This window comes from Oncorhynchus mykiss, chromosome 9, assembly GCF_013265735.2.
Source record: "Oncorhynchus mykiss isolate Arlee chromosome 9, USDA_OmykA_1.1, whole genome shotgun sequence".
Classification (NCBI taxonomy): domain Eukaryota; kingdom Metazoa; phylum Chordata; class Actinopteri; order Salmoniformes; family Salmonidae; genus Oncorhynchus; species Oncorhynchus mykiss.
The window spans coordinates 59,417,136-59,489,224 of NC_048573.1; the positions used below are offsets into that span (position 1 = coordinate 59,417,136).

Consider the following 72,089-nt stretch of genomic DNA (forward strand, 5'->3'; position numbering starts at 1 on the left):
TGTCACGCCGACCTTAGAGATCCTTATTATTCTCTATGTTTGGTTAGGTCAGGGTGTGACTCGGGTGGGAAAATCTATGTTTTCTATTTCTTTGTGTTTTTGGCTGAGTATGGTTCCCAATCAGAGGCAGCTGTCTATCGTTGTCTCATATATAGGTTGTCATTTTCCTTTTGGATCTTGTTTTCTGTAGTTTATTTTGCCTTACAGAACTGTGTGCTTTCGTTTTTGTCGTTGTTATTTTTCTTTTGGTGTCATCAACAAAAAGAACGATGTACGCCTACCAGGCTGCACCTTGGTCCGGTCATTCCACAAACGAGAGCCTTAACACAAACACACAAATGTAGGCCTATGAATGCCCACACACACTTACACACGCACCGATGTGCACTGCAAAACACGTATGGTTGCCCAAATCTCAAAGTAAAGAACTTAATTTTATTTGTAATGTATAATGTTATGTACAGTAGTCTACAGGTACAGAAATAAACCATGAATATACATCATACAATGTTATGACTTTTAATGCAATGTGGTTTCATGAATATAACTATAAATATATTTTCTGGCCAAATCTACCCTTTCAGGGATAGGGGAGAGTGGTGTAAGTTGTTTTATATTCAGCATCACTCCGTCAAGGGAAATATCATATTCTTCCTAACAAAGATATCTACATATACCTGTATTTCAGGATGTTCTGTATCCCTGTAAATAATCTGAATTCACATGAACATTACAGTTTTGAAAACAAAGCTTGACATAAAAAAGTGGTCTCTTGACACAACTTACACTGGGTATGGGGTAAGTTCAGCCATGGGACAGGGTAGGTTCAGCCATGGGACAGGGTAAGTTCAGCCATGGGACAGGGTAAGTTCAGCCATGGGACAGGGTAAGTTCAGCCATGGGACAGGGTAAGTTCAGCCATGGGACAGGGTAAGTTAAGCCTACACATTTCTGTACTGAATGAAATACAGTATTGCCACTACCTTTTTAAAACCATGTTTATCTCTATTTCCCAAACACAATTCAACACAATCACAATCGCTTTTTGGTCTTTTAAAAATTCTAAGCATCTTTTAACACAGACGCAATACCTAAGAAACATTTCATACTTTTTAAAACACTTTTAACATAGGTGTTACGCTCGTCGATGGAAGGATCGGACCAAGGTGCAGCGTGGTAGGTGCATCTTACTTTATTCAAAGAACACTGAAAAAACAACAAATACAAACAAAACGTAAAGTATAGTAGGGCTAAACAGCACAGTACCAAAACAAAATCCCACAAATGTATGTTAAGCAGATCATTACTTTTTAAGCAAGTGAGGAGTTTTTTTATGGGCGAGAATGAGTGTCAAATTTAGTCAAGATGAAAATTAATTGCTATTTTGATACGTTAGGCTTATTTGATCTAATAGAAGTTTCATAATGCGTAGGTTGTTGCGAGTGTATTGATTGATATAAGTGTGATTCACGTGACATCCTGGCAAGTTGAGAAAAAACAATTTACATCGGAGTTGTCCCTGTTGAAATTTGAGACAAACTATGCATATTCATGAGGCTAGCATCTCACTCTCTCTCCATTGAATACAAGTCAAAAGCCCTCATTAAATATTAAAAAATATATTCAAATAACAACCGCGGTTCCGCTCTGTGGACAACGAATCCCACTGTTAAGGCGGAGACACAAACCACTAGGCACAGACGACAATTTAACATCGATTCCACGTTGGTTCAACGTAATTGAATGAAAACGCCGTGGAAACAACGTTGATTCAACCAATGTGTGCCTGTTGGGAAGCACCTCGTCATTATATACAGAGCTTTGCTTAGCCTATCTGTTGGGATTGAAGAGAGTGTGCAGCAAAAGAGCAACACCAGAGTGTGTCAGGATTTCCTAGCACCGTTATTATCGCCTGCCTATCTCGCAGTTTTGTTCGCGGACAAGCACACTAGGCAAAAACTGGTTGAATCAACATTGTTTCCGTGTTATTTCATCAAAACAATTATATGTGATGATGTTGAATCAACATGGAAAACTGATTGGATATATAAAAAAATAAAAAATCATCAACATAAGGGAATTTCGTATTTTTTTCACACAGATTTGAACCTAAATCCAATGACATGGTGACATAAAAATGTAAAAATTCACATTGAATTCACGTTAGTTGACAACTCAACCAAATGTAAATCAAAACTAGACATCGAAATGACTTCTGTGCCCAGTGGGGGGCCTCATAACAGAATGCCTGCCACCCGCCCCCACCTTCCACCCCTACCCCAGAATGGTGACTATTATAAACCAAAAACGTATGCTCTCAATATATATGCAAATTACGACTGGTCCCAAGGTGAAGTTCGCAAAGGCATCAATGCTGCTCGTCTGTGTTTTGCTCATTTGAGAAAATGTTGAGAGTAACAAAGACCACAGGAAATATAATGTTTTTTGCTAAGTATTAGAAAAAGCAATCATTTTCCACAGGCCGCCTAATCCTTGGGAAATTGATCCTCACCTTTCTGACAAGCAGGTGGGAAGGGAAACACATAAGAGGAGAAAAAAGATGCCTGCTTCAATGTTGCCTGATGATTTATTTTTGCTTGGTTGCAGATTCCTTCATTTTATTCATGAAAGGGCTCCGTTTTTGGCAACAAGGGCCACGTGTCTTTGTTTATCTCCTAAAGCAAACAGGTGTTGCTCACACAGACAAATGAGCAACTGGAATGAACACTTTTTGGGGACGACACAATAAACATTTAGGGGTCTGTGTTTAGTCTATTGGGCCAATCCACTTCATCCATGCTGGTTATATGCAAATATTCTCATTTGTTGTCCAATTTCAATCAGACTGATAGCATCACATTAATGCAGTTGCTCCTATTTTGGGGTTGGGGTACAAATTGAAAGCGACAGTCTATTATCCAGTGGTATGACCGTTTCCATGGAACATAATATGAAAAAACCTGCAATGCCTTTTTGGGGATGGAGGAGGGGAAGTGTGGGAGGGACTGTTCATGATTAATTAACCCAATTAATTTAGAGTAAGATTACTGGAACAATCATTTAGAGATAACTTAGAGCAAGGTGCAATGATGACTATTATAATTCATATTTAATTATCACTATAGAAAGGGAAGCAGAATACAAATTTAGATCTTTAGATGTTTTTAATGGCACCAGGGTGCTTCTGCATCATTCCTTTGGAAAGTTCTGGGTTAATTAGGTTTGCCTTTAAGGAAATGTTTATGAATAATAATGACTTATTTGGGATGGAGACGAACAATCAGATCTATTATATTAAGTCCAATCCAAGCATCTCTCCATTCACAATTACAGCTCTTTGAAAAGATGACATTAAGAAAATTAGTTTTTCATCACGCTTTCCATTCTTTCCCTCAGTACTCTTTAAGACAATAAAGTTACCTTGTCCTTGGAAGTTAATAGCACATTTGTCTCAGTGGATGACAATAACAGAGTTCCTTACTGTACGTGGTTGTGGGCAGCAAGCTACCTCCCACATGTTGGAGATTGCATATTCTTTATTGCTCCTACTGTCACCAGTGTTATTTATTGATCTGCCATCATGGAAGAACCCTTCTCTGCACGGCCAGTTATTCCCTCCTCATCCACAATACGATAAAGGAATTTATCCCACTAGAACTGTGTACTGAGCTTCAGCTTGAATGGTATTAAGAAACGTCAGTCTTTCATCGTATTTAATATTCTCATATGTTCCTGGGTTGTGTTCTCTCTGATAGAGGCTGTTGAGGTAAAAGAACAGACTGTGAGTGTGGGGTGAGAGACAGGAGGAGAGGGGGAGGGAGAGAGAGGGGGGGATGGGGGGATAGAGAGGGGAGGAGGGAGAGGGAGGGGGGGTAGAGCGGGAGGGAGAGAGTGAGAGAGGGAGAGGGGGGGAGAGAGAGAGGGAGGGAGAGAGAAAGAGCGAGAGAGGGGAGGGAGAGAGAGAGAGCAGAAGAAAGAGAGGAAGAGGGAGAAAGAGGCTGTAAGCATGCAGCTAGGTTGTAAGCATGCAGCTAGTTTGTAAGCATGCAGCTAGTTTGTAAGCATGCAGCTAGGTTGTAAGCGTGCAGCTAGGTTGTAAGCATGCAGCTATGTTGTAAGCATGCAGCTAGGTTGTAAGCATGCAGCTATGTTGTAAGCATGCAGCTATGTTGTAAGCATGCAGCTAGGTTGTAAGCATGCAGCTATGTTGTAAGCATGCAGCTAGGTTGTAAGCATGCAGCTATGTTGTAAGCATGCAGCTAGTTTGTAAGCATGCAGCTAGTTTGTAAGCATGCAGCTAGGCTGTAAGCATGCAGCTAGGTTGTAAGCATGCAGCTAGGTTGTAAGCATGCAGCTAGGCTGTAAGCATGCAGCTAGGTTGTAAGCATGCAGCTAGGCTGTAAGCATGCAGCTAGGTTGTAAGCATGCAGCTAGGTTGTAAGCATGCAGCTAGTTTGTAAGCATGCAGCTAGGTTGTAAGCGCGCAGCTAGGTTGTAAGCATGCAGCTATGTTGTAAGCATGCAGCTAGGTTGTAAGCATGCAGCTAGTTTGTAAGCATGCAGCTAGGCTGTAAGCATGCAGCTAGGCTGTAAGCATGCATCAGGCTATATTATTTGATTTGATTTGATGAGGATTTCTCAGAGACAATAGGATGGAGGTGGAGATTTTTTTCCACTGCAAAACAATTGCTTTCCATCTAAGTTTGATCCCACCTTGGGCTATGTAGAATTGTCTTTGTTGTAGAATTTATTTCCAAAATGTTTCTAATCTTCAAAATATCACTGGGTATGTGTTGTTATTCATGTTTATACATCCATTAAGTACTCCTTCCTTTCCAAACTACAAAAGGGGCTCACAGTATGAGTGAGTGTAAGTAAGAGTTACCATTATATATTGATAGGTGAGGAACAGACAATTCTGTCTGTGCTCTGTCTGAGAGACATTCATTCATTTCCATGCAGCTGTCTTCTTGCAATTTGTTGAGAAACAGTATGAAAAGGATTTTTCAGAGGGAGAACGATGGGTCTGCTATCATCTTTAGGCAGACTGGAGCTGGTGGAGATGTTATTAGCATAAATTATCTAATCCGTCAAAGAGAGATACGAACATATTAGCTTCTTTCTGCCTTTCTCACTTAATTGCCCCACTTATTGTACAGTTAGTTGCCTGTGGACAACAAAATCGAGCACACGCACCGAGACACACACACAACAGGCTGTCACGTTCTGACCTTTATTTCTGTTGTTTTGTATTTATTTAGTATGGTCAGGGCGTGAGTTGGGTGGGCAGTCTATGTTTGTTTTTCTATGTTTTGGGGCAGTTCTATGTTTTCGGCCTAGTATGGTTCTCAATCAGAGGCAGGTGTCATTAGTTGTCTCTGATTGAGAATCATACTTAGGTAGCCTGGGTTGCACTGTTTGTTTGTGGGTGATTGTCTATGTTAGTGGCTTGTGTCAGCACAGGTCTCATTTTGTAGCTTCACGGTCGTATTTGGTTTATTGTTTTTGTTACTCGTTTGTATAGTGTTCAGTCTTTCTTTATTAAAGATTTTACCATGGACACTTACCACGCCGCATATTGGTCCTCTGATCCTTCTCGCCTCTCCTCTTCAGACGAAGAGGAGGACGACCGTGACAGAATCACCCACCGACCAAGGACCAAGCGGCGTGGTAGAAAACAGCGACGACAGCAGCAGCAGCAGCGGCAGCAACAACAACAGCGGCCGGCTTCACAGGACTACACAACTTGGGAGGAGATAGACAGATGGGCCATCGACCCAGGGAGAGTGCCGGAGCCCGCCTGGGATTCGATGGAGCAGTGCAAGGAAGGTTACAGGAGAATGAGGTTGGCAAAGGCAGCAGGGCAGTGCGACAGGTACGAGAGGCAGCCCCAAACATTTTTTGGGGGGGGGCACACGAGGGGTGAGGCTAAGCCAGGTAGCAGACCTGCGCTCACTCCTCGTGCTTATTATAAGCAGCGCGTTACTGGTCAGGCACCGTGTTATGCGGTTAAGCGCACGGTGTCGCCAGTACGTGTCCATAGCCCGGTGCGCTATAGGACAGCCCCCCGAGAGTGTCATGCGAGCGCGGGCATCGAGCCAGGACGTATGGTGCCTGCTCAGCGGGTCTGGTCGCCGGTACGCAGTTTTGGTCCAGGGTATCCTGCGCCGGCTCTGCGTGCTGTGTCTCCGGGGCGCTGGGAGGGTGCAGTGCGTCCTCTGCCTGCGCTCCGCTCGTACCGGGCGACTGTGGGAATGGAGCCTAAGGGAGAGGTGCGTGTAGTAAGCACTAGATCTCCCGTGCTTACCCACAGCCCGGTTCAACCTGTGCCTGCACTCTGGAGGGTCCGGGCTAGAGTGGTTATCCAGCCTGGGGAAGTGGTGCCAAGGTTGCGCACCAGAGCTCCAGTGCTCCCCCACAGCCCAGTCCTTCAGGTGCCTCCTCCTAACCCCAAGCCTCCTGAAGGTCTCCCCAGCCTGGTGGTTCCTGTGGCAGCCCCACGCACCAGGCTGTCTCTCTGTCTCCTCCCTGCAGGTGGTCCTGTCTGTCCGGCGCCGCTGCCGGAGTCTCCCGCCTGTCCGGCGCCGCTGCCGGAGTCTCCCGCCTGTCCGGCGCCGCTGCCGGAGTCTCCCGCCTGTCCGGCGCCGCTGCCGGAGTCTCCCGCCTGTCCGGCGCCTCTGCCGGAGTCTCCCGCCTGTCCGGCGCCTCTGCCGGAGTCTCCCGCCTGTCCGGCGCCTCTGCCGGAGCCTCCCGCCTGTCCGGCGCCTCTGCCGGAGCCTCCCGCCTGTCCGGCGCCTCTGCCGGAGCCTCCCGCCTGCCCGGCGCCTCTGCCGGAGCCTCCCGCCTGCCCGGCGCCTCTGCCGGAGCCTCCCGCCTGCCCGGCGCCTCTGCCGGAGCCTCCCGCCTGCCCGGCGCCTCTGCCGGAGCCTCCCGCCTGCCCGGCGCCTCTGCCGGAGCCTCCCGCCTGCCCGGCGCCGCTGCCGGAGCCCCCCGCCTGCCCGGCGCCGCTGCCGGAGCCCCTCTGCCCAGAGCAGCTGCCCCTCTGTCCCGAGCAGCTGCCCCTCTGTCCCGAGCAGCTGCCCCTCTGTCCCGAGCAGCTGCCCCTCTGTCCCGAGCAGCTGTCCCTCTGTCCCGAGCTGCCCCTCTGTCCAGTGGGGTCATTGAGAGGGGTGGTCATGCTGAGAAAGCCACGGAGGCGGACAATAAGGCGGACTAAGACAATGATGAGGTGGGGTCCGCGTCCCGCGCCAGAGCCGCCACCGCGGACAGGCGCCCACCCAGACCCTCCCCTATAGGTCAAGGTTTTGCGGCCGGAGTCCGCACCTTTGGCGGGGGGGGGTACTGTCACGTTCTGACCTTTATTTCTGTTTTGTATTTATTTAGTATGGTCAGGGCGTGAGTTGGGTGGGCAGTCTATGTTTGTTTTTCTATGTTTTGGGGCAGTTCTATGTTTTCGGCCTAGTATGGTTCTCAATCAGAGGCAGGTGTCATTAGTTGTCTCTGATTGAGAATCATACTTAGGTAGCCTGGGTTGCACTGTTTGTTTGTGGGTGATTGTCTATGTTAGTGGCTTGTGTCAGCACAGGTCTCATTTTGTAGCTTCACGGTCGTATTTGGTTTATTGTTTTTGTTACTCGTTTGTATAGTGTTCAGTCTTTCTTTATTAAAGATTTTACCATGGACACTTACCACGCCGCATATTGGTCCTCTGATCCTTCTCGCCTCGCCTCTCCTCTTCAGACGAAGAAGAGGACGACCGTGACACAGGCAGACACAAGCCAAATAGGGCATGAGTGATATAGTGAACTAGTGAACTATCTGCCAACTTGCATTTGATATATAGTGGCAGTGGAAGCTGTTAAAGCCCATTCACTCCTTTAATGTTGAGCCGGGAGTCCTCAATAAAGTAAGAAATATTGTCTCCTCAACCTTCATATCTGTGCTAGGGCTGATAAGTTTCTGTTTACAGCAGATGAAAGGGTTTGTATGGCATTGGAGAGCGTTATATATAACAAATATTTATTTATTTGTTTTCACACCACCCGAGACAACATCATTCATTATTCTCTCTGTGTGTGATATTGTTGGATAAACTGTCATTCTGATCCAACTTGTCCCATACACTGGTGAGTCACTTATCAACTATTTATTAAGTCACTTATTTTTGTGCCCATATACAGATGTAGGATCTTTTGTTGCTGAGAAGTTTCCTGCACTGCAGGAAATGCAAACTTGTAGTGTATTATAAGTTTAAAAAGGCTTCTAAAGTTTGTAAATTCCACTTTAAAATGTCAGCCTTGATTTGCCCTAATGAAAAATGTTGCAACCCCTACAAAAAATGTCCATAAATTATAATTATCCACATAATTCACATTTCCTATTTGGCAGGATTATTTTCCTGCTGTAACAAACTGTCTGAAATTAAGATCCTACATCTGTAGTGACTGTACTGTAGAGTATAGAATGTTTATTATAAAACAATGTGATACAGTACATGACAGAGCCAATATAATAAAACAGTATGAGGGGATGATGGCTTGTTGCACCACTAACCCAATAAGGAAAATAGAGGTGAATTATAAATGGCTGTGGCTAATGGACTCACTACCTTGCTCCAAACACTCATGGTAGCATCATAAGTGGCGCTATGGGCTGTGTCCTGGACTCATTAGGCACCACTACCTTTACAAATGAATAGCTGTTTCAGATAAATTAAGAGATATATTTTCTCTCCATTCAACAGAAATTTCTACAGAAATTACCAAGATGAATTAGCTTGAAGGTAAATTAAGTGATTTAATTGCATAACATGTTTGTAAATTGAGGCAGTAGAAATAGATGTGTTGGAACCTGCGGAACGGCCTTACATCCTCCTTTTGTAGTTTGCACAGCATCCCTAGCGGAGGAATTGCCTCAAAGAATAAGAAACCCAAAACATTTACCTCCATTCAGCTGGCCAACTTTCCACAGCCCTCTGAGGCCGTACAGTATGTTAATGACCAGACGGTGGATACAGCCCAAGCCCCTGCCCCTACTACCAGGGAGGGTAGAGCCATCCTACTCCCGCTAGCCCAGAGGGGATGTCACCATGGCAACACCCGTCCCAAGGCAGTGACCAGATGTCAGAGTGAGTCTGAGGGGGCTGGAGCTCAGGGCAGGGGAGAGGGGTGAGGGAGGGGCAACCTGTAACTTGTCACCTGTAACTATCACTTGTTGGTCTCAAATCAGGATAATTAATTAATCAAGTATGTGGATTCATCAACTCTGTGGAATAGTGAATTGTTGAATCATATAATTAAATGGAACACAGTAAATTGTAGAATTACTATGGGTTGAATACTGTGTATTTTGTCAAAATATTTAGTCAATTACGCAAATGCTAAGACAAAAAAAGTTACCCCACAACCATATGAATAAAACAAATATAACACTGTAAAAACACTTAAATGTAGGGCAATAGCACTGGGAGTGACACAGTAGGTGCTGAGGATGCTTATTTCTCAATTATTTTTTCCTTCCTCCACCAAGTTGAGTTTCTATCTGTGCCTCCATGTTTCTTCTGAGTGTCATCTTTATATTTTTGAAATATTAATGTCTGCGTGCCATGTCTGAAGCAGAGAGGTGTGACCTGGTTGTGCTCCACTGCACTGTACAGAAAGCAGAAGGATGAGGAGGTCCTCTGCCCAAGGTTGAGCTCAGTTCAGACAGCAGACTCAAACTAGGGGACGGGTATACAAAACAAAACAAAGTTCACTTTAAAAAACCTTTAGGAAATCATTAATAGCATGATGCACAGTGTTTTCTCCATCTTTCTCCATTTCTGATCCTTTCTAGACTAGATAACCGAACTTGGCTGTAACAAGTTTCTTAGAGCATGTCCAAATTGTTGAAGCACACAGCAGCACCCTTGTAAAATTGTCACTTCCAATTTATGACTGTCAATTTAGCATGAAATTCATCCGTAGCCTTGCTACTGTATCACCGCAGCATGACACATTTTTTGCTGTATAATCCAGCAATACCACAGCATTGTTGTCCATGGTTTTCCTGATTGATGATTGAGAATGACGAGAGCTCATAGGCCTGACTGACATACAGTAAACGACGTCTCAGTGTCCTACAAGTGAGCAATCAAGTCTTGTTATGTAAGATTCCTACAGTCTCCGATGTGTATTTGTCAGATACATTGACACCTTCTGGCAGAATTCTGGCATGTACATCTGTTCAATATTTCTAAATAACAAATATTACAGAATATGTAGACATTGGAGCATTTGCAGCCTGCTATGCTTTAATGTTATCAACCCAAATCAATCTAGAAATGACTTGACTAATTAGAAAATGTGAGTCTAATTTTACATTTAATTCTAATCAAAAATATGTAATTAATTTAACAGGCAATTAATTTTCATGCATAGCAGGACACATCTGTGCCACACCGTCAGGGAGATGCTAGAGAGTTTGCCAAAACGCTCCTATTGCGTCCATGGATAAGCAGATAAACAGTGCTGAAATCCCTGTTATGAAACTCTACAGTGTGTATGTGTCAGGGTTGGGGTCAATTCCATTTAATTTCTGACAATTCAGGAAGTAAACTCAAATTCCATTTTCAATTCAATCATTTTCTCATAGAGAATCATATAAAAATATTTTAATTTTGGAATTGTACAGTATAGATGTAGGATCTTAATATTAATCATCCTGTTGCAAGAGGCCTTGTAGTGTATTTGTGGTTTAAAAAGGCTTCTGAGGTTTGTAATTTCCAGACTTGATTCACATAATAATTCACATTTCCTGTTGCTTCAGAATAATTTTCATGCTATAGCAAACTGGCTCAAATTAAGATCCTACAACTGTATGTGTGTGTGTGCAGTGTGTTTAGTATAGTAAGATATGTCTGCTTTTGTCCCAGCCAGGGAGAGTTTTGATTAGTGAGGGGTAGTCTGAGGTAACAGAGAGGACAGGATGATGAGGAGCAAGGCAGTTCCTGTAACAAGGAAAACATAAACTGTGCCACTTCATCTGAAAACAATAGGCGACAGGACACTAAATGTACTCTCCTCCACGTCTCCATTGTCTCAATCCACCTCTTGTACTCCTTCTTTGAGCATGGAGCATAAGTGGGAGTGAAAGAGTGGGGGAGGGAGGGAGGGGAGAGGGGCAGTGGTAGTAGTGGGGGCAGTGTGTATGTGTGTGTTGGGGGGGGAATGGGTGTGCTCTTTCTCCTCTGTCTGTGTGCGAACGAACGCACAGACGGTTCAGTGGTAATTTGATGTGTGTCCCCGGGGACATTTGATGGATTAAAGCTAAGCAGCTCCATTTCGCAGCACCACCTGATCTTCCACTGCCTGTGCCCCATATAAAGGCTGGAGAGAGAGCTGATCTCAGCTAGTCTGACAGTCTCTCTCTCTCTCTCTCGCTCTCACTCTCTCCTCCCTCCTCCATGCTCTCTCTCTGTCACTCTTTCTCTCTCTCTTCTCTTTCTCTCTGGTCCTTTAAGCCTGCTGCATCACAGGAGCTATCCAGTGCTGAACCAAATATTTTAAATATTTTATTTTTTGGAAAGCTGGGGATGCCATAGAGAAACACACAGCATTCTCATTCCTTCTCTTATGTCTTTTAGAGGTTGCATTTTCCTTTAACACAAGGATTACTTCTACTGACAGCCGGCTCCAGCTCTGCCTGTTTGCTGATTTCTTTGGGGGTATTACCTTTTCTCTTCATGTGTGATTCTCAGTTCTGTGTGTTTTTTATTCTTTGAAACATGCCCCGTTCGTTTTTGGTGAAGAAAATCAAGCTTGATGATTTCTCTAATCACCATCACCACCTGGACGACTCGTTCACTCCTTTCACACGCTCCATCACTGACTCTGTGACCAGCTTGGGCGTTCGTCTCAGTGAGAATGGTGAGTTTGCATGCCTCTGCACAGCACAGCACACAGCACACAGCACACAGCACACAGCACACATATGTTATGCCTGCCGTTGTCTAGGGTGTGCTACTGTAGCACCACTGCTCTCTTTGGTTTAGTTGTTGATTCCAGAATAAGAATGCCCCATGACATCTATATAGTAAACACAGTCGGAATTATCTTTTGATTCTGTATTTGTAAGTGGTTCTTCAGCCCTTGAGATGCCTGTTGTCTGCATGTTGTCTGGGAATTAATAACAGATGTTACATAAAGCCATCAGATTTTGCTCCCGTATCCCAAATAATTCTCTCCAGCACCACCAGCCCACCCCCATCGTGCTCCCAGACTTTTGTCTTTTGACTCTGATGAGAGGAAGACACAATTCAGGTCACAGCAGAGGATCAGCTTATGCAAATGGTGGAGCAAAACGTGCTTCTCGCCTGTAGATGTGTATCTCTGAATTTGTATTGCGTGCACAAATTACGGTGTGCCTGAAACATGCAGGCTGTCACTCTCCAGTCTTTGTGCGATCTGAGAAATATATGAAAATGAAAGATAACTGCTGGATGATACATTTGTCCTTAGCTGTTATTGTCCTTGAGTTTCCATCACAGTCCTCGCCCCCCTCTGCCCGCCTCCCTTCCCACCCAACCGGAGCATGCATGCACAGTCTCCCCACCCCCATCCCTCCGCTGCATCTTTCTCCTCCTTCCGGGCATTTGAAAACTAGCAGTGGTGGAGTTTCATCCATGCAGGCCTATCGCCGTCACAAGAGATATCAACGCAATGTACAGTACTGCCGGGTGAGGGGGGTTAGCTGGGGTAGAGGGGGAGCGAGAAGGAGAGAAAGAAGGAGAAAAAGGAGTAAAAAATGCTTCGGGCAGCATTGACGTGGGGCCACGTGACTAGGGGTATACAGTAAACATAGAGGAAATGGCCCATAGCGGCACAGTGGGCAACAGTAGGACTAGGCAGCATGCTAAGCCCCAGTCCAGTCAGAGCTAGAGAGAGACGTCCTTCACTTTCAGTCAGTCAGGTTTAAGCTCGCTCCCATTTTGTGGCCATATTTAGGATGCCAGATGTCTGTCTGTCTCTCTTTGTTATTTTGTCTTGGCAATAAGCAGATAGTTTTACAGTTCAGATCAACCTGTGAACATAAAATGCTCACTTGTTATTCAACCACATCACACAATACTATTATCCAGTGATTTTAGATTAGGAGCAGCAGCAACTGAGAAAAGATGAAGTTATGGAACCAGATTCATGGCAAAAAAAATATTACTTCTTTGAATAAATCATGTGGTTGAAATTTCAATCGTTAATAAAGCTGTTAGTCTCAGTCTCTACTGTTCTGTCATTGGTAAACACTACTCCACTTCTGTTGAGAAAGAAATATGCATTTTGATGGGAAAAAAATAAATATATATTATGGATTACTGCATTAGTACCAACGATTACCATTGTATGCAGACAAAATAACCCTTCTTGTCTTTTCAATGAAATCCCAAAGAAATCACAACATTGTTGAAATGCCTGGCGTCAGCGCTTTCCCCATTATGGAGACATTTGACTTGAAGTCTCTGTCGAACAACAAAGAAGGAGGGTGGGAGAGGGAGTCCATTAATAACATGCTCGCTTTGCATTAGAGGAATGAGTTAATACAGCATTAGTTCAGCCACAAATAATGAACTCTGTCTGACCTTAAGTAATTAAAACCTATTACACATGTGTAATTAATCAGGGGAATAAAAATCAAGATGTCCATATGTTTCAATAACAATCTGTTGCTGTATACAGTATGTTTGGCTATTTTCCTGTGCTCTCTTTATGGTACTGTATATTCAATGTTCTAAGAAAAAGAAACAAGGGGGTGCTATTAGACTTGAAATTATCTATGAAGTAAGAATTACCATTACCTTTAGAAGTTATATCAGGAGAGGAAGATATATCATGAGTTGTTAGCTATATAGGCTAGTCAACAAAGGGGTGGTGCTTTTGACCAAATAGCACCCTTGCCTTCCAATAAGATCCCAGTCTCCCAGTCCTATAGTATTATGGTAATGTCTTTGACAAGGAATGGTCTCTGAGTGGGAACCCTTGGGAATGGAGACAGCATTCTAAGAGAGCACTTAAAAATTGATTTTCTAATGACCTGATTCCTAAAGGCGAGCTTAACACTATAGCCACTTTGTTCTGCTGGTAATCCTGTGTATCACATTTCAGCTTAACTTTTCCATCACTGAACCATGTTCAGTAGGCTATCGTTGTATAGTCTTCTCCAGTCACTTTACTCCTTGCCCTGCATTATTTCTGTCTTATTTCCCCACACGCAGTGTGTTCCAACAGCTGTACTATTTTACAGATGAAGGCCTATTGATCAGCAAGAAACTTTGAATTTCATTAAAAACCAGTCAATAGTTAATTTCCACCACTTGCTGCACACAGTGCATAGGAATGTGTCTTTTCTTCTTCAGGATTCACAACACATATTAGAATCATATCTTTGTCCTATATGTTAGTAAGCTGTTAAAGTGGAACATGTTTAGATAAATGCATACAAGTGCGTAGATGTACTGGGCTAATGTTGGTAAATATTCAGTGTTGTTTAGCTCTTTACAGCTGCATGCCAGGAAAACGTTTAGCCCCACTTGGCTGCCTCACAACATTAAAGATTGCCTAGACAATAAAATGACCTGTCTGTAATATAACATCAGTCAATAATCCAGTGAGACAAATTGGAAATGTCCTGGAAGTGCTACTCTTTTGAGATAAATTAATATTTAGGGTGGTATCCAAGCTACTAGAAAGAATAAATAACTCCAAAAACAATTCAAGTGCTTTCTAGAATAAAAAAAAAAGTGTTTTTCAGTTTTAATGGCTTCTCCTGATGATTTATCATCCCCAAATACTGTAGTCCCCTGGACAGTCACCCCAGACCATAGACAGTGTGTTCTGCCTGTTGGGCCCAGCATGTTCAGGCTTAATTGGGCAAACAAAACAAAGATATAGACCTTCAGTCACAGATGATTGACAAACAGTACCTTGGAGTGAGCAAGTCACTGGGAGAAAGAAACGGTGACTAATCAATGAGACCACTTCAAGTAATAAGAGGGGCCTTCTTTCATAGGTGTCTTTAATGAGTAGTTATCTGCGTTTAGCAGCCACCACTCGTCTGTGCTGTAACTGTGTAATAAAGGTGAATGCTGTGGATAGTGTTCTGCAGCATCACAGTCCTGTGGTAAATGCTGTGTGATTTCGGGAGCAATTTGTTTTCTATGTGTGTATTCTATTGTTGAATAATTTACAAAAGGCAACCATCCATGATAATCATATAATCACACAGTCACAATGCACTTATCCACCACCACAACACTCAGCCTACTGTAGACTAACTGTCACTATCACTGTCTGTGTGTGTGTGTGTGTGTGTTTTGCCTTAATGTAACTATTAATGTGTGTTTTCTCCAGGCTACATCCAGGATTACATCACACCATCTGTATATCAGGGGGAGACGAAGATGGAGCTCAAAATGGCGTTGCCCGTCTCTGACCCTCTGTACACCCAGGTGAGCAGCAGGGGTGAGGAGTACTGTGACCCTGACCTGGAGCACCCTGACAGCCCCCAGTCCGGCATGACGGCCAGTGGATTCTACAGTGGTGAGGCGGAGGCCCTGACCGAGGGCTACACCATGGATGCCTTCTTCATCTCCGACGGGCGCTCACGGCGGAAGGGAGACGGTGATGGCCGTAAGGGAGGTCGTTCTGGTGCTTCCAATGCTGATGCCACAGAGGAGAGAGAAGCAGGGGCCACCGGGACAGCCCGTCACACTTGCAACGAGTGCGGCAAGACGTACGCCACCTCGTCCAACCTCAGCAGGCACAAACAGACACACCGTAGCCTGGATAGCAAGATGGCACGCCAGTGTCCCACCTGCGACAAAGTGTATGTGTCCATGCCAGCACTGGCCATGCACATCCTCACCCACAACCTAAAGCACAAGTGTGACGTGTGCAACAAGGCTTTCAGCCGGCCCTGGCTCCTGCAGGGCCACATGCGCTCGCACACCGGGGAGAAACCGTTCGCCTGCGCCCACTGCGGCAAAGCCTTTGCTGACCGCTCAAACCTCCGCGCCCACATGCAAACCCACTCTGCCTTCAAGCACTACCGATGCAAGCGCTGCAATAAGACCTTCGCCCTCAAGTCCTACCTGAACAAGCACTATGAATCAGCCTGCTTCAAGGGTTCCGGGGACGAAGATGATGACGAGTCCTGCTCTGAGAACTAGTTGCCGGAACCAGAAGGACGGAAGCAGAATTTGGAATCCTATACTGTAGGTTCTACAACCAATAACCCCCTTCACTCTGCCCTCCATGCCTTTTTCTTCCTTTTTTTAGAAAGCAATATTTTCACTGAGATTACGTGAAGAAAACTGTTATGATTATGGCAAAGACAATTTCAAAAGATGCTGGATCCCCCCCCCCCCCCCCCCCCACCCCCCCCACCCCCCCACCCCACCCCGCACAGTAGCTAATCATCCACAGATACTTACAATCAAAACAACAATCCTCCAAATAAATACTCTAGTTTTTAGCTCACACACAAACACACACACGCATTTGCACACACGCTCACACAATTATATATGAGGCCTGGCATGTGATTTTTTTAATCAATGACTATAATGATATTGATATCAATAGTAATACTATTTAGATTCCTGATATTTTATAGAAAATATTACAGGGAAAATGAAGAGGAAGAAAAATACATAAAAAAGGACTGTAACAGTTTTCTTTTGTTTTTTAGAGACAAAAATGACCTCTTGTATTTTTATGCTGCTTTTTATTTGCTAAGAATTTAATTATTTTGCAACTGCCAACATTCACTTTTTATGAAAATGAGTACTATGACAGTATTTGCATAAAAGGGAAATCATTTTAAAGTTTAAAAAGTACCCTTTTTGTCACACATATGTTTTTAATTCAATGGGTGTTATTTTTCTATTGTCCGACTGAATTTGTTATACATTTTGGTGCCAATTCCTCCTTGATTTTTGAAAGCAAAGCATCTTTGTAACTGTGGGTATTCAGAAAACTTCCAGCAAAACTCATTGAACAAACCTAAAGGCAAACTACATCAGCTGAGTACAATAGGATCATGAACCAGGGTCATTGTCAGTTCCATCAGAGAAGTTGTTTTGAGTTCTTATGGAGACCTGTTGAACAGGTTGTGGAATCACAAGATACCGGAGGCACTCAAAGTACACTCTCTTCATCATACTGGTAACTACAGTTTAACAATAACAACACTGGGAGGAGACAAACCAAATGTACCGATTGGTTGTTATAGGTGCCATGTGCATTGTGCAGTAACCTGTCTATAGCAATGGAAACCATCCCTGTTCTTCCTCCACCACGGTGGCTTGCATGAACTTTGCCACTCTGTGGTGTTTCCCTCAGTCGTAATAAGCAATGTTCATTACACTCTCTGAGGTGCTCTCCCTCTTCTTTTACTGGTATTACCTCAAAAAGGAAAATATATGAGCTCATGACATGCACCCTCAGTTACAAAGGAATGTTTTATTTTATTTTATATATGTTGCTGAAAGCTCTTTCTACCATTAGATGTATAGCATCCTACTACCTTGTAAATGGTGTATTTATTGATCTATTTATGTAAGTATTTATTTGTCAATGTATTAATGTATTTGTTATTCATATGTTTCTAAATGTATTCATCTATTAATTTATTCATTTATGCCATGACGGTACTTGTCTATTCACGTGTTGAAATATGACTTTCCATTGACCTTGTAAGATGCTGCTGATCTTCAAAGAAAATGTGTATATGCATGAAACTGTAGAGAGTCCATGGGACTTAGTTTTTTAAAGAGGAACAATGACTAGTATCAGCCATAACTTCAAACACATGATGAATGCAGATTAGATTTGTTTCACAGCAATAATAACTTCACTGGTACAGCAATAATAACTTCACTGGTACAGCAATAATAACTTCACTGGTACAGCAATAATAACTTCACTGGTACAGCAATAATAACTTCACTGGTACAGCAATAATAACTTCACTGGTACAGCAATAATAACTTCACTGGTACAGCAATAATAACTTCACTGGTACAGCAATAATAACTTCACTGGTACAGCAATAATAACTTCACTGGTACAGCAATAATAACTTCACTGGTACAGCAATAATAACTTCACTGGTACAGCAATTGACATGTATAATAATAATCCAAACTGTCCTGTTTGCAGTCGATTTAGGGCAATAAAATGAAACAGATGAAGAAGAAATGTTAATAAATCCTCCATCTTGTTGTTTCCCAAAGGTAGAGTCCACCCAACTGCCTCCCTTCACATATTAGCTGAAGATTGACCCTTGAAGGGTTGATGATCATGTCATGCAATGCTGTCCAAAGATAGCAAACCTTACTATTATGCTTTATTAGAAAACCAATGAAATCTAACATTTTCCACATAGAACATCAAACACTTCCTTATTCAACCCTCTGAATAAGATAGGGGGAATCAGTTATTTTCAGACAGATACACATTCTATTCTACCAGCTGGCTTGTCTTCCACAACTCACATATCTGTATTCCAGAATCCTGACAGGTTGAGTTAGTTGGAAGGAGGACTGAGGGGCCCCAATCATCATGCCAGAGGAGATAATGGCATTGGGAAGGCTTTTTTCCCAGGTGGATTAGCCAGGCTATAATAATAGCAATGCAGTAATTATAAAACAGTGTCGACAGCAATTGCTCTCCCGATTACCCTGCCAGAGCTTTGCTGCAAGCCATTAAAGCCCTGTAAAAGGGAAAAGTTGGGAATCAAGAGATTGGCAGATTTATCTGTAAGACAGTGTTTTCCTTATAATGTACACTAAGAGAGCTTTGGAAAGGTTTATGTAGCCTGGTTTAACAGTGAAAGGGGAATATGCACTGAAAAGACCTTAGAAGTTAAAGGAAAATGGGAATGTTTTCCAAAACCTCCCACAATATATAGGAAACAGTCATTGCACAAGAAATTTAAAACAACACTTCCCATAACAGAAAATTGCCACTTGGTTGGAAGGCTGAAAACAACCGGTGTTAGTCAGTGTGATACAGACTGCTTTCCATTTAGGACATCTGTCATGATAGGGATTTTGTGTTACAGTCACAGTTGCTTCCAAAATGAATCTGTTTGGCAGATTGCTCTATGTTGAATCCATGTGTTTTTTAGGATTAGAGGTTTGAAATTATGGGGTGTCTATCGGCAAGATAATGATATCTATGAAAAACATGTCATTATAATTAATGTGTCAATAAAATTGATGTTCTTCCATCAATTGACAAGAGAAGGCTTTATACAAAATCCTTCATTCATGTAAATCTCTTCATGACACATGATGTTATTGTTGTAAAATAATAATACACCATCCTCTCCCTCCCTAACTGGTTTTGATGAGATGTGTGGTTTAGTGGTGTGTGAGATGGTTCGACTGGGATTGGTAGAGGCTGTGGCGTGTGGGAGGATAACAGGTGTTTGCAGACAGACTGCAGATAGGGAGAGTAATTGAGTTGGTGAGCGACCTCCAAGGGGAAGGTCGAGCACCAGCAGACAAATGCACTGTCAGCTATTTGCATATTCTAAATGGATGACACAATCACAGTAATGGTGAGTTCTCCTTTAAAAACCTGTTTGGGAATAAATGGATTCTGCCTGCTTTCGTTCCATCCTTCTCTTATGTTTTACCACTACCACTTCCCCATACAATGACTCCAGCCTCTATATTAACCTCTTTCAATCTAAATATGTAGTCTTGGTTCATGATAGGCTTGGTGAACATACTGGACTCATTGTGAAAAAAAAATCCCTGTCTTCAAAACAACTCGTGGAATATTTGTGTAGCCTACAGGTATTTTGAGTTCAGAAGGAACTGGGTGTTTTTTCCTAAAATTATTTTGTAGCTTATCCTCCTACTTGATGGAGGGATCCATGTTTGTTCTGAGCAACATGACAACCAAACTGTACTGTATGTCCAATACAGATATGGATTTGATTGCAAAATCAAACTTATAGGCTGAGTTTAAACAGGCAGCCCAATTCTGATATTTTTTTCAATAGCTCTGAAAAAGAGCTGATGTGAAAATATCTGTTGTGATTGGTCAAAAGACCAATTAGTGGAAGAAATATCAGAATTGGGCTGCCTGTGTAAACGCAGTCATATTGTCCCAAAATGAATATAAACACTAAATGCAGAAAAGTAAGTGAAAATTTGTTCTGAAACGGTTGTTCTGAGTTTGAGAAGGGAAAACATTGTTCCTCTTTGACGATTTTGTAAATATATTTGTATATACTGTATATCACAGCAATAATATGACAATGCATGTGGACATTTACTTGTTTGCTCTCTTTGCTTATGTTGTCTTCTGTAAAGAAGACAAATACAGGTACCAACTACAGTGTGAGTTGGAATGTGAATCAGGAAAAGTCCTAATTAAAAGCTATCTGTCATAGGTTACTAACAACACTCCACTGCTCTGTGCACTCTGACTGGGAGATTTGTCCATGTTCTTATTCTTTAATATTTATTAAAATGTTATTGATGTGCCCGGCTTGGCTGCGCAATGATGAAAAGTGCCAAAAAGTATGATTTCCATAACAAAAGCCTTCAACATATTCTGGGTCGCTTGAAACCTTCCATATGTTCCTCAAAACAATGATTCAGTTTTACCACTTTATTTCAAACTCTCTTTTTTTTGTCTTTACTATTTTCAGCGAAGTGTGAAGAAATTTAAGCCATGATTTCTGAGGGGTGTTTTGGCTGATTTTATTCTGCTACAATTAATAATGATGATAACAATAATGGTGATAAAGATAATAAAAACAATAGCACAAGTCATCTACAGCTCCGTTTTTATTTCCTTGATAAGGCCTCTGTGAGCAATCAGACAACCTATTCATTTCATACATTCTTTCAACAAGCTGTATATTGCTGCATCTTCTCTAATACTGACTAATTTGAATTACGCTATAATATCAATAACAGATATGGCAGATCATTTGTTTCAACAAATTATTTCAGACTGATCCACTATGTCCACATCAAATCACTGGTGTTAAACATAATTTTTGTACAATTTATTTAGAGACCAATAGGCATGCAATGCTACAAACATACAGTATCTATCAAAATCTGTTCAATTTTTATTATGAGAAATATGACCATTAATATTTCTAGTGCCCATATCAACTGACCGATAAAACAGGACCAATATAGAAGCCCTGTTGATAGCAATACATTTCTGTGTAAGAGTTACTGAAATATAGGGTAATATTAAAAGCAAAAACATCTGTTCCAGAGCTATTAAGCCATTCTTGATCATAACATTTTAATGGAACATTGATTTTATGCCGGAGCTCCTCCTTCACCAGTGACTCAAAAGCCAGAGAGAAAAATATGGAACAAAATAAAAATGAATCATGGCAGAGAATGGGGATTATTTTTCTGGGTTTTTCTTGATTGGTTTCCAGGGAATACACACACTTGAATTGGTGGCGGTGGTGGTGTCCTTCAGTGTCCTACAGCAGCAATGAAACAGTATAATGAGACAGACAGAACAGTGGGCTGGGTAGGGAACGGGAGGTGGACAGATGCTTTGTAGTACATTAATTCAGAGGAATCTTTCTCCACTCAAGGGACAACTGGGACGATGCATTATATGTAAAGGTGTATGCTGCGACAGCAGTAAACTGTAGCCCCTCATTAGCAATACTTCAGAAAGGAAATGATGTACTTGTTTACATATTTATGTGCGTTTACGTGCTGTTCTCAGTAAAAAAAATCAAGCTCTAAGTGTTTCTAAATTCAACATTTATTCATCTAGGGGCGGCAGGTAGCCTTGAGCTGGTAACCGAAAGGTTGCTAGATCGAATCCCCGAGCTGACAAGGTAAAAATCTGTTGTTCTGCCCCTGAATAAGGCAGTTAGCCCACTGTTCCTAGGCCGTCATTGTAAATAAGAATTTGTTCTTAACTGAAAACATTGACACATCTGACAGAAGCCCTGATTTCTAAAGTAATGAGAATCCAACAAACACATACAAAGATTGTTGAAGCAGATGTGTCACATCTGCTCCTGCTATGCCCTCTAGTACTCATCCTGTGTCTCCTTGACCTGCCGCCACTCCCCCAGTGCTCTCTCCCTCTCTCTCTGTGTGTGATTGTGTGGGCGGAGACAGGTGTGCTGGAGTCAGAGCAGATCCCCACCAGCTGCAACTTGTTCCATAATCAAGACCTCTACAAATACACAGTCCTGCCACTTCCACACTGCCAGATCGTAATATCTGCTCAATTAGTCCATGTTTTTAGCCGGTTGTTCCTGTTGTGCCTGGTTTCCCTTGCCTGACACTGTTTTCCACTCCCAGCGTTCTCAATGGACAGCTTCTCGCCAGTGTCAGTGAGAGAACTGTGCCGGTCATCCTGCGTCTCTCTGGGAATCACCAGTAAAGGATCAGTCTCCACATAATCGACTGCCCTAACTCTCCCCTGATTCTTGGCCATATTTGGTTAAAGCTGCACAACCCACAGATCGACTGGACCGCTGGATGGGTAACCACTTGGAGTACATTTTGTCACACTAATTGTCTACATTCTGCCCTTCCCCTTGCCTTGTCTGTGCCCCAGTCCATTCCAGAATCCCCGGACCTGTCATCAGTTCCTCCAGAGTATCACGATCTAACTCCTGTGCTCAGCAAGCACCACACCCTGTCTCTGCTACTTCAGCAGCCATACGACTGTGCTATTGACCTCCAGCCTGGAGCTCCTCTCCCCTGTAGCCGGTTGTAAAACCTCTCTCGCCCTGCGCAAGAGGCTATGGAGGGGTACATCCAGGATTCCCTGGCTGCAGGACATGTCAGGCGTTCTTCCTCTCTGGGAAGGGGCTGGTGTTTTCTTTGTCAAGAAAAAAGATGGGTCACTAAGACCGTGCATAGACTTCAGTGGGCTGAATGGTATCGTGACATTCAAATTGTTTTGAAGGACCTTGAGGCTCACCAGCAACACGTTCACCAAGTTCTCCAATGGCTGTTGGAGAATAAGCTTTTTGTTAAGGCTGAGAAATGTGAGTTTCATGCTTCCTCTGTGTCCTTCCTGGGTTACATTATTGCACAAGGACAGTTACGGATGGACCCTGCCAAGGTCAGGGCAGTCACAGTGGTCTGTGCCCTCAAATCTGAAGTAGCTGCAGCATTTCCTGGGGTTTGACAATTTTTACAGACGTTTCATCCGTAACTACAGCCGTTTGGCAGCCCCTGTCACCACTTCCTCTCCGATCCTCACCCAGACAGCCCCAGAACCAGTTCGTCATCGAAGTGGATGCCTCCGACACGGTGCTGTTCTGTCTCAATGTTCCCCCTCTGATCAAAAGGTCCACCCATGTGCTTTCTTGTCCCGCAAGCTCTCACCTGCAGAAAGAAATTTCGACATAGGTACCCGGGAACTTCTGGCTGTGAAGCTGGCTCTTGAGGAGTGGTATCACTGGTTGGAGGTCTCGGTTCTTCCATTCATTGTGTGGACGGACCACAAATACCTGTCCTACATCCAGACCACCAAATGTCTGAACTCACAGCAGGCCATGTGGGCTTTGTTGTTTGGAAGATTCAACTTCACACTCACTTATCGACCCGGATCTAAGAATACCAAGCCTATACCAAGCCTGAAACCCACTCCCATCAGTTCCCCTGCCGACAACACAGGTTCCGAGGCAGAGACCATTATGCCATCCACCTGCATCCTTGTCGCTGTCTCCTGGGAGATCGAGTCCCGCATTCGCCAGGCTCAACAGAACCAGCCTGGCCCAGGTAACGGTCCTAGAAAGGCTCTGTTTGTTCCAGATTCAGTTCGCTCTGAAGTTCTTCAGTGGGCCCATTCTACTCACCTCACCTGTCACCCCGGCATGAACCAGACTGTCACCTTCCTGCGTCAGTGCTTTTTGTGTCCCACCATGGGGAGAGATGTCCGGGAGTTCATCTCAGCCTGCTCGGTCTGTGCCCAGAACAAAACCTCCACCAAACCCACTTCCGGTATACTTCACCCTCTTCCTATACCCAGTTGCCCCTGGTTACACATAGCTCTGGACTTTGTCACTGGCCTTCCCCCATCTAACGGTAACTCTGTCATCCTCACCATTAATGACAGATTTTCCAAAGCGGCTCACTTCATTCCCCTCCAAGCTTCCATCCTCCAAGGAGACTTCGGACCTGCTGGTATCCCATGTGTTTCGGCTGCATGGCATTCCCACTGACATTGTTTCCGACAGGGGACCCCATCCCAGGTATGGAAAGCCTTCTGTTCAGCACTTGGTATTAATTAATAACCTCTTGGAACCACCCATCCCGGATCCGGGATAATTGTCATCAACTACACTAAATAGCATAGTGCAACGGTCAAATAATCTTACTAGAAAATATTCATATTCATGAAATCACAAGTGAAATATAGCAAAACACAGCTTAGCCTTTTGTTAATCACCCTGTCATCTCAGATTTTGAAATTATGCTTTACAGCGAAAACAATACAAGCGTTTGTAAGTTTATCTATATTCTAGCAAAACATAATGTACACCTAGCGGCAGGTAACTTGGTCACGAAAATCAGAAAAGCAATCAAATGAATTGTTTACCTTTGATCTTCGGATGTTTTCACTCACGAGACTCCCAGTTAGACAGCAAATGTTCCTTTTGTTCCATAAAGATATTTTTTATATCCAAATACCTCCGTTAGTTTGATGCGTTATGCCCAGGAATCCACCGGAAATAGCGGTCATGACAACGCAGACAAAAATTCCAAATTATATCCATAATATCGACAGAAACATGGCAAACGTTTTTTCGATCAATCCTCAAGGTGTTTTTCAAATATCTATTCGATAATATATCAACCGGGACAGTTGGCTTTTCACTAAGACCGGGAGGAAAAATGAGAGCCAACAACTGACCACTGACCACAATGAGGACGTTTACGCTCATTCTTCAAAATAAAGGCCTGAAATTATGTCTAAAGGCTGTAGACACCTTAGGGAAGCCACGGAAAAAGGAATCTGGTTGATATCCCTTTCAATGGTCAATAGGGATGCATAGGAACACAGAGCTTTCAAAATAAGAGTCACTTCCTGATTGGATTTCCCTCAGGCTTTCGCCTGCAATATCAGTTCTGTTATACTCACAGACAATATTTTTACAGTTTTAGAAACTTTAGAGTGTTTTCTATCCTAAGCTGTCAATTCTATGCATATTATAGCATCTGTTCCTGAGAAATAGGCCGTTTATTTCTGGATATCATCCCCAGACAAACTGCCAGACCGAACAGGCCAACCAGTAGATGGAGACTGCCCTACTCTGTGTGATTTCGGCTAACCCTTCCTCTTGGAGTGCTCAGCTACCCTTGGTGGAATGTACCCACAACACCCTCATCAATGCCTCGTCAGGTATGTCACCCTTCGAGTGTGCTCTGGGCTATCAACCCCCCTTGTTCCCTGCCCAAGAAGTCGAGGTAGCGGTGCCCTTAGTCCATGACCACATGCGCCGTTGTCATCCCACCTGGAGGAGGACCGGGCTGCCCTTCACTGTGCCTCCGCCAGAACCCAATCCCAAGCTAACCGTCACCGTGCCTCAGCTCCAGTCAACACTCCAGGCCAAAGGGTATGGCTCTCGTCGAATGACTTGACTTTGAAAGTGGTTTCCAGGAAACTTACCCCCCCCCCCCCCCCCCGATTCATTGGTCCCTTTGAGATTGATCGTGTCATTAACCCCTCTGGTGTGCACCTGAAACTCCCGGACTCTTAAGATCCACCCAACCTTCCATGTGTCCCTGATTTAAACCTTTCTGCTCCAGTCCCGTGTCTCCTCCTGCAGCAGCTCCTTCACCCCCTCGGCTCATCGATGACCATCCTGCCTATACCGTGCGCCGGCAACAGGTGCCGCCCGTAGAGGGAGGGCTACTGTCACATCTGCTCCTGCCATGCCCTCTAGTGCTCATCCTGTGTCTCCTTGACCTGCCACCACTTCCCCTGTGCTATGTGTGTGTGTAGAGACAGGTGTGCTGGAGTCAGAGCAGATCCCCACCAGCTGCAACCTGTTCCATAATCAAGACCTCTACAAATACTGAGTTCTGCCACTTCCACACTGCCAGATCGTAATCTATGCTCAGTCAGTCCATGTTTCTAGCCATTTCTTCCTGTTGTGCCTATTTTCCCTTGCCTGAACCTGTTTGCCTCTCCGCTACAGTTTTGCCCGCTCTGACTCTGGTCCAACTTCTCGTCAGTCCTGCTACTCTGTCCTGGATTTCCCACTCTACGCTCCCTTGGGTTCCCCTCCGGACCTGCTTACCCTATCCCAACAGCTCTCGCTCCAGCCTCAGCCTCCGCACCGGGTTTCCGGCAACCCGCCAGAGCTTCCCCTGGCCTGCACTCAATCTTCCCCCCCGTGTTTCAATAAATACCTTGGTTACCTCATCCCAGTCACCTCGTCTGAGTCTGCTCTTGGGTTCACCTGTTCCGCTCCGCATGACATGTTGTCCCAGGCCAGATTTAACAATGACAATAAACAGGTCATTTCATTATGTGTCAGTAAAGTGAGGACCCATGGAATCCCATTACATCACCATAACTTCCCCCTGGATGTGCAGCCTGGGCAGGGCCAGCCCTGGGAAGAAGCGACGTAAACGGTCGCTTAGGGCTTACTGTTGAGCATTAGGATAGTAGAATGCACAGGGTCTAATTTTGAAATTTGGTTGTCCATCAACAGTTTCTCTCTTATGTCAGTCACTGACAGTCTCTCAATTAACCCATGTCAGCTAAAATGTTGACTGGTAAGTTAATCTAGCCAGCTATCTAAACGTGTAGTAATCATGGTCGAATTACAGGGCAAGTGCCCCGGGGCCCTGACCTCCAGGGGTTCCCCATAGATTTAGTCACTCTTAATCATGTCATGGAAAAATGTGTAGAATTGCAGGAAATTAGCTTTAAAACTGCAAAAATGTCTCTCCATCTATCATCCCGTATATAGGTTGAAAATGGCAGATTTTGTCATTGATAAGCCCCTAAATTGGAACCCTGTGGCCGTACAGTAACATGCTATGCAGGACGTCAGAGCTCAGGTTCTCCGGTTTGCAGCGCTTTATGGGTTTTGACTGACAGACTTTATAAACTTGAGTACCTGTCACATTCTGACCCTAGTTATTGTGTTAAATTGTTTGTTTTAGTGGGTCAGGACGTGAGTTGGGTGGGCATTCTATGTTTTGTGTGTCTAGGTTGCTTTTCTGAGTTTGGCCTAGTATGGTTCTCAATCAGAGGCAGTTGTCGTTAGTTGTCTCTGATTGAGAATCATACTTAGGTAGCCTGGGTTTCACTGTTGTTTTGTGGGTGATTGTTTCCGTGTCTGTGTTTTACACCACACGGTACTGTTTTCGGTTTTTGTTATTCACGGTACGTTTATTGTTTTGTATAGAGTGTTCAGTTTATGTGTTTAATAAACAACCATGGACACTTACCATGCCGCATATTGGTCCTCTGATCCTTCTCGCCTCTCCTCTTCAGACGAAGAGGAGGAAAACCATTACAGTACCACGCTCGACAAGAAGAGGCCCCCATCCTTCCCGCTAATTGGGGTACTTTTGCACATTTGTTGTCCGAGTGAGGGAAATGCTGGAAATCGAGAGGAGTCAAAGTGTAATGAAAGATGAGACATTGAGGATGATAAATACCACTTTGATGTCATACAAGCAAACCACACACCCATGAGTCCAATTACACCTTTTTCTCCCCAATTTCGTGATATCCAATTGGTAACGTAAACTAACTCACTTTTGTACATTGCGCTGGTCTGTACAATTGACCTTATTTTAGCGCTGAAAACACAGAATAATTCCAGATCAACTGTAATATCAATACCATTGTAAAGCACAATTTCTCCCCTTTCCAACAAAATCAATGACGAGACCTTCATGATGTCCATCTCTGCATGATTCAAGAAGGCAATGAGCTCCGTTGGGTATTTCAAAAAATGGTGGGTGGGGAAGCGAAACCTATTGCGTGATTGTGAGAAGGAGAGATGTCGTTTGGGGAAACAGCTTTTTTCACTCGATCTGTCCAACTTATCACCTTATAGCCTCTAAAATGTAAATAAAACACTATAAATAGTTTATATAATGTGTCATTACATACCTATTTGAAGGTTTGTATCGAATTTCAATCAGGTTTTTAGGGCGGTGCTAAAGTGATCTTCAGAAGTAAACAGGGGCTTTTGAGGGTCATAATAGCTTGCAGTGATGATGCAAAAAATGACTAGGTATCCCCCCTTACCCTGTCCCTGTCCCATGTTTTAAACAGTGAGAGAAGTGCTACACCTGGTGGAGTGAGGCTGTAAGACAGAATTAGTTGCTTTATGTGTGCTGTACGTTACGCCATGACACGTCACGATGTAACATACAGCGTCGGAGGGATCTGTTTTTTCAACTTTTCTCCAGTACTTTAGAGCCATTACCATGTCAATCAACGCTTGAATAGAAACGCAGTTCACACCCCAGATTTTAATGTCAACACAGTCGCTACAGTCCCATTCGTTTTCTTTGCTGCCTCGTTTGAATGTCGCAGTTGCTCACATTTGTACTGAATGGGGTTAGCGTACGTTAGTTAGTCTTGTCCCATCGCTGCAACTCTCATACGGACTCGGGAGAGGCGAAGGTCGAGAGCCATGCATCTTCCGAAACACGACCCGCCAAGCCGCACTGTTTCTTGACACACCACCCGCTTAACCCAGAAGCCAGCCGGAACCAATGTGTCGGAGGAAACAGCTGTACAGCTGGCGACCGAAGTCAGCTTTCATGTGCCCGGCCTCCACAAGGAGTCGCTAGAGTGCGATGGGACAAGGACATCCCAGCCGGCCAAATCCTCCTCTATCCCAGACGACGCTGGGCCAATTGTGCAGTGCCTCATGGGTTTCCAGGTCGCGGCTGGCCGGTCGCGGCTGGTTGGTCGCGGCTGGATGGTCGCGGCTGGACTGTAAAATGATCAGACTTTAAATGCTGAGAGAGATGATTGAGACGACAGTCATGGCTTGGTGGACGTCCTCCTCACATCATGGCACCGTCGGAAATGGACCCTGGTCAAAAGCAGCGTACTATAGGGAACGGGGTTCCATTTGGGACACATCCTCATGTCTCTCTGGTGCCTGACAGGCTACTGCCATCTACTTCCCCCACCAACTGATCCAGCCACCCGGCCATTAGGAGCGATTATGATGTGATGAACTTTTTATTCATTATTTTATTAGACCCCAAAGAACAGTGTGTATCTTGCTCATTAAAGCCTCTCGATTCCTCCCTGGTCTGCTTCATCAGCTGAGACTGCCAAGCTCTTTAGCTCAGTGTTCTTGATGTTTGTGCTGTTTATGTAAAACCCATCTGTTTGCTCATCTCTCTCTTGGCAGAGTGGCTACCTCTTCCTTATGCTTCTCTTTTTAAGTAATGTCAAAATAAGATTTTTGTGCATTTAAATCATCTGAGTTTCACTTTTTTTTAATCAATGTTCAGGCAAAACATTTTTAAAAGCACTGCTTGAATTAGGCACAGCCCAACTCCTCGCCTTTATTTCCTGTTTTGGCTGAATGGTCCACATATGTGTTTGTTTTTACATTTATGCATGTTCAACACAGTGTATAAACACAAACTGAACATCACTGTAAGAATAATTCTGAATTTAAAAGCATGTCACTGTGTAATACATAAAAATAGCTCATAGCTCATAGCTCTGCTGTCGGAGAGTTGGCAGGTAATTGTCTTGAGGAGCTCCAGCGCGACAATCCCATGGGGGCTGAAATCTAATATTAACTGCAAATCATTATGTGAGAACTAATCTTCCGTGACCTGACGTTGTACCTGTATGACTAACTCAATCTAGGTTATTTAGATATGTTAGCTACTGTACTGGGAAGTAGTGCTGCTGTGACAGTTATGGGCTATAGAAAGTGCAGTGGGACTTCTGGAAATACAGTACATACTGTCGGGGTCATTTACATGTTTGTTGGATGTGAGTGACAAGACTTCTTCCTCTCCTGTAATGATCTGATGTGTGATTGATAGTATATCAGATGATCTGATGTGTGATTCTCACAGTTTGTGCGATTGACAGCAAAGCAGTAGTGACTTGGATGTGGCATTGCATATATAAAGAAATTGATGTGCTGACAGTGGAGAGATGTGTTACTTAGATTTGTAACCTCAGATAATATTTATATTTGCAGCTCAGATGAAAACCAACACACATGCAAATATTTAAATAAAATAACTGCACTGTCCGTTGATAAGTGAGGATGGCAACATCTACGGCTCATGCTAGGGAGAGTACAGTGTTGTTTTAATTCAATAACTTATACATCTGATACATTAAATTCCTCAGTATAGAAGGCTAATGCTTTGAGCACAGAGCATAACCTGTATACTATATGCCATTTGGTTTGTCTGAGATTGTACACCCTACTTTGCCAAACTCGTTATTCTATTCCATTGTTGACTTTTAGGACAGGTGTTTTTTACCCTCTTTATCAATGGGCTTTAGATTGCAGCTAATAACCCTTGTGACCAATTAATAATATTCAATCCTATTGAAGTTCAAAGTATTTGTTATGATTTAATGCAGTAACCTGCTTCTCCTGTCCAATAATTCATTTTTAATTGTCTCATTAGTGGGAGAGCCTGACTGCGGGTTGGAGAAACCATCAATTGTTCTTCCTTACTTTGAAGCTTTCCAGTAATACCTGGGCAAAGCACCAAGCCCAGACATCCTTTTAGTTACCACAGCAACCTGGCTCACTCTTTGAAATCCCTACAAAAATATCATTTTTATCTGCACATAATCATCAAAGTGTTCTTTGAAGGAAAAGGCATAATATCAGGTTCTAACACTTCAAAACGAAGTGCGAACCTCATTATAAAAAGTTTGTCACCTAAAGAGTCTGTTTGCTTATTCATTCGGTTTATTTATTATTTTCAACTGCATGACTAATTGCTAGGATACATGTTTATGAGATTCAGTTTGGCTGGAATGTTAGTAAATTGTATTTTGTCTCACATACAGTAGAGAATACTGCAGGTTCTGATTAAAATGTCTTATCATCAGAAGCAGACTATTACAAAAGTTCCTGTGAACTTGAATCATTTTCTGAACTACACTCCCTAGGATACATAGGGAGATATAGCAGCGCTTTTAAATATTCCTTTGTCATTTCTCTCCATCATGATGGGATACAACACAACTTTGGGGAAATACGGTATTATTTTGATTCACATCAACTTCATGTTTTAAGATTGTATAATAATAATGCATTAATGTATAATAGTCCAACCCTATAGTTTTGGCTTTCCCATTTAACATATCAGATAAATATGGTAGACCTATGGCACAATACATTGGCATGATAAGCAGGCTAGAATAGGGTGGAATCCGGCTGCATGGTCAGGAAGATGGCAGAAGCAGATGTTTTGTTTGAAACTGATGGAACATCGAGTGGAAATGAGAGTGAGAAGAAATGGATTACAGTGGTGAGCAAAAAAGGAAATAAGAGTTGTAAAGTGGTCGTGGAATCTAGTGAATCCAAGGTGCTATCTAGAACCTAAAAGTAAAACGTTATTTGCCATATGCGCCGAATACAACAGGTGTAGACTTTATCGTAAAATGCTTATTTACGAGCCCTTTCCCAACAATGCAGTTCCAAAGTAAGAAAAATATAAACAAATAGCAAAAATATGAAAAAAAGAGAAATAGTAACACAATAAAATAACAATACCGGTACACAGTTAATGTGCAGGGGTACGAGGTAGTTGAGGTAATGTGAGTGTTATCTGCATAGCAATGATATGAGAGACCATGTGAGGATATGACGGAGCCAAGTGACTTGGTGTACCGACAGAAGAGGAGAAGACCTAGAACCAGACCTAGAACCGAGCCCTGGGGGACACCAGTATTAAGAGTACATGGTGCAGACACAGATCCTCTCCATGTCACCTGGTAGGACTGGCCTGCTGGATAGGATGCAATCCAAGAGTGTGCATAGCTTGAGACGCCCAGCCCTGAAAAGGTGGAGAGGAGGATCTGATGGTTCACGGTGTCAAAGGCAGTGGATACAAAAGAGAGAGAGTCAGATTTGGCAGTGCAGAGAGCCTCCGTGACACAGAGAAGAGCAGTCTCAGTTGAGTGACCCGTCTTGAAGCCTGACTGGTTAGGGTCAAGAAGATCGTTCTGAGAGAGATAATGAGAAACTTGATCAGAGACAGCAGACGCAAGTGTTTTGGAAAGAAAAGAAAGAAGGGATACAGGTCTATAGTTTTTGACGTCAGATGAGTCAATCGTTGGTTTCTTGAGGAGGGGAGCAACCCGGGCCATTTTGAAGTCAGAGGGGACGCAGCCAGTGGTCAGGGATGAGTTGATGAGGAAAGTGAGGAATGGGAGAAGGTCTCCAGAGATGGCCTGGAGAAGGGAGGAGGGGATTGGGTCAGGTTGTCGGGTGGCCAGACCTCATTTAACCTGCTTTCGTTTTTGCTTGTAAGCAGGAATCAGGTGGATAAAATTACGGTCAGAATTTCCAAATTTTGGGGGCAGGGAGAGCTTTGTACGTGTCTCTGTGTGTGGAGTAAAGGTGGTCTAAAAAGAAAATCCTCTGGTTGCATGCTGGTAGAAATCAGGGAAAACAGATTTAAGTTTGCCTGCATTAAAGTCCCCGGTCACTAGGAGCGCTGTTTCTGGATGAGCATTTCCTTGCTTCTTGAAGTGCATAGGGGATGTTGTTCCCACCAGGACAATTAAAACCTATCCAAATAAAAAACATGTGGATGGCAGCATTCGCGCAAAATTGAATGCACAAACCATTGCATTTAACCACGGCAAGGTGACTGGGAATATTCTAGTCAAGGCCTGTCCTATTTGACTATTTCTGTACATGTTCTATTCAATCCTACGTATTCTTCAGATATAGTACATATTCTATCCATATACTGTCCAAAATGTCTATACATCCCATATATATACATACAGTACAATCGGAAAGTATTCAGACCTCTTCCCTTTTTCCACACCTGACAGCCTTATTCAAAAATGGATTAAATCAAAAAATGTCCTCGTCAATCTACACATAATACCCCATAATGACAAAGTGAAAACAGGTTTTTAGAATTTTTTGCAAATTTATTACACATTTTTTAAAAGTATAAAAGTACTCAAACCCTTTGCTATGGGATGTGAAATTGATCTCAGGTGCATCCTTTCCATTGATCATCCTTGACATGTTTCTACAACTTGATTGGAGTCCACCTGTGGTAAATTCAATTAATTTGACATGATTTGGAAAGGAACACACCTGTCTATACAAGGTCCCACTGTTGACAGTGCATGTCAGAGCAAAAACCAAGCAATGAAGTCGAAGGAATTGTCCATAGAGCTTGGAAACATGATTGTGTCAAGGCACAGATCTGGGGAAGGGTACCAAAAAATGTCTCCAGAGGTTCCTCTTTGGAGATGGGAGAACCTTCCAGAAGGAGAACCATCTCTGCAGCACTTCACCAATCAGGCCTTTATGGTAGAGTGGTCAGACGGAAGCCACTCCTCAGTAAAAGGCATGACAGCCCGCTTGGAGTTTGCCAAAAGGCACCTAAAGGACTCTCAGACCATGAGAAACAAGATTCTCTGGTCTGATTAAATGTAGATTGAACTCTTTGGCATGAATGCCAAGCGTCACGTCTGGTGGATACCTGGCACAATCCCTCTGGTGAAGCATGGTGATGGCAGCATCATGCTGTGGGGATGTTTTTCAGCGGCAGAGACTGGGAGACTAGTCAGGATCGAGGGAAAGATGAACGGAGCAAAGTACAGAAAGATCCTTGATGAAAATCTGCTCCAGAGTGCTCAGGACCTCAGACTGGGGAGAAGGTTCACCTTCCAACAGAACAATGACCCTAAGCACACAGCCAAGACAATGCAGAAGTGGCTTCGGGACAAGTCTCTGAATGTTCTTGAGTGGCCCAGCCAGAGCCCGGACTTGAACCCGAACGAACATCTCTGGAGAGACCTGAAAATAGCTGCGCAGTGACGCTCCTTATCCATTCTGACAGAGCTTGAGAGGATCTACAGAGAGGAATGGGAGAAACTCCCCAATACAGGTGTGCCAAACTTGTAGCGCCATACCCAAGAAGACATGAGGCTGTAATCGCTGCCAAATGTGCTTCAACAAAGTACTGAGTAAAGTGTCTGAATACTTATGTAAATGTAATATTTCAGTTTTGTTTTTTTATACATTTGCAAAATAATCTAAAAACCTGTTTTTGCTTTGTCATTATAGGGTATCGTGTGTAGATTGATGAGGGAAAAAACCATTTAATCCATTTTAGAATAAGGCTGTAACGTAAAACAACATGTGGAAAAAGTGAAGGCTGGTTCGAGCCCTGAACTCGGTGGTTCAGGCACTGAATGCTGGGACAGCAGCGTAGCCTAGTGGTTAGAGCATTGGACTAGTAAAAGGTTGTAAGTTCAAATTCCTGAGCTGACAAGGTATAAATCTGTCATTCTGCCCCTGAACAAGGCAGTTAACCCACTGTTCCTAGGCTGTCATTGAAAATAAGAATTTGTTCTTAACTGACTTGCTGTTTTTTAATTAGGCAAAATTAGGCAAGTATATTTATTAATTTTGAATTAATAAATATTAATTAATTTATATATATACACACGTCACCTCCTCAGGCCTTTATACTCCGCACACCGACATTGCTCATCCTATTATTTCTGTATTTATTAATTCCATTCTTTTACTTTTTAGATTTGTGTGTATTGTTGTGTATTGTTAAATATTACTGTACTGTTAGAGCTAGGAACACAAGCATTTCGCAACACCCGCAATAGCACCTGCTAATACTGTATGTGTCTGCGACCAATAAAATTTGATTTGATCTGAATATATATTTGAATCCGACAAAAGGAGTACAGTTTTAATTGTTTTGTTTACTTTTGAATATTATAAGTATATATTTTTTCGCCCTTCCCTTATGACAATTATTTTTCGTTAAAATTTGTTTTCACCCCATTCAGTAGTAGGCGGCATGCACCTTTTTTGTCGTTTGCAGATCGCCATAAACACCATAGAAGAAGAAAATTATATACGACACTTCCGCGCTTAAAGCCAGTACGACTCTAATCAGAGTTTCCATTCAACAACAGAGCGATACGATCCTTGTTTCAGCAGGATGTTGTATCTATATACCTTATGTCATGCCTTATTGGAATGGATTTACTGATAGTATCTGTTGGAAAAAAAGTTTGGATGTTGCCACACACATACCTACTTGTTAACAAAATTAAGGAAGTTTCCTTTAAAATGATTCATAAATATTATCCTGCCAATCACTATATGAAGAAGTTTAAGGAAAACATCAACTCAAATTGCTCCTTTTGTAATGACCACCCAGAAACAGTTTTGCATCTTTTTTGGCATTGTATGCATGTAAGAAAACTGTGGCAATTGAAAACTGTGGAAACTGTGGCAATTGAACACATTTATGAAGATTTTACACTATTGTGGAGAGATGTACTGTTTGGATTCTTTACATACAATAGAAATAAGCAGAAACATTTTTAAGTAATTAATTTCATTATTCTTTTGGCCAAATTTCATATACACACATGTACATTTAAAACAGAAAACCACATTTTCGTACCCTACAAAAAGAAATTGAACTGCATTTTAAGACGGTTAAATGCTCTACTAACAAAAAAGCTGTTAGAATTGTAAGTATATGCATGCCCCTTAAGGTCCTTGTGTAATTGTAATGTGATATTGTACCCCCTATGCAGGGCATTCTGGGCAATTATGGGACAAGGCGTGCACTCTTTCAAGTTGCATTAGCTCTAAAACCCAACATTAGCATGGATTTAGTCAACAAGTAGTACAACATTACAAATAGTTTCCGAGATGTGAGATTATTCACTTGTTCTCTGTAATATAGTATAGCTTTGGAATCGTGACATTACGCACTTTCGGTGAAATAGGCAGGTTTCTCGACTCATACCCTGACTTTGAGAAGGGACTGCGTGACGATTAGCTTAGCAACCGCATGACTCAGCATGACAACATGAACGCGATTTTTCGGCAGTCTGCTGGGTGAGACGTTATACGTCCATGCACGATGGGCTTCCTATCTCCTCATTTTTTAAGTATCTCTGCTCTAACTAAACGTTTCGATCTTTGAAGAATGGGAGCGATGGAAACCACACATTTTTATTTAACAGTTGAGCATCTCTCATAGCCTAATATAATGGACATTAATAAAAACAACGAAAATAGGTCTATTCATTCGGACAACGTCGAGGAAGTTCATAACGTGCCAATTGAATTTATCATACGACCAATCCCTCCTGTAAAAGACAAGAGCAAAGTTCATAGCCTTATTGGTACAATACCGGTAAAAATGTGGCCTAGTTCTGCCTAGATCAAACCATAAGAGAGAGTGTTGTTATGTGGTGGTGGTATAAATACAGACGGCGGCAAGAAAATAGTAAAGACTATCTTCTTAATTGAGAAACTAGGCTACTATAATAGACTGATAAACCTCTAGTGTGAATGACACATTTTTGCCATGTTTATTGAATGTATCGAACGTGTATTTCCCTGTTCTGTGTGATAAATGACCTCTGAAATAGAAAAACTTACCAAATACAGTAATTTTCCTCATAGGAATCCACAGACATCTGCACTGTTCCTCCCATTGATATACTCTGGATTAAGGGAAGGGAAGGAGGAAATTACTACTACTTTGGAGGCTGTCACCGGTTTGAGGCAAACAAATGGTTGAAAATTAAAAACATTCCAGCAAAGATCTTCAAATCAAATGTTGCAGACCTGCACACTTACTTGGGTGCCTCAACCCCAGACCTACAGTGAAATGTGATTAATTGAGGACTGTAGAGCCATGTTATACTCCATGTGAATCAGTGTTTTCAACTGTATATGTGCAGTGCAAGTACTGACAAGTAGGTGGAGATGTAACTCTGTTTTATATCATGTTGTTATATCATGTATTTCCCCTCCTGTATCACATTTGATGCTGAAAGTTGGAGCATTGTGTAATATTTCCAAATGCAAATAACCCCAATTGCATATCACAAATAGAAATAAAGTAAGATTCCTTAAAGCTGCAATATGTAACTTTTTTGTGCAACCTGACAAAATGCATATAGAAATGTGTGTTAAAGATCTGCCATTTTCATTGAAAGCAAGTCTAAGAAGCAGTAGATTTGTGTTATTTCTATGCTTCCTGTTCTTAAGTTTTTTGTTTTCGCTTTTACTTTTGGTTTTGTACACCAGCTTCAAAAAGCTTGAAATGCAATATTTTTGGTTATGGAAAATATATTTCACAGCGGTTTAGATGGTACAATGATTCTCTACACTATACTTGCTTATTTTGTCACATAAATGGCGGAGCGATTTCTGCATAGAAATCTTTAAGAGATGTATACATTTTTTATTAACATAATTGGAAGCGCTAATAGTTATTTTAAGTGAAATGATAATGCTACAACAAAAGACGTGTAAAAGTCTAAAGTAATTTTTTGACGTCAGATTTGCACACAAACTTGAATTAACCACACAGATCTAAAATCAGAATACAGCCCTACGTCAAAGATCTTTATAACTAACCCAAGTTAGACCAGAACCTGATCATTGATGAAACACAGTCTGGCTTTATGAGGAACAGACATATGTCTAACAATGTCAGACTAGTATTAGACATACTTGGTTACTCAGACCTAATAACCGAGGATAGCTTCATATTATTTTTAGATTTTTATAAAGCATTTGACACAGTAGAGCATCAGTTCCTCTTCCATTCCCTTGGCTTTGGGGATTTTTTCTGTAAGGCTATTAAGACTCTATACAAAACGTAACAGCTCTATCAAAATGAAATATGGCACCTCATCTAGATTTGAGTAAAAGAGAGGAATTAGGCAAGGTTGTCCTATCTCTCCGTACCTGTTTTTATTAATCACCCAACTTCTTACAAATTCTTTAAATAATAGTACAAGGTATTTCCAAAGCTGGTAACAAAATTATTTTAAGCCAACTGGCTGACGATACTACACTTTTTCTGAAAGATGCTAACCAAATTCCCATATCGATCAATGTGATACAATCCTTTTCCAAAGCATCTGGTCTATATCTTAACATTAATAAATGTGAACTCATGGCTGTCAAAAAAATAAAAAAGTTAGATCTGTCGTTTCCAATGGGAGCAAATTACTCATAGTGGGCAGAACAAGCAAGGAGGTGGGCAGAGCCAAGCACGAGCTAGTGAGATCCGATTTGCGTGTTCTAGCATGTATTTGCATATTTCCGTTAGGGAATGCCTACTCTGTAAAGTGCGTAAGCATTAACTAAATTTGCCCTTGCATTCCTTATAAACAACACCATTTTTAGAAACTTTGGCAAAGGGTAAAGTCTCCAAAACGCAGTCCACTATTTGCTAGTTTTGGAAACACAGAACTGTATGGAGATCAAATGTTTAATCGATTAGAAAATTAGGAGAATGTCGGCCAAAATCCATCTTGCTCCATGTTCTCCCATTGCTGGCCACGGCTTCCACTCATCACCATATTTGGTAGTGAGTGGAAACCAACCAAATGCTTCACATTTATACAACCAGTGAAATATCTGTCTCATTGTTATATCTGCGCCTACTTCTTCACTAGTCTGATATAACTTCTTCTATAAATTTATGGTAGTCCTCAAACAAACATTAGAAGTGCCTGCCACCACCTACTGTACTGGAGTGTGTAAGTCAATCACAGTTTAAAGACTACATTAATAAAGAAACAAACATTAACATCTAATCCTGTACTACTAATAAAATAAAAAAGAGCCCTACTAATTTCTAGCAAACCCTCCCCATCCCCCAAATCCCTTCCAACTATAAAAGCTTCTACCAATGTAATTGTCAACCAGTTCCCCTATATCACTCACTTCTGACCAATATTTTCTCTTCTGTTTTAAGGTTAGATCAACAACAGGATCTGTGAGTAACAACGGAGGAACATCCCCCATCACCACAGAAGGGCCAACCTCCAACTCCATCAGACCACTGTCATCAGCAAACGTTTCAACTGTCCATCCAAAGCCACTGCCTTTTCTACTAGTATATTCCCAAAGGTCATCTAGAACAGTAACATTGCGATGACCAACTTCACAGCCTTTCAGTCTAACCCAATAAGCTAACAACTATTTTTTTATGGGTTATGTCCTAAGGCATCTCCCTGCCTCTAATAATAATGCACTTACAGGTAAGTGTTGATTTAAATGCACCAATACATATCCTTAAAGATCTATATTGGATTCTGTCCAGCCTCTGAAGCCAAGTCTTCACCACAAAAACTATGTATCCATAATAAATTGCCATTCTGACCAAAGCTCTATAGATACACTACATGGCTTAATGTAGAGTATCTATCAGCACCCCATTCATAACCAAAGACCGAGCACAAAAGATTTAACAACTTCTTACACTTTGTTTCAACATTTATTACATGCTCTTTCCATGTATAGCTCTCGTTGAACCATAGACCCAAATATTTGAGTGTAAAACCCTACACATAGGCTGTCTGTACAACAGGGTTCACACAAGGTGCTTGAGGTGCTTAAAGTACTTACATTTCACACTCTAAAATTCACGTACGTGAATACCTTGAAAATCTGACATTTTCTCAGGTTAGTACTTGAAAAGTACTTGAATTAAAATGAGAGGAGAATAGGAAATGATCAAATATTTTTATGAAAATTATTATAAAATGTATTGGTCTTGCAAATGAATTTCCAGGCAGAGTACCGAGTTTTATTTCCTCATGTTTCACGCTGTGACTTCCAGGCGAGCTCGCTCATTCCACCAACACTGCCACTTAGCCAATCAGGTACAGAACTTACTGATTAGGCACCGCCTAACGTCACATTGATAGCTAAAATGATGGGAAAATATAGATTGAAGTCTGCCTTTTGTGCTTATGGAACATTTCTGGGATATTTTATTTCAGCTCATAAAACAAGATGTTGCATGTTGTGTTTTATATTTTTGTTCAGGATAGTTTACCCAACTTTTTTTACCACTACATAACTGTACCTAACCAACCGGCATTGTGTAACGTGCCAAAAAATGCATCAAACTTTGACATTGCCAGCATGAATTGGCCCTGAAGAGCCACATGAGGCTGTGGTGATGTACTGCCATCTCGTGGCGACTAGAAACAATTGCATAATATGAACTACTGCAAATTGATGGTTCTTGAAAATAAATATGAGTGCTTGAAAAAGTACTTGAAAGTCCTTGAATTTGACTTGCTACTGTCTGTACGAACCCTGATACAAAAACAACTGTTTATTATCAACAAATTTCTTCTTTGAGAAGAACATACAGCAAGACTTCAACACAGATCATTTTAATCTGCAGTCAATCGACCGTCTTTCAACAGCCAATCTACAGTAGCTTGTTGAATTGATTTGATCTCATGAGAGACAAATCTTCCCCTCTTCCAAAAAGCTCCATCGACAGCATATAAGGAAACCCCAATGCCCCATCCACATTGTTAATCAAAAGGTTGAACAGAATAGGACTGATAGCAATACCTTGAGGAATACCATTATCAACTCCATAATCATCAGATAAATACCCACCAATACCCAGTCTTGCCATCTTAATCAGTAGGCCTTCTTTCCACATAGTGTCATAGGTTTTTTTTATGTAAAAAAAAAAGACAGTAGCCATTACTATTGTGTTTCAAGGTAAGAACCAGATGCAGACAATGTCAAACTAACAACAGTTTATTAATCCAACAGGGGCAGGGAAAAGACAGGTCAAGAGCAGGCAGGGGTCAGTAATCCAGATAGGTGGGGCAAAGGTACAGGACGGCAGGCAGGCTCAGGGCAGGCGGAAAAGGTCAAAACTGGGAAACCAGGAACAATCGAGAGACAGGCACAGAGGGAAAACCAATGGCAGGCTTGACAAAACAAAACGAACTGGCAACAGACAAACAGAGAACACAGGTATAAATACACAGGATAATGGGGAAGATGGGCGACACCTGGGGGGGTGGTGGAGACAATCATCTTTTCCATCAGTTTATATGGGTTAGAGGTCAGTGCCATCGGTCTATAACTACCAGCACATTTGTATTTATTTTATTTTACCTTTATTTAACCAGGTAGGCAAGTTGAGAACAAGTTCTCATTTACAATTGTGACCTGGCCAAGATAAAGCAAAGCAGTTCGATACATACAACAACACAGAGTTACACATAGAGTAAAACAAACATACAGTCAATAATACAGTAGAAAAATAAGTCTCTATACAATGTGAGCAAATGAGGTGAGATAAGGGAGGTAAAGGCAAAAAAAGGCCATGGTGGTGAAGTAAATACAATATAGCAAGTAAAACCCTGGAATGGTAGATTTGCAGTGGAAGAATGTGCAAAGTAGAGATAGAGATAATCGGGTGCAAAGGAGCAAAATAAATAAATAAATACAGTAGGGGGAGAGGTAGTTGTTTGGGCTAAATTATAGAAGGGCTATGTACAGGTGCAGTAATCTGTGAGCTTTTCTGACAGCTGGTGCTTAAAGCTAGTGAGGGAGATAAGTGTTACCAGTTTCAGAGATTGTTGTAGTTCCAGTCATTGGTAGCAGAGAACTGGAAGGAGAGGCGGCCAAAGTAAGAATTGTTTTTGGGGGTGACCAGAGAGATATACCTGCTGGAGCGCGTGCTACAGGTGGGTGCTGCTATGGTGACCAGCGAGCTGAGATAAGGGGGGACTTTACCTAGCAAGGTCTTGTAAATGACCTGGAGCCAGTGGGTTTGGCGATGAGTATGAAGCGAGGGCCAGCCAACGAGAGCGTACAGGTCGCAGTGGTGGGTAGTATATGGGGCTTTGGTGACAAAACGGATGGCACTGTGATAGACTGCATCCAATTTAGTAGTAGGATATTGGAGGCTATTTTGTAAATTACATCGCCGAAGTCGGGGATCGGTAGGATGGTCAGTTTTACAAGGGTATGTTTGGCAGCATGAGTGAAGGATGCTTTGTTTCAAAATAGGAAGCCAATTATAGATTTAACTTTGGATTGGAGATGTTTGATGTGAGTCTGGAAGGAGAGTTTACAGTCTAACCAGACACCTAGGTATCTGTAGTTGTCCACATATTCTAAGTCAGAACCGTCAAGAGTAGTGATGTTGGACGGGCAGGCAGGAGCAGGCAGCGATCGGTTGAAGAGCATGCATTTAGTTTTACTTGTATTTAAGAGCAATTGGAGGCCATGGAAGGAGAGTTGTATGGCATTGAAGCTCATCTGGAGGTTAGTTAACACAGTGTCCAAAGAAGGGCCAGAAGTATACAGAATGGTGTTGTCTGCGTAGAGGTGGATAAGAGACTCCACAGCAGCGAGAGCGACATCATTGATGTATACAGAGAAGAGAGTCGGTCCAAGAATTGAACCCTGTGGCACCCCCATAGAGACTGCCAGAGGCCACTGAATTCTATCAGAGAAGTAGTTGGTGAACCAGGCGAGGCAATCATTTGAGAAACCAAGGCTATCGAGTCTGCCGATGAAGATGTGGTGATTGACAGAGTCGAAAGCCTTGGCCAGGTCAATGAATACGGCTGCACAGTATTGTTTCTTATCGATGGCGGTTAAGATATCGTTTAGGACCTTGAGCGTGGCTGAGGTGCACCCGTGACCAGCTCTGAAACCAGATTGCATAGCGGAAAAGGTATGGTGAGATTCGAAATGGTTGGTAATCTGTTTGTTGACTTGCCTTTCGAAGACCTTAGAAAGGCAGGGTATTAGAGTCTAGAGTGTCTCCCCCTTTGAAGAGGGGGATGACCACAGCTGCTTTCCAATCTTTGGGAATCTCAGACGACACGAAAGAGAGGTTGAAGAGGCTAGTAATAGGGGTTGCAACAATTTTGGCAGGTAATTTTAGAAAGAAGTGTCCAGATTGTCTGATTTGTAGGGGTCCAGATTATGCAGCTCTTTCAGAACATCAACTGACTGGATTTGGGAGAAGGAGAAATGGGGAAGGCTTGGGCGAGTTGCTGTGGGGGGGTGCAGTGCTGTTGACTGGGGTAGGGGTAGGGAAATTCTCAATTAAAGTGGATTTATTGGTGGTGACAGGGTTTCATATCCTCAGTGCAGCGGGCAGCTGGGAGGTGTTCTTATTCTCCATGGACTTTATAGTGTCCCAGAACTTTTTTAGTTTGTGTTGCAGGAAGCTAATTTCTGCTTTAAAAAGCTAGCCATGGCTTTTCTAACTGCCTGTGTATATTGGTTTCTAGCTTCCCTGAAAAGTTGCATATCACGGGGGCTGTTCGATGCTAATGCAGAATGCCATAGGATGTTTTTGTGTTGGTTAAGGGCAGTCAGGTCTGGAGAGAACCAAGGGCTATATCTGTTCCTGGTTCTAAATTTCTTGAATGGGGCATGCTTATTTAAGATGGTGAGGAAGGCATTTAAAAAAAAATAACCAGGCATCCTCTACTGACGGGATGAAATCAATATCCTTCCAGGATACCCCGGCCAGGTCGATTAGAATGGCCTGCTCGCTGAGGTGTTTCAGGGAGCGTTTGACAGTGATGAGTGGAGGTCGTTTGACCGCTGACCCATTACGGATGCAGGCAATGAGGCAGTGATCGCTGAGATCTTGGTTGAAAACAGCAGAGGTGTATTTAGAGGGCAAGTTGGTTAGGATGATATCTATGAGGCTGCCCATGTTTACAGCTTTGGGGTGGTACCTGGTAGGTTCATTGATAATTTGTGTGAGATTGAGGGCATCAAGCTTAGATTGTATGGTGGCTGGGGTGTTAAGCATGTTCCAGTTTAGGTCGCCTAGCAGCACGAGCTCTGAAGATAAATGGGGGGCCAATTAGTTCACATATGGTGTCCAGAGCACAGCTGGGGGCAGAGGGTGGTCTATAGCAGGCGGCAACGGTGAGAGACTTGTTTTTAGGGAGGTGGATTTTTAAAAGTAGAAGTTCAAATTGTTTGGGTACAGACCTGGATAGTAGGACTATCTTTACAATAGATTGCAACACCGCACCCTTTGGCCGTTCTATCTTGTCTGAAAATGTTGTAGTTAGGGATGGAGATTTCAGAATTTTTGGTGAAGGATATTTGAAGGATGAAGGATACTTCCCAGGCGTTACAAAAGTTAATAGAACTTAACGTTTCCACCCAGAATGTATAAATAACCCTTTCCCTCCAGATCTTATTAAATAATTCCATGTGAATATTTAGGACCTCATCAGGAGGATGCTTAACATTAGATAAGACAATTTATCATGACCGAGGGCTGTATATCCACAGCGTCTTAGGGTCAATTGAATCTCAGGCAATGTAAAATCAGCATCCAAGGAAGAGTCAACAATATCAATTTTCTCATGCACGTTAGTATGAGCATTTAACATCTCACGCTTGCATTTCTTGTACACTTCGTTCAATGTAACCCCACTATGCCAGTCTGCTGTTCCCACATGCTTCAAGAGGGCCACCATTGTTCCTGTTCCCAAGAAAGCTAAGGTAACTGAGCTAAACGACTACCGCCCCGTAGCACTCACATCCGTCATCATGAAGTGCTTTGAGAGACTAGTCAAGGACCATATCACCTCCACCCTACCTGACACCCTAGACCAACTCCAATTTGCTTACCGCCCAAATAGGTCCACAGACGATGCATTCTCAACCACACTGCACACTGCCCTAACTCATCTGGACAAGAGGAATACCTATGTGAGAATGCTGTTCATCGACTACAGCTCGGCATTCAACACCATAGTACCCTCCAAGCTCGTCATCAAGCTCGAGACCCTGGGTCTCGACCCCGCCCTGTGCAACTGGGTACTGGACTTCCTGATGGGCCGCCCCCAGGTGGTGAGGGTAGGCAACAACATCTCCTCCCCGCTGATCCTCAACACTGGGGCCCCACAAGGGTGCGTTCTGAGCCCTCTCCTGTACTCCCTGTTCACCCACGACTGCGTGGCCACGCACGCCTCCAACTCAATCATCAAGTTTGAGGACGACACAACAGTGGTAGGCTTGATTACCAACAACGACGAGACGGCCTACAGGGAGGAGGTGAGGGCCCTCGGAGTGTGGTGTCAGGAAAATAACCTCACACTCAACGTCAACAAAACTAAGGAGATGATTGTGGACTTCAGGAAACAGCAGAGGGAACACCCCCCTATCCACATCGATGGAACAGTAGTGGAGAGGGTAGCAAGTTTTAAGTTCCTCGGCATACACATCACAGACAAACTGAATTGGTCCACTCACACAGACAGCATTGTGAAGAAGGCGCAGCAGCGCCTCTTCAACCTCAAGAGGCTGAAGAAATTCGGCTTGTCACCAAAAGCACTCACAAACTTCTACAGATGCACAATCGAGAGCATCCTGGCGGGCTGTATAACCGCCTGGTATGGCAACTGCACCGCCCTCAACCGTAAGGCTCTCCAGAGGGTAGTGAGGTCTGCACAACGCATCACCGGGGGCAAACTACCTGCCCTCCAGGACACCTACACCACCCGATGTCACAGGAAGGCCATAAAGATCATCAAGGACATCAACCACCCGAGCCACTGCCTGTTCACCCCGCTATCATCCAGAAGGCGAGGTCAGTACAGGTGCATCAAAGCTGGGACCGAGAGACTGAAAAACAGCTTCTATCTCAAGGCCATCAGACTGTTAAACAGCCACCACTAACACTGAGTGGCTGCTGCCAACATACTGACACTGACTCAACTCCAGCCACTTTAATAATGGGAATTGATGGGAAATGATGTAAATATATCACTAGCCACTTTAAACAATGCTACCTTATATAATTTAACTTACCCTACATTATTCATCTCATATGCATACGTATATACTGTACTCTATATCATCGACTGTATCCTTATGTAATACATGTATCACTAGCCACTTTAAACTATGCCACTTTGTTTACATACTCATCTCATTTGTACATACTGTACTCGATACCATCTACTGTATCTTGCCTATGCTGCTCTGTACCATCACTCATTCATATATCCTTATGTACATATTCTTTATCCCCTTACACTGTGTACAAGACAGTAGTTTTGGAATTGTTAGTTAGATTACTTGTTATTACTGCATTGTCGGAACTAGAAGCACAAGCATTTCGCTACACTCGCATTAACATCTGCTAACCATGTGTATGTGACAAATAAAATTTGATTTGATTTGATTTGATGTATACTGAACAAAAATATAAACGCAACATGCAACAATTTTATAGATTTTACTGAGCTACAGTTCATACCATCAACCAAAACCGGAAATAGAGTCCTGCTTCTTCCACTTGGACCAAACATCTCCCAGTCCAGTACCCCTGCCTATTGTAGAAAAGAACTGTCTCCATGCATTTCTCTTGGCAGACTTAACGACCCTACACACCAAAGCTCTCTTCCTTTGGAAATTAAGTAGAATTTCAGGAGGGAAAGTCCCCAAGTATCCTGATATTTCATCAAACATCGTTACAGATGGTTATCAACAAGGACTATAGAAAATGAACAGCTTAATATTACCACCTGTAAAGTAGATTTCAACCATCACACATTCATATTCAAGTTGAACAGATATTTTACGATGTGAAAAACCTTCCTTTATGAACGTAGCGCATCCTCCACCCTGACCAGTTGTTCTATCAGATCTGTATGAACAATAACCAGGAATAGTATAATCAAGATGGGATCTAAGCCACGTTTCTTGAACACATATCACATCAGGTTTCATCTCTAAATCAATTAAACATTTCTTAAACTCTTGACCATTGACAATAAGGCTTCTAGCATTCCATTGAAGAATGATAAAAACCATAATACAACTACACTAAGACTTTTCTGTAATTTCAACAGTAAAGCACTGTAGAATGCACAGTAAATACCTTAAATGTGTTTTACAGCATTAATGCTGTAGATTGCACTGCATTATGGGTAAAATTCTGAAAAATACTGTTATTAACTGTAATTATAAGCCTCCTGTAAAAAGTACTCTAACTTACTGTATTTTTTTTACAGTAGTACCCGAACAGTGCCGTAGTGAGCGGCGCCAAACGGTCTGTGAGTGTGAGAGAGAGAAAGTGAGTTGTATCTCATAGTTGAAACCAAGACTGTTCTCAGGGCAGGTCTGCCGGTTTTGACTAGCAGAAGTTACTTTTCTTAGCAGGTTAGGATAATTAGGTAAAGGTAAAACGCTAACAATGTCCCCGATGCGACTCGAATCTATGTACAACCATGCCTGCCCTGAGAACAGACTTAATTTCCACTAATGCGATGCTCCGGGCCAAACGGTCTGTGAGGGAAGACTCAAGAGGAAATGAAGCTCTACTCGAGCTATTTTATTTTGTATTTTCGTGGAAAAGTCGCCTAAATATTTTTGAGCAGCTGCTAGGTATGTACTAATTCCATATACCTACTGCAGGTCTTCTTAACTAAGCTACTAACGTGATCTAGTTAGCTAACGTTAATTCGTTTGGATTGGGTTAGCTAACCGTATACTATAGCCAAATTGACAGTTCGGTCTGTTGCGTTCATCTTTCTTGTGGGTAAAATAATCAGTGATAATGTAGAACGAATCATTTCAGTATTCAGTATTAACAACGTGCAGAAATCCGAATGTGTGTTTCTTTGGATAACGCTATTAGTGGCAAAGTGGTCGTAGGCTTCACCGGACAAATACATTTCTTCTAGGCAGGGAGCGAGAGTTCAGCTATTTCGAATACATCTTTAGTTTGTCAGCAGGCACGGACTGACATTTTGTCTTAGGATGTATACTTTTTGGGTAATTCTGTAGTTGGAATGAGGGGAACGGAAGCTCTCAGATGAAAGGTGCTTGCTAACGTTAGCTACAGCTCAGAGATGGCGAACTCCATTGGAAACCTTTCTCTAAATGGCTCTGGTTAACGTTAACTCTATTCAGTCTGGAGGTACGTGTGATTTAGCGAAAGTGGCAGTGGGATATTCCCCCTATGCTTTTGTTAATGGACTAATAAGTCCATTAAATTAATAAATTCAGCAACAGGCACAGACTGATATTTTACCCTGCAGGATATTAAAGTTATATTTTATTTTCGTTTTCTTCAGATTGTGTGGTTAGCTTGCTAGCAGCCATTGTCCAGAGAGATGGTCGTGGCATTTTCCCGTGTGAGTTTAATTTTCCTCGTGCTTTTGATAATCTTTCAGAAGTGATCCTTATCCAACCATTAATTAGGCAAAGTTAAATTAATTAATGATATCTGAAACATCAGGCACAGACTGATATTTTATTTAGCCTTGTAGTCTAGAATTATTTTTGTTTAGATTGTGTGGTTGGCATGAGTTGCATAGTAACATATAGCTTGATGGCACTTTTGGCGTGGTCATGCAATTTGGTGGCTGGGGGTAGTTAATTTTCATATTGCAGGCTGTCTGGTAGCTGGAAGTAACTTTATACTGGGAATGTACAGGTGTAACTCCTGCAATTTCTGTTTCCTAAATATTAAATATTTCATTACTCGTAAAAAATAAAAATAAATGTTGCGAACTACAGTTTTGCTTGTGGGGTAGAGTGCCCTTGCACCAAAGCATCCTACCCCGACCTCATCCTGCAATTTGGGCTATTCATTATTTTGTGGACACTGAGGTTTGAGAGCAAACACTCCTACTTCAAGGAGTGTGCCAGAACTTGTCTTGCCAACAGTTACTCCAATCTTACTTATACAGCGGCCAATTGTTTCCACATAGCATTGACGTTGTTGGTGTCATGAATTAATTTGAGGAGCAGTTATATAAAAACGCCATTCATGGAGCTGGACAGTCAAAAGGGTTCGCAAAGCACTGCAGAGGTGTCTAAAATTGTATACAAAGTAACAACATGCACTAAAGGCCTTATTGTAATGTTTGAAAATGATGATGGATACACATTAGGAAAGATCTCACTGATTCTGGTCACAGAATCACAGGTCCATTTAATTGTTGGGGTGTATCAGTCTGTCAGTGGTTGATCTCGGGTTCATTTTATACCAGATCCTCTGATTTAATAATGTATGTGTTAAAATGAAGATTATCTGAGTAATTATTACCCACTACCAATTTATAAAGTGTCAGGTTTCTCTACATCACTCAGTTTGTTCTCCTTAAACCAGTTTAGGCATGGAGGGTCTTCAAGATGCAATTCAACACCAATTGCCCGAGTTGGAGACCGAGATGGGGAGATCTTTGTCGGAGCATCTGAGGGCAAATTTTGGAGTGGAGAATATTAACAACCTTGAATATGTTCAGCCAGAGGACATAAAATACTGTTTGATGCCAATATAGTGCCTGGAATTGCTTCAGTCCTTCAACCAAAGAGGTGAGATCATGATTGATAAATGTAACACATTTATGTTATTGTTATGAAAAAAGGTGGTAACCATTTTAGGTTCTAGATATTTGGCTGTCCCCGTAAGAGAACCCTTTGAAGATCCCTTTTTTTATCCCAGGTACATGTATAACCATTTTGGTTCCACAGAGGGTTCTACCTGGAACCAAAAAGGGTTCTCCTATGGGGACAGCTAAAGAACCCTTTCGGAATCCTTTTTTATAAGAGTGCAAATTCACACACAAGGTTAAAAAGGTTCTGTAAATAGTTAGTTTGTTTGACCTCAAAATCAATGGATTATGCTATGATGGAGCGAGGCATATGCAATAAAAGGTATGGAAATGACAAAAATACATAAGTACAAAAATATACAAATGTTTCTGTAAACGGTTTGTCCTCTTGTGCTGGTATAGAGTGCAGCGCATAGTCTAACAGAGTTTTTTTTAATTTAAAGAAAATGAAGAATGGATAGGATCTGTAACAATGGATAGTACACTTGTCCTCCTCCAAGCATCGGTGACCTCCAAGAACAGTGGCCTTTGCTTTTCACCAAGTTATGACTATGCGACCACTTCAATACCCTCACTGGCATTGTGATTGACAGTCGCCTGACTCAAGCTCTCCTGAACAAGGGTAAGAGAATTGTCAACTTTTTAAAATGCCAAAAGACCAAGTTGAGAAGAGGGATCTAGTGCCTGCTGAATGAAATCGACAGTTACATCAAAGGCAATGACAATCTAACAGCCACTGCTGTTAGAGTCTCTCTTCCTCTTGGCAGATGTAAGGAATAGTGTTTTTATACTTATAAAGTTTATATGATTAATTGTGTTTATACTGTACTATTTTTTACACATGATTTTAATATTTTTTTAATATGTTTTGTGATTTTAGGTCACTGCAACTTGGGTTGATGTCGAGGCGCAAATTCCTTTGCCAGACACACCAAGGCTGATCATGCTTGGTAATACATTTATTTGATTTAAGGTGGAACAGAAATATATATAGTATTGTGGTACCTATCTAGAGATGTCTAGTAAGTATACACTAACACCCTTTTGTGTATTTCAGGAAATACTCTATTGGGTTCCTCAAAATGGATGGTGTCGATCGAGGGAAGTGTGGTCTGTGTTATGGACAGTGAGTCCAACTTTGTTGCTGCCCTCTTCAGCACTTTCTATGAATTTAACATAGAATACCAGGAGTCAGCGTCTGCAACCTTGGAGCTGATACAGAGGTAAGCATTGAACATTCATTGATGTTACATTTAGCATTTGTTAGTTACATTGCAATGATATTTCTTATTATTGTTTTCAATGACTCAGAATATATTAAAATCATTTATGTTGAAGGAACCAAATGCACTGCGAAAGCAGGAGTGAGCCGCAAAACCGGAAAGGTCGTTCAGAGGAAGCCATTGCCAATTGACCCACATGTTAAGTGCTTTCTCGCAGACCTGAAGGAGTTTGAGTGGAAAAACTCCAACATTGTAAGTACACACACACCTGATGAACACAAACTTTATTTGTCAGTTGTCATCTGCCTTTTTACCCAGTGAGTAATAGTAGTGATAGCAATCTCTCCTTCTATTCTTTCAATTTCCATGTTTCTCCTAGTTGACGTATCAGAGCTAAGGAGGATCAGAGTTTCAAAGGTTGGGGTGATAATCTGCACGCCACCGAGATTTATTCAAGACTTGTTTGCATCTCTCATTCTTTCAGAAATCCTGCCATGCGGTTTGGGTCAGCAAATGATCTGCTTGAGCCATCCTGGAGCCTGTGTTGGCTTGCAGTAGTGTGCTTCTCTGGCTCCAGTCAAGCCCTGCTTGCTCGTCTCTATCATCATTCTCTCTCAGCCCCTTTCTCTCTCGATCTCGCTCTCTCTCTCTCTCTCTCTCACACAGGCAAGCAGTTCTTGTTTTAGTTTTTTGTGAAAATGTCTCCCTTTTAAACTGTTTTCCTATTTTTCATTGATCTGTTTAGATTATTATTCTCCTTTTTTTAAATTTTTTTTTTTACATAATCCTGTATTTTCAAGAATGACCTATTCTAATGTCTTGGTTTGTGTATGGTGAAGTACATTATTGGCCAGTATTTGTCAATGTTCTTATCACTGTATCTCTGTCTCTTTCTCTCCCCTACTATCTGGAGTTGTAATGTTGCTCTTTTCAAATGTTGTTCTTTGTGGTTAAAGTGCAATTCATGTTATGAATTTGAATAAATATATATTTGTACACGTATTGTTTTTCTTACAATATTACATTTTAGGGAGCTGTCTTAAGCCAACCTGCAATGCTGCTTAGTACTGTAAATAATTGTATATTACTGCAGGTATTTCCCTGTAAATTTACAGCATTATACTGGCACCACAGTTGCCAGTGTAATACTGTAATTTTGCTTTACAGCATTGATGCTTTAATATAGTTTACAGTATGATTTTTCCTTACTGTAAAACATATTACAGCATCCCTGCTGTACATTTACAGCAGGGATGCTGTAATATGTTACATTCTGTATTACAGCATCCTTACGGTAAATTTGGTCCCCACCACACCTTGCACATCTAATTTTACCTTTGAACACATTAGCAACATGCCCCATCCTTTGGCACTTAAATCACAGAACTGGAGATCGCACATATTCTCTAACATGATAGCATAGCATTCCTAGCTGTACTCTGGTTGGCATTTTCTCTTCTAAGTTTAGCAGTACCGATGTGTCCACTTGAATGCCTCTTTTTGCTTTACATCCTTTTGTGTTCGGTTACTATCCCACCATTCAAAGAAGTCATAACTTCTTCCATGGTTATTGACAGTGGTATCCCAGCCTCCTAAGTTTGGCCTTAGCCCCAGGGATATGGCATTTCACCCGACCCTCATTAAGCGATTCTAACTTCAAATGGTCTCCTGCTGCATTTTTCTGTTTGCATAAATCAGTACTTTGCCAAATCCCAAAACTTTGGAAGCCTTAAACATCCCTTTCTCTAGCTGAATTTCTTTTGTCAACTGAATAGGATGATGGTGCTTTTGTTTGATGGTTCCTGGAAAATAACCTTTGTAGCTCTCTTCTACTGCACATTCTCCTTTTCTAGTGTAGTCCTATGTTTTATAGCAGGCCTTTACTTTCAGCACCACTCAGTTCATTTCTGTTTCTGTTCTTCCTACTTACAACAGATGTAACAGGTTGATCCTCACTGGAATTCTCATTATCACAATCAATTTCACTACCGCTAGCACCTGCCACGCTAACCACAGTCACAGTACAGTTGTGCTAGACCTCCAAACCAAAGAACTTCTGTTTGTACCGTCTTCACAACCAGTGATATCGAAAAATGACTTGCTCTCAAAAAAGCCGTCGCCGCACAAGAGGTACGCAAAAAAAGTATGTGATATGAGCTAATGGACAGGATGTTGTACAAATCAACGGTCAGGTGTCATGCGAACAGAGTGCCACCACACTCCAGACCAGACTGACTATAAAAATAGTTAAACTGTTAATTCGCTCCACGCTATTTTGAGACGAGGCTTTGAGGCATGCATGCCCCCTTTCCTCTTTGTGTGCCATTGGTCTTACCCAGTCAGCCTCAGTTGGTAAAAACATGCCTCTTGTTAACTTCCTGACCTCCTCCAGGTTGTGTTTGCCATAGAGGGTCAGGTATGAGGAGGTGCTATAGGCTTTCTCAGGGGATGCAGGTCCAAAGGTGAATTCATAAGGAAGAAAATTCTTCCTCCAGGCCTGTTTTCCAATTTGTCTTTGACGTTCAGATAAGTGTTTGACATGAAACCCCTTTGAAGTCATTTCTGTAAGTTCAAAGGTATATGTATTGATGTCACCAAAAAATGACCTTGCATTGAATGTGGCCTTGCTTGATGAGTGTTGCTGTTAGATCACTTAGGGTGACAGACAAAATGCTCTGATTATTATGGCTCCCGTCTACAGTAAGTTCTCAAGTAAAGCCTCTGATCTAAAGGAAGGTAGCCATAAAAAATGGATATGGTGATTAAAGATCAGTCCATTGTAGATCACTACAACAAGATAAGGGTCTCCGTCTATCCATATCTCTAGTCTTTGTGAGCGCAGACCTGCCTCTTCCCATCCCTCTGCGGCCATGGAGGAAGTGAAGGGAGACTGGTGGCAGCCTTTGCTGAGTAGCCCTAATGGATTACATTTCTCCAAGGAATCATTGCATGTGAAGCGATTTCCTGTTGCTCACTGTCTGGAAGTAACCATATTCTCACAGTGTTTTGACACACAAAATCCATATTCATTATTTTGTTTGATTTTTTTGTTTGTTGGAGATTGCACCTGTTACTTTAGGGGGTTAATTAAGACATTCTTAACATGCAAGCCCTACCCAACAGTGCAGAATTCAATATCAAAATAGTATAACTAATACATATATTTTTAAACACAAGAAATAAGAGAGGAAGCTATATACATTGTTAGTGCCAGTACCAAATGTACAATATGTAGTTATACTGGAGTATATGAAGTAGAGATGTACATGTCGGCAGGGATTTAGGAGAAAGTGACTGGTAGCAGGATAAATAATAATAATATATTTAACAGTATGACAGCAGAATAAGTGGTGGGTGTGTGTGCGTGTGTGCTAGGGTGTTAATTTAGAAGTGATAGGTGGATATACATGTAAACAGGGCTGAAAAGTAACTGGTAGCAGGAATATTTAAATATTTATGGTAATATACTAATGGTAATATATACATGTAAAAAAAATAAAGGAGAGCCGCACACTCTAGGAGCTCAGATACAAAAATATTTATGTTCAGCGTTCCGACAGACAAGCTGTCTTCATCAGGGAATAATGTCAAAAGACACACAGGTGTCTGTAATCATGGCCGGGTATGGCTTCATATCATTGGTTAATTCTCATATTAAAATAGCATATAAAAAACACAAATGGATAGTGTACGATAATAGATACAATTTGGCTACATAAGCCTACAAACATTTACAATAGCAAAATCACAAAGTCATTATATACATGTAAACAGGAGTAATAGTGAGCAGTAGCTTGATGAATAGTTAGATACTAATGGTAATGGCAATCAATAATCAATGAACAGCAGCATAGTGGTAGTAACAGCAACATAGTGGTAGTGTCCCGCTGGAAAATACAACTCTATCCCAGGGTTAGGTATTCGGAAGACTGAGGCAGGGTTTCCTCTCACTTTTTACCTGGGCTTTGCTCCTTTGGTATTTCTTTTGATGCTGACAAACTCCTCAGTCCCTGATAACAGCTTTGCACACGCTTGGCATTCTCTCTACTAGCTTCATGAGATAGTCACCTGGAATGCATTTAAATTAAAACAGGTGTGCCTTGTTAAAAATTAATTTGTGGAATTTCTTTCCTTAATGCGTTTGAGCCAATCAGTGGTATTTTGACAAGGTAGGGGTGGTATACAGAAGATAGCCCTATTTGGTAAAATACTAAGTCCATATTATGGCAAGAACAGATTAAATAAGCAAAGAGAGATGACAGTCTATCATTACTTTAATACATGAAGGTAAGTCAATTCGGAAAATGTCAAGAACTTTGAACGTTTCTTCAAGGAACACCCAGTAATTGCAAAAACCATCTAGCATTATGATGAAACTGGCTCTCATGAGGACCGCCACAGGAAAGGAACACCCAGAGTTAAGTTAGAGTTAACTGCACCTCAGACTGCAGCCCAAATAAATACTTCACAGAGTTCAAGTAACAGATACGTCTCAACATCAACTGTTCAGAGGAGATTGCGTAAATCAGGCCTTCATGGTCGAATTGCTGCAAAGAAACCCCCACTAAAGGACTCCAATATGAAGAAGAGACTTGCTTAGGCCAAGAAAGACAACCAATGGACATTAGACCAGTGGAAATCTGTCCTTTGGTCTGATGAGTCCAAATTTTAGATTTTTGGTTCCAACCTCTGTGTCTTTACGAGATGCAGAGTAGGTGAACGCATGATCTCCGCATGCGTGGTTCCCACCGTGAAGCATGGAGGAGGAGGTGTGATGGTGTGGAGATGCTTTTCTGTTGACAGTCTCTGATTCATTTAGAATTTAAGGCACACTTAACCAGCATGGCTACCACAGCATTCTGCAGTGATACGCCATCCCATCTGGTTTGCGCTTAGTGGGACTGTCATTTGTTTTTCAACAAGACAATGACCCAAATCACACCTCCGGGCTGTGTATTTGACCAAGAAGGAGAGTGATGGAGTGCTGCATCAGATGACCTGGCCTCTTTAATCACCTGACCTCAACCCAATTGAGATGGTTTGCGATGAGTTGGACCGCAGAGTGAAGGAAAAGCAGCCAACAAGGGCTCAGCATATGTGGGAACTCCTTCAAGACTGTTGGAAAAGCATTCCTCATGAAGCTGGCTGAGAGAATGCCAACAGTGTTCAAAGCTGTCATCAAGGAAAATGGTGAAGAATCTCAAATATAAAATATATTTTGATTTGTTTAACACTTTTTTGGTTACTACATTATTCCATATGTGTTATTTCATAGTTTTGATGTATTCACTATTATTATACAATGTAGAAAATAGTAAACATAAAGAAAAACCCTTGAATGAGTAAGTGTGTCCAAACTTTTGACTGGTACTGTACATAATAAGAAAAAATATTTCACTCATAATATAATTATTACAGATCATGTTTCATTCAAATCTGGAAACAATTGACAGTTACATTAACACAAGCTTCCTTCTTTTCACTTTCTCATACAGGCCAGTCATGTGGAGTGAATGCAAAGTTGTTGATCCTCTGTATTTTCAAGTATTGTGATGGCATGCTTGTTACTGGAAGGGACTGGGGAGTTTGCAGGATCAAAATAAATATGAAAGTATCAAAGCCCAGATGAAAAGTTAGAGGAAAGCCTGCCTCAGTCTTCTGAATACCTAACCCTGGGATATAGTTAACATTTTCAGCAGGGAAATTACACAAATGTAATCCCAAAGGCACACCAGAATGGCTTTCCAATAGGTGTTGAGTGTTCCTGAATGGTCCAGTCTCAGTCCTGGCTTAAATTTGCTTGAAAATCATAGCCTAGATTTGAATATTGCTGTCCATCAATGATTCCCAACCAAATGTACTGAGCTTGAGCAATTTTGACAAACACAATGGATCTACAATATGTTGCCCTATGAGTTCTTGCCCTAAGAGTAGACTCTTATTCAGAATCTGTCCATCAAGCCTTCCTAACCAACCTTTTTTTAAATTTAATTTTAAGCCAGAAAAATGTGCAAACTGTGCAAGATAAGTCACTTCTCTGTCTTGCATTTCAAAGGGATAGTCAATTAGCAGACGGTTTTATCCAGAGATTTTTACAGGAGCAATTAGGGTTAATTTACGGCTGCAATCCGGTTAACGGGATCGATTTGACAACAGCCAGTGGAAGTGCAGGGCGCCAAATTCAAAACAATAGAAATCTCACAATTAAAATTCCTCAAACATATACCGTCTTATACCGTTTTAAAGGTAAAATTGTTGTTAATCCCACCTCAGTGTCCGATTTCAAATAGGCTTTACAGCGAAAGCACCACAAACGATTATGTTAGGTCACCACCAAGCCACAGAAAAACACAGCCATTTTCCCAGCCAAAGATAGGAGTTGCAAAAAGCACAAATATAGATAAAATTAATCACTAACCTTTGATGATCTTCATCAAATGACACTCATGGGACTTCATGTTACACAATACATGTATGTTTTGTTTGATAAAGTTCATATTTATATAAAAAAATCAGAGTTTACATTGGCGCGTTATGTTCACTAGTTCCAAAAACATCCAGTGATTTTGCATAGCCACATCAATTTTACAGGAAATACTCATCATAAATGTTGATGAAAATACAAGTGTCTCCTTAATGCAACCGCTGTCAGATTTCAAAAAAACTTTACGGAAAAAGCAAACCATGCAATAATCTGAGAACGGTGCTCAGAAAAGAAAAAAGAAATCAGAAATAACATTATAAATATTCCCTTACCTTTGATGATCTTCATCAGAATGCACTCCCAGGAATCCTAGTTCCACAATAAATGTTTGATTTGTTCGATTATGTCCATTATTTATGTCCAAGTAGCTACTTTTGTTAGGGCGTTTAGTACACAAATCCAAACGCTCGTGCAGGTCCAGCCGAACGTCGGACGAAAAGTTCAAAAAGTTATATTACAGGTCGTAGAAACAATTCAAACTAAGTATAGAATCAATCTTTAGGATGTTTTTATCATAAATCTTCAATAACGTTCCAACCGGAGAATTCCATTGTCTGTAGAAAAGCCATGGAACGCAGGTCGCTCTCATGTGAAATGCGCATGACCAGGACCTGGCTCTCTGCCAGACCACTGACTCAAAGAGCTCTCATCTGGCCCCACATCACAGTAGAAGCCTCATTCAAGTTTCTAAAGATGGTTGACATCTAGTGGAAGCCCTAGGAAGTGCAACATAACCAATATCCCACTGTGTATTCGATAGGAATGAGTTCAAAAACTACAAACCTCAGATTTCCCACTTCCTGTTTGGATTTTTTCTCAGGTTTTTGCCTGCCATATGAGTTATGTTATACTCACAGACATCATTCAAACTGGGACTGAGGAGCAGGCCGTTTACCCTGGGCACCTTATTCATCCAAGCTACTCAATACTGCCCCTGCAGCCATAAGAAGTTAAGTCACTTGTTCAAGGGAACATCTACAGATTTTTCATCTAGTCGGCTTAAAACGTATACTAAGTAGTTGGTGTCTACTGTAGTTAAATACTTAAATTGCTAAGCCCATGCCATATTATTTTGAGCAAGATATACGTGTCAAATAGTCTTGCCTTATCTGCAACAACAACAACATAGTCATGGGAAAACATCCACACTACACATGAATGTGCTTTTTGTCCATCTTTAGTATGTTCCTATGCCTGACCCTTTCTACAGGGTTCAGTGAGACTCAGTGAGGGATGCTCTCTAAAATATGTATGTTGGTCAGCATGGATAAAGACAGTTTGAAGTTCTCTCTTCTCTGACACTAAGCTTATTTTCAGTTCCAATGTTATCCGCAGGCTGAATAACAGGGGCCTCTGCAGGGGGTGAAACCAATGAGCTCACCACCATGGATAAATGTCAACACTTCCTCCGGATGGACTTTAAGAGCCTTGAGAAATCCTGTGAAAAATGTGTGTTGTTCATAAGCATGGCTTAACATTTAATCAAAAATGATTGTTTATGGGTACCTTCATGTGTGTGTAAAATATTACTCTTCTCATATTTTTTATTGATAGATTTTAGATGTGTATGAAAATGTTTTTTTTTGCAACACTATATTTCCATTTCATAGCTGGAAATCGATGTTTGCATACAGTATATTTGTATATTTGTCTCACCTAGCTATCTTAAGATGAATGCACTTACTGTAAGTCGCTCTGGATAAGAACATCAGCTAAATGACAAAAATTTAAAAATAAAATATTTCATATACAGATCTCATTTTACTGAATTGCATTATTATTATTTTTAATAGTAATGTCACATGTATCATTTGTAGTTTTCTTAATTAAAAATGGAGTTATTTTTTACATTTGACTGTGTAAATCCTAGCAGTACTTCTTATTTCTCTGAGAGTGAAGTGGATATATAGCATTTTTTATTTTAAATGACCCTGAAGAAGGCACAGTGATGCTGAAACATTGGTGTTTTTTTATCCAATAAATTACTAGGAGGTTATACATGTGGAGTGTGCTACTCTCTTTGTTTTTATCTCTCTGAAATGAAACCATCAAGTGGTTTTTCACCATATGGCTCTATTGTAACGCTAGTGACACACTAGTTTGGTTTGCACATACTGACAATTACGGCATATTTAAAATACATTTATTTATTACCACAGATTTTTTCCCACAGAGATTAAATTACTCCATTAATTAGTCCTCCCTGTACAGTTCCCTGCTTCAAATGTCCGTAGGGAGAAGAGTCTGTATTTACAGACTTGTATACAGCATATTACATTTCTGGAGTAATTTACATCAACTTTAAACATAAGATGTACTTATTGTGGGTCAACAGAGGACACCACTTGGCACGATAAGGCCTTACTAAAGTAAGAAAGTATTTTGGGTCATTGTCCTTGTCATGCCCTGTCCTCCTAATAACTCCTCAAAGGGCCTCAGTCAGTACTTCATTACACTCTCAGAAAAAAAGGGTTCCAAAATGGTTCCTCGGCTTTCCCCATAAGATAACTATTTTTGGTTCCAGGTAGAACTCATTTCGGTTTTAGGTAAAACCCTTTTTGGTTCAATATAGAAACCTCAGTGGAAAGAGTACTTCATGGAACCCAAAAGGGTTATTCAAAAGGTTCTATGGGGACAGCTGAAGAACCATTTTAGGTTCTAGATAGTACCTTTTTTTCCTAAGAGTTTATAAAGTGGGCTTGGATGTCTGGTCTGGTGGGTTAGCATTGTTGATGCAGCTGAGGCATATAGTGCTGGTTTGATGTGTTGGTTGGCAGCAGGGGGTGGTGGACACGTTTGTGAAAGCTGCCCTTGGGTGACTGTCAAAGCTGGACCCAGAAAGTGGACGAGTGTCCCTGGTTCACCCATGGACATCTGCTCAACGTTTATTTACTCAACACTTCACTTTCTCCCACCCCCCCAAGAAAACCCTCCCAGCATGGGGCGAGAGTAGGTTAGCTACTGAGGGAGATGTTGTTTATGAATAGGTGTAGACCCAATCACATTGAGAATATTCATTTGACCAAAAAAGCATAAAAATTGTATTTCTGTACTTGATATACTAGGGCATAGCTCATCTGACAGCTTATACAGTACATATTTATGTTGATTATTCATTAATAAATTGATGAATTGTTAATTATATATTATATTATTGTTAAGCCTATATTATTTTATGAAATGATATGCCTATTGTGTGTCAGCAATGTTAGCTAATTGTTTTACTCAAATTTGAAGGGTGGTTGCACATTGGCATTTAGGTGATGCAGTGTTTAGTAAAAGCCTTATGGACTACAGCTCTTGTATCCAATGGGCTAACAGAAGCTATTTGTGCCACTGAGAGAAACAGTAGGCCTACTCTCTCAAAATTCTAAGCCTCTAAAATTCTGTTTGTAATCAATTCTGGAGATAAGCAATGAATCAATAAATATAAATAAACAATGATTTATCATGTTATACATTCACTATTTGGCATGCAACACCATGATCACACATTTAGCATATGCATTACTGTCTATTAATCTTTCGTGGACAGACACACTTAACATAATGAGGGGAGATTTGAGTTCTTTTAGTTCCTTCTCAAGCCCCATTAGTGATCATGTAAAGTAAAACATTGTAAAAATAAACGAACTTTAAAATGTGATATGCATATGCAATAATAACATGTAATAGCTTAATAATAGTTAACATGAGGATCTTATGATATAATAATATTAATACTTTATTTTTCACAAACAATAATAGCCTCTCGTTATTACCATTACTAGGCCTGTTATGTTTTATTTCAAAATACAACTAAAATACTTTCAATACAATTAAATAGTAAGAAAAAGTACAGGCAATTACAAAATGTATTATGAAATATTCGCTTTTACTGTATAGCCTAGGCTGCAGCCTACATCTCGATTGGAGGCTGAACATTGTATGGCTTGAACAACTCCTCCCATCCAGCTATAAGAGCTCGGTGGGTCAGTACACTATGGAGAGATGCTCAAGACATCGAACAAACACGTGGTCTGACGAAAACGAGACATTTCAAAAGCAACAACTCCTTGAAACTATAATTAGGCCTACACATTAGAGACATTGGCCTCGTCTACATTAGGTCACCAAAATGCATGCATAGAACAGTCCCTCGTTTGGAGTTTCTCCTCTTTTTCTTGGGCCATCGTTTTAGAGGCCCAGAACCACAACATTTCGATGATGACCTTTGCCATGCTGCGGCCAATGGCGACTCATATGATCAGCTACCCAGACCTGGGTATGATGTCCGAGGCCGAGGATAACCGCAGTGAGAGCGACGGTAGCTCGGATCAGAGCTATGGATGCTGCGTCTCCGCTGACAAACGTCGGAGGATTTCCAGAAAATCGGGAGGCAGCGGTGTTGTAATAGTGAAACAGCGGAACGCAGCCAATGCCAGGGAGCGCGACCGTACACAAAGCGTCAACTCGGCATTTACTGCACTCCGGACTCTTATACCCACTGAGCCGGTGGACAGAAAGCTCTCCAAGATTGAGACGCTTCACTTGGCATCCAGCTATATCTCCCACCTCGCCAACACCCTGCTGCTCGGAGACGGGAATGGAGATGGACAACCTTGTCTTGGCGCGGTTTACGTGCAAGGAGAAAGCGTTCGAAAGCAGCCTCGCACCATCTGTACCTTCTGTTTGAGCAACCAAAGAAAGCGGGTAATTTTATGCGTTTCTTAAATCCTATTCTGCACAAGTGAAAAAAGTTTAGGTCAGCGTAGAAAATAATAGTTTGAAAACATGACCAAAAGTGAGCCAAATACGCGATCAATTAGTGTCTCTAGGCACACGACTATTGCACTGTTGTCATATGTGGCAATTATTTGTTTTGAATGCCATTCCGAAGTCAAAGGAATACATATTATGTGCTATATATTCTGTTTCGAGATGTGCTCGTAGCGCGCGGATAAAAGGAAACTTTTATGCACATTTTCTCAGGAGCGCATTGATGCATTTCAAATTGAGGGGCCACAAGTTATAGTAATTGATTTTTTACAATGTATTTGAATTACATGTGTTATTCAGTGTGCTAAGATGACTGTTTCTTCCACTGCTAATGTTTCAAGTAATATCCCTTTGGAAGAATAAAATATTTAGAATATAGGATGGTCTATTATTTTGAAAAAGAAAACATTCATTGTTTGCATGTTTTTAAGTGGATGTAAATGTATGTCTAATGCAATATTCAATACACCTTTATTACAGATTATTATTACATTTATGTAATGTACTAGTTATAAACAAAGTTATTGTAGCTTGTACTGTATCATCATCATCATCATCATCATCATCATCATCATCATCATCATTATTATTATTATTATTATTGTCATATACTTTATACATTATAATATTGCTGTTGCTGTTGTTGTTGCTGTTGTTGTTGCGGTTGTTGTTGCGGTTGTTGTTGCTGTTGCTGCTTGGAGTTGTATTGATATACAGTGCCAAGTGGAAATTGTTCACTTCTCCGTTGTCCCCTAAAATGTTCTTTATTTTTTCCAGATTAATGATGGCAAAGAGATGCGGGGTATTGGTTCACTGAGGATGAGCCGCAGATAGAAGACCAGACAATAAACCACAGCAACCAGAACCACAACTCCCCATTCACAACTCAGGGAATACTGAAAGCCGGTCATAACAGAACCATATTCATCATCCTGGAGAATATGTTACCAGAGACTATTTATACTTGAGGGAAAGGCAATGGAACAAAACAAGGCCTAATATGTGAAGCCTTTAAAAAATGCAGTGCATTTATTGATAGAGAATTTATAGATTTTTATATCTGTGTGATATTTGTGCTGTACATGTATTACATTTTGAAATAAAATATATTTTTTATCTAAATTAAATTTTATTTCCTTTGAACCTCATGTATGTCGATTTCTTCTCTATCGTTACAGTTTTGTCTATTTTCAATCAAAAGTTAATTAAAAGACACTCAATCAGATGCCATACCAAATCAGTTGATTCCTTGTCTAGGTCATTGCCAGCCACAGAAAGAAAGGATTAGAAATTAGAGAGAGATTGGAGGATTTTTCAGTGTTTCTTATTTCTATCGCTAAGGATTTTCTCATGGCAACCTCTGTGCCAGAGCAGGGAACAGGCAGTCAGTCAGGATACAATGCTAAAATGTTATAAGAAAATGTTACTTGATTAAAACAACATTTACAATTAAAGCATGTAGGGTAGTGTATTTATTGCAAACAAAAATATATATATGTTAAACTACAATATAAAATCTTTGGAGGTAGTACAGATGTAGCATCTTCATTTGAGCCAGTTTGCTACAGCAGGACAATAATCCTGCAGCAACAGGAAATGTGAAATATTATGTGGATTACAATTAATTTACATTTTTGTATTGGTTGACACATTTTTTGTAAGGAAAAATCACCTTTAGAAGTCTTGTTAAAACTCAACTACACTACAAGTCTTACATTTGCTGCATTGCAGAAAAGTTCTCCTGCAACAGGGTGATCAAATTAAGATCCTACATCTGTATTTTTATTTATTTTTATTTCACCTTTATTTAACCAGGTAGGCCAGTTGAGAACAAGTTCTCATTGACAACTGCGACTTGGCCAAGATAAAGCAATAGCACAAACAACACAGTTACACATGGGATAAACAAACGTATAGTCAATAACACAATAGAACAATCTATATACAGTGTGTGCAAATGTAGTAAGAGTAAAAGTAACCATATAAGGAAAATGCATGTATGTGTGTGGACTGTATGGTCCAAGAGCATTTACTGCATTCAAAACAAAACAATTCGAAAAACTGTCCAAAAGTTTGAGAGTACAAAATACATTTAAATATCCTGAAGAGGATGAAGCTGGGAGCCATGGTTTTCAAGCTGGATGCATGTCCAAGAGGCATGCCAATGAATACTTCAAATGGCAGGTTTATTTTGTCTTGACAGTTAAACAAGAAAGAGAAGGAGAAAGGAGCCATCTACATCTTAAAAAACAAGATCATGCATAAACCTCTCAAAATGTATTTACTCTAAAGTACCTACGGTATATGAAAGTGTCATAACATACAGACATACAGTGAAGTTTTATCTGGATATCCTTAATAAGATTTTAATCCAAGTTGTATTTCAGTCTTAGTCGTAAGCCCTGTTAAAAGACATATTGTGAACTGATTTTGATCAGATCTTTTAAGTGTAAACAGACAAGATCAGGATTAAGGACGCATGTTAGCGGCAAGTATAAAGAGAATTTAAAAATCAGGGACTCAATCTAAAAATAATTTCTCTCTTTCTCTTTCTCTTTCTCTTTCTCTTTCTCTTTCTCTTTCTCTTTCTCTTTCTCTTTCTCTTTCTCTATTCTCTTTCTCTATTCTCTCTCTCTCTCTCTCTCTCTCTCTCTCTCTCTCTCTCTCTCTCTCTCTCTCTCTCTCGATTCTCATTCCATTGTTTGCAATAGCTTTTCCAAGAAGTTGTTTGTGAATTCTGCAGAGCCTTAGCTAAGGATCAGGGTTTCTTGTGTCATTGACTGGTGTGTTCTTGCAAATCTCACGGTTGCTTTATTTGAAGTCTGCTATCAATTAGTCACGACAAATAGTAGCCTGCACTCTGCTCCGAGACACTGACACAGCTGTTGGGATGTCAGAGGTATAAATTACTGCAGTGAACCCAATGGAGGAGGAGGGAGGTTAAGAGGTTGGAGGTCTTTGTGCAGCAAGAGGCTAAAGAAGTGGAAGGAGACCTTGTTGATTTGAAGTCACAGTTCGGGCCATGCTGTTGAAATATAGGAATAGTCTTCACGTGGTATTGGGATATTGTACCCTAATGCCGTGCCCTGGTTAAGTTTGAATCTGTTCCGCATCTCTCTATCTTTGCATGAACTCTAAACTTTTGGCTATCAAGATAGATATTTCCAAGGACGGTTCCATATGTTGGTTTCAGCAGGCAGAGACTAGCCACATGGACACACAAACTCAGTGCTCACACTTGCTCCTATCTATGATCACTTTGAATGAGATTGCAGATGGATCAGAGTTCAGCAGAGCCTCCTATGGTTAAGGAAGGATCCTTGGTGTTAGACAGGGTACATGGAAAGTAAATCTCTAGCCAGTAAATGGTCCAGGCAGGTTGGGGGTTCGGGTCCAAGTCCATCTCCTCTCCTCCTCCCCCCACCTGCCCTGTCAGTGACTAATTAGAATTTGCTGTGCTCAGCCCCTCGTGCTCTGGGCCCAGGCCTCCCCAAATGGCTCCCCTGAGGCTCCCTCCGGCAGGAAGATGTCACAGAGGCACAGGAAGAAAAAACACGCACAGCTGACCTCTTGGAACTACTCTCTGTGCGGCAGGCCTTGGGTCAGCAGCAGTCTTGACATCATCCGGCAGTGGGACCAGATGTACGGCTCCCTGCGGTAATGCCTGAATGAACGAAAAAGTATGTTTTCAAACCAACAAATTCCGCAGGCTTTTCCAGGGATGACAGGGAGAAATTGATGATAACCCATAAGAGGGCACAGGAGAAAAGCATAGGCAGCAGAATAAGAATGTCCACTGTGGATGTGGTTTAATTTGTATGAAAAACGGGCAAGGATGTACCTGCCTTGGGGACCTACAGGGGAAGTTTTATATTTTATTTTGTGTAGGGGCCTCGGATACTTGTATCTCTCCACTGCCCCCCCCCCCCCCCCCCCCCCCCTCCAAAAAAAAGATTTCCTACAGGAAGACTTACAGCAGGGGTGAAATGGAGCTAGACAGCACTTCCACCTCCTCTCACTTTGACAACTGAGATGAAAAATGGCCTGCATATGTGTTCTATTGTTTGTGAAGGAGAGGGGAAAAAACTGTAGAAAAGCACTCAGTCACTTTCAGCAACATCTTTTTCAGTGATTTTACTGTAAGAAGTGATTATTTTTGCAGTTGATTTGTATAGATATAACTTATGTCAACTCAAACACTTTACTCATCATGCATAACTACAGTGGAATCTCCACAAAAGCAAGGGGCACAGAAAACTTGACTAAAACCAGACACAGCTTTCTCCTATTGGCGTAGCTTGGGTTCAAGCGTGTCATATGATCGTCAGTTAATCAACCTTTCTATGAAAGTTATTAATATGGCAGCAGTTTAGTGAAAAGGGACAGAATTGTATGGGTGGCACACATCATAAGGCTGGAATGGAGAGCTTTTACCTAACACTTATGAAGAGAGCAATTTTCATCATACTTATGAACTAGGACTGAAGGACTGAAGGAGAACTGAGGAGGACATCGGATTACAGAGCATGCAATCAGGTACTATTATCATAAGGATGCACAATCAGGTGGATAAAGAGAGTTACTCCCCAAACAATGGCGTGTTATCAGTTGTGGTGAATACCATTATCCAGATGTAGGATCTTAATTTGAGCCAGTTTGCTACAGCAGTAAAATAATCCTGCAGCAACAGGAAATGTGAATTATTATGTGGATTATAATTAAGGGTAATTTTTTTGTAAGGGTTGATACATCTTACGTTAAAGCAAATCAAGTCTGACATGGAAATTATGAAGTTTAGAAGGCTTTTTAAAGGCTTCTAAAAATTAGAATCCTTTTTGAACCTTGAATATACAAACATTTGCATTTCCTGCTATGCAGGAGAATTCTCAGCAACATCAGAGTGATCAAATTAAGATGTGTAGGAGTCCAGTATAGTAAAAACAAAAATAACTTTTTGTGTATGGACCACTCTGATATATAATCATCTCCCCTACAAGAAAAACTAAAACATTTGATCCAGAAAAGGGTAGGAAGTGCAGGGTTATTTCAACACCATAAGGGAGCTTTGCCCCAATTCCCTGCCATGTGCTTACCTCCAGACATGTGTAATCCAGAGGGCCTTGCTAAAGAGCTCTAGCTGAAAAAACAGTGTGCAGGGCTAATATTTTAATCACATCCTCTCCAAGCAGGCCCGCAGCGTGAAATAAACACCATTTCACAATATTTCAAATACCCATTGACAGGGGAGATGTCCCTTTGCTCAACCTGCATGTCAGAGGTATTAATGGCTGTCAGACATGCGTTTTGGCTCTCCCATGCAGAGATTTGGATGTACCCCCTTCACTTCTAATCTTTTACAACAAACTTTTCCGGAGAAGAAGGAGGAATTCTGTCTGACCATGCCGATGAGGTTTTGCAGGAGATGGGCTGCCTGAAGAACAGGTCATGTCTGTAGCAGTACCCTCCCATGAGCATATTTACACAGGAATCATTGTTTTCATTTGCTGCTGAGCTTGGCAGGTGGGGTTGTAGTGTGTGTGTGTGTGTGTGTGTGTGTGTGTGTGTGTGTGTGTGTGTGTGTGTGTGTGTGTGTGTGTGTGTGTTGAGGGGGTGGAGGGGAAAAACAGAGGAATTCCCAGAGAAGGTTATTGCGGAACAATACAGGCTATCCTAGTGTTGCTTTACTCTGGCACGGGTTGCTGTGACCCACCCTCAGTATCCAGGCCCAGAGGCAGAGGTGAGAAGTTGGCAACAGCCACTCCAAGACAATGCTTTCTTGTAAAAACAATCATGCAATGTGAGACAGGCTTGTGTGTGCTCACACTGACCTGTTCAAAATATGAAGCAATTTAATCCTCATCAAATGATGAACTATTATGAAAGAGGCTGTTTCTTTTCCATGTCAGCGAAATGATGAGTCGGTGATTGGGAGTAGAACTTGGCTTAGACCAAGATGATGATGTCATACTGTCTGCCACACAAGTAACATGGTTGGAGTATTTCATGAAACAATTTGTATCTTCTAATGTGAAAATGTAGTAAACGTTTTGCATGAGCTGCAAGAAATGTGTGTCAGACAATGTTTACATGTGTTGTGAGACCAGGATGGTATGTGTGTGTGTCACATGGGAAAGTGTCCCAGCTGTGTTAGGTGCTAGGCCTGCTGGAGACCTAGAGAGGAACCATTGGCTTATTTCATTGCAGCACAAAGGCAAACACTCAGAGGATATCCTCAATCAGGGGCCAGAGAGTGAGCAATGAACAACCTCGTTGACAGAAACATGGAGCCCTACACTTGCAGCTGGGCACCCTAACAACCTTGGGGATTAACTGTAGTTTGCAACACTCTGGAAGTAGTACAGTACAGAATATGGAGGATCAGGTTAAAACTTTCCACCCCCCAAAAAACACAGACACAGTCACTCCTTCTGGAAATTTAGCAATGACTGTTTTTAGACTATATGCAACTTACTACATCGATATTTTTAAAATCTTTGGGAATTCTCCTTTGCAGCAGTTGAGAGGATGTCCTCTGTTTTGCACACACTGAAATATTGTATCAGTTGCAGCACATTCCACAGCACTTGAATAAGATGCGTCCTACTGACCATAACATCAGAACACCTGGACGTTGGCATGGAAAGATTATTTTGACAGTGTTACTAGCCTCATCATCAAAATAATTGGGAACATATTTGTTAGACCAAGTGGATTGGAATATTCCATTCTACTTTATAAGCAGTACATTTTCTCAAGGCATTGAGCAATATGAAAGCAGTTATAACATGACATAACTTTTAAATGACTTAAATCACAAAGAGCCCAATTCTGACTCAGGAAATGATGCCTTTCGTTATGCACGCCTTTCCTACGCACTTCTCGGTAGTTGGTATTCAGACTTACCTTATGAAGGTGCGTAAAGGGCTTGGCAGGTACGGTTCCCTTGTGCACGCTGAATATGTAATTGTAATGTAATTACAAAAATCTGAAATCCCTCTCACTTCCTGGCCAGGAGACTCATGAAGTTTTCATTCAATAGGGTTTTCAATACCTTTATCTTAAGTCAATACGTTGTACCTTTAAGTTTTAGAATTTTGTTGACAGACTCAATAGAATTTATCGAGAGAACGGGTTCAGAAAATTAGGTACCAATGAAAGAAATCCATCTAAATATATGCATATTGTCTCTGTTTAAGCACCAATTGGTAGGTTAATGTAATGAGTATGATGGGAGACAGAGTGCTGGTTTCAAGCGCAGGGTGCAACAGGTGTTTATTTAGTAAAGGACCACAGGAGAAGGCAGGTAGCAGGGTCCAGGGACAGGCAGAAGGTCATACACAGGGAATCCAAAAAGGTAACAGTACAGGCAGGGAAAAAGCTAATAACGTAGTCTGGGAGATCAGGCAAGGGGTTGATGACAGGAAATCTGATAGGCAAAAATACAGTCAGGGAATAGGTAAAAAAAAACATTGTTAGTGAGAACAGCCAAAAACTATGATACACAGGAGGTCTAATATGGAAATGAATAGCGGTCCGAATAGACTGTGTATCAAAACAAACAATACCTCACAATTAAATACTGTCTGTAAATGACATACAGGTGTGTGAGTGGGTGATCAGTATTCAGGTGATTGGGATCTGGAGAGTGAGCTGCGTTCAGGAGATCTATTTGATAAAAAATACTCTGATCTCTGGTTAGGGTTAGGATGGTATTCATGAATCATAAACAAATGTTTTGAACAGACTTTATGCACGAAATAAAGAAAACAGTGGTTTGGATCATTCTGAGAATTGCCACATTCAGTTCTTTAACCCATGATAATGTTGGAAGATTATTGTATATACATTTATAATAGGGAGAATAGTGTAGAATAGTAGTCTATACTCATGTCTATTTCCCGTACTAACCATAGAACTGTGTGATGACACAACCAAGTATTGCGCCATGTGTCGGGTTCAAATTGTTACAGATGACTAATTTACCTACTTCTTATCAATAACTCTTACCAAGTTGTAAATTACAGTGCATGGAGAATGGTGTGATGTGTATAGAAAAATAATAAGTACATGCTTTTTCCACTTGGAACCGGAAGGTTCGCTACACCTTATTCATGGTTTCCTCGCATGTAAAGGTGGTGGAATTATTAGGGAAACAAGTAATGGTATCAGTAGACACACCTCCGCCACACCTTCATTTATTCAATCTCCACCTAAAACGAATAGTGGGTGAATAGCATGCTATTCTCATGCTTAAATTCAAGGTCAGAATACGCATAAAGAGAAAAGTTTACATTCCTTTTACACATGCTGATGTCTAGTAGGAATGAGCCTAAACATCCAAATGAACCTATCCAGCATTAAGCAATCATCTCCAAGATCACCACTTCTTACAAATGTATAAACACTCACAGCTGCCATGACCAGCTTTCAATAGGAAGCGGCCAAGCTTCCGTTGATCTTATTTGGTCCTCAGCAGCAGCTTGCTACACCTCCCTCCCTCCCCGTTGCTCATTGTGTCAGCATCTCCTGAAGAAGGCATTGTTTAATCCAGATGGTTGGAATCCAAAGACCTCACTCTTCCCTTTTCCATAAAGTCATTTGCCTAATAATAACTCATATATCTCACTACCTCTTTCATCAACAAGAGTGACACATACCAAAAAAGGAGAGACAATGGGGAGGTCCTCTGGATGAAAACAACAGGATGAGACAGTCTCTTACTGTATGTGTTTGAAGTGAGCCTGTTGACTGCTCTGTATCATGATAACTCCTGAGTGGAGGGAGTTGGGTTGCTTAGCTTGCTTTCTTGCTGGTTTATCAAAGCAAGTAATAAATCCATAGTCTGTATTTTAACTATTGTAAAAAGCATTTAATTGAATCAAACACCATTTACACATAACTGCCACATGATGGCATGATATAGCCACTTTTCTCTTTGGCTCTGTCTTTGTGTGTTTTTGTGTGTGTGTGTGTGTGTGTGCGCGCGCATGCGTGCATGCATGTATGGGCATCTGTGACATTTTAGAGAAGAGGAAGCTATTCTTTCGATTTAAACAGCTCTTTGGAAAAAAAAAATATATATATATTGGCTATAACCTAACCTTAACCTACCTCCCACAACTTCCCACTACCTTTTTATAATTGTATAATTGCTACTGTAGAGCAGGTCTTCAAGTCATAACTTCTACTGAAGATGAATAAGAGATATCACTATGCTGATTTGGGTTGGGGTAAGTGTGAATTTGCTACATTATTATCATATCGATGGTTTTGACAATGCCCTCATTAAACGCAGGCCTAGAAGGTTGGAAGGTTATTTGCGTCAGAATGTACAATTAAATAGAATTTTCACGTGGGACATAATTGTGAAATAAAAATGTTACAGTTCAAAACAAAACTCACTTGCTTCTCACTCGGATTTAAAAGTTGTCTTCTATGTGTTTTTTTATTTGATTTGTTTGTTACAGCAGTGTATGTGATGGCCAGTTTAGCCCTATCCGATAGTCTACTAATAATCCAAGCAGAATGCAATGAAGATGTCTCTATGAAGTGTGAAGCTGTCCAGGATAAGAGCTATCGATCTGTTACATGGTATAAGGTAGGCTACAGTATTCCCTGATAGGTACTGTATTATTAGCTTATCATCAGTGAATATCTCTATTTCAAAGACATTCATTTGGGTATTCGTTGATGATGTGAGCAGGTTATTAGTTAATCTTTTAAATAAAAACATGTATACAATTTTGTACTGTAATGGCAAATATTATTTTTGTATTTGTTTTGACTACATATTAAATACAGTATTGTTATTAGGTTAGAGCATTTATTTTCACTGAGAGAAGGCTTAAACAACTGCCTCCTGTATGAGACATTAAATCTACCCATTGGGCACAGAAGTCAGTTCAACTTTTAGTTTTGATTTACACTTGGTTGAGCTGTCAACTAACGTGAATTCAACTTGAAATCAACAAAAAATGTGTTGAAATGACGTGGAAACAACGTTGATTGAACCAGTTTTTGCCCAGTGGGTAATTTGGATCCATTCCTCTGATACAGTAACAGAATAGATCAATATAAATACGTGCTTTTTTTCTCTATATTTAGCTGAACAACCAGACTGGTATTATCAGAAGAAGTAACGGTGAGAAGCCATATCCCTTTAGATTTCCCCGACCTGCTAGGTTTGGACCAATGGACAGTCTAGTTCTTCCC

General features: G+C 41.4%; 3 protein-coding genes and 2 long non-coding RNA genes across 11 annotated transcripts in view; 4 read left to right on the forward strand and 1 right to left on the reverse strand.

Annotated features, from left to right (window-relative positions):
* The first annotated feature begins 11,382 nt into the window (after nucleotides 1-11,382).
* LOC110532532 (transcriptional repressor scratch 2-like) lies at nucleotides 11,383-20,822 on the forward strand. Its single transcript, XM_021616518.2, has 2 exons — nucleotides 11,383-11,906; nucleotides 15,381-20,822. The coding sequence occupies exons 1-2, from the start codon at nucleotides 11,765-11,767 to the stop codon at nucleotides 16,196-16,198; spliced, it is 960 nt and encodes a 319-aa protein (XP_021472193.1). The 5' UTR covers nucleotides 11,383-11,764; the 3' UTR covers nucleotides 16,199-20,822.
* LOC118966081 lies at nucleotides 20,676-36,963 on the reverse strand. Its single transcript, XR_005053306.1, has 4 exons — nucleotides 36,868-36,963; nucleotides 36,667-36,731; nucleotides 27,470-27,623; nucleotides 20,676-21,504 (listed from the first exon to the last, which is right to left on the reverse strand). It is a non-coding gene; the product is annotated as an uncharacterized LOC118966081 (long non-coding RNA).
* A 10,138-nt stretch (nucleotides 36,964-47,101) lies between these two features.
* On the forward strand, nucleotides 47,102-51,631 carry LOC110532533. Of its 6 annotated transcripts, none has more exons than XR_005053307.1 (8): nucleotides 47,102-47,454; nucleotides 48,147-48,206; nucleotides 49,187-49,392; nucleotides 49,856-50,034; nucleotides 50,293-50,362; nucleotides 50,470-50,635; nucleotides 50,751-50,887; nucleotides 51,120-51,631. It is a non-coding gene; the product is annotated as an uncharacterized LOC110532533 (long non-coding RNA). The 6 variants fall into 6 exon arrangements; XR_005053309.1 differs by having other exon boundaries at nucleotides 49,192-49,392; XR_005053308.1 differs by lacking the exon at nucleotides 47,102-47,454 and adding an exon at nucleotides 47,518-47,989.
* A 9,460-nt stretch (nucleotides 51,632-61,091) lies between these two features.
* On the forward strand, nucleotides 61,092-63,197 carry LOC110532534 (transcription factor 15). The gene is made up of 2 exons (XM_021616519.2): nucleotides 61,092-61,811; nucleotides 62,655-63,197. The coding sequence occupies exons 1-2, from the start codon at nucleotides 61,323-61,325 to the stop codon at nucleotides 62,709-62,711; spliced, it is 546 nt and encodes a 181-aa protein (XP_021472194.2). The 5' UTR covers nucleotides 61,092-61,322; the 3' UTR covers nucleotides 62,712-63,197.
* A 7,710-nt stretch (nucleotides 63,198-70,907) lies between these two features.
* The window catches only part of LOC118966188, a 3,958-nt gene continuing 2,776 nt past the window's right edge, over nucleotides 70,908-72,089 (forward strand). The window contains exons 1-3 of one of the 2 annotated variants that reach the window (XM_036989285.1): nucleotides 70,908-71,107; nucleotides 71,345-71,475; nucleotides 71,982-72,089. The exon at nucleotides 71,982-72,089 is cut by the window's right edge and continues 100 nt beyond it. In XM_036989285.1, coding sequence (XP_036845180.1) covers nucleotides 71,071-71,107; nucleotides 71,345-71,475; nucleotides 71,982-72,089 — 276 coding nt within the window. In that variant the 5' untranslated portion in view covers nucleotides 70,908-71,070. The remainder of the gene's footprint in view (nucleotides 71,108-71,344; nucleotides 71,476-71,981) is intronic. The other variant, XM_036989286.1, reaches the window with a different exon arrangement.

What these genes read in the sequence shown, in the direction of transcription:
- LOC110532532 (XM_021616518.2), top strand. Translation starts at nt 11,765, where the DNA reads ATGCCCCGTTCGTTTTTGGTGAAGAAAATCAAGCTTGATGATTTCTCT. An exon ending in CGTTCGTCTCAGTGAGAATG is followed by an intron (nt 11,907 to 15,380) that starts GTGAGTTTGCAT and finishes TGTTTTCTCCAG; the next exon opens with GCTACATCCAGGATTACATC.
- LOC110532534 (XM_021616519.2), top strand. Translation starts at nt 61,323, where the DNA reads ATGATGACCTTTGCCATGCTGCGGCCAATGGCGACTCATATGATCAGC. An exon ending in TGAGCAACCAAAGAAAGCGG is followed by an intron (nt 61,812 to 62,654) that starts GTAATTTTATGC and finishes TATTTTTTCCAG; the next exon opens with ATTAATGATGGCAAAGAGAT.